Genomic DNA, 72,089 nt, shown 5'->3' on the forward strand with positions numbered 1-72,089 from the left:
CTGACTAAACCCTGTAATGTGTAGGTGTGCGTAGTGTAGGTACGGTCAGTCTTACTGAAAAGATTTTATTGAACGCCCGCATCAACTTTGTGGATGCAGCCTGCCAAAGAAATATGTTGCCAGGCTTCTAGCTGCAATGTAGCTGTAGCTACAGAAAAACAGCTTGTCGATACACCGTCCATTCATTCTCATGACGAAAACAGTACTCTCAAGGGTTGTTATGCCTGCACCAAAATGTTTTCTATACAACATGTATTTATTTACACTATAATAAACTGCGTATTTGTCTTGCATATGAGCTTCAGAAGAGGCGAGTTGGTGCCTAGAGCACACGACGCAAACATCGTTTTCTTGAAATTCCAGGTAAGTTTACATGAACGCCATCATTTTTACGTTGTTGCAATAATAGTAATAATGGTAATAAGTTAGATAACAATGAACCTAAAAGCAATTAAATGAATCAGAAAAATAATTAATTGTTGATCACATTTCGAAAGTTCACTTTCATTTGTGAAATTCCGTGGAGAAAAATACCGATATATTTATATTTTCATTTCTTCTGTAAAAATAGATCCGACCAGATAAGGCCTAAACCTTTGGGTTATATGATTTTATACTTATAAAATGTGGGTAAAAGAACAAATACTTTTGGTCGGTTTTATTTAGGCAATGAGGAGGAGGAGGAGGAATAAATGAGGAATGACAGGGAGGTTAGCCAATTTAGGCAATTAAGATTCTACACTGACAGCACAGAAGAAACAAAATCGTACATTTGAGAAATACGTAGTCTTTCGATAATGGGCCTTGCAGCAACCGATAGGTTCAGATTCCAAGTCTGACCAAGTGCTGACACTGCGGATAGTAAAGTTCTCTGCTATATTCAGCGACCTTGGAGAAGTGATTCCAACAACGCCGATAAAGGATGATTTGAAGCGATGAATTTCTCACTTGAAGCTCGTAATGAGTGATGGACCCTAGAAAGAAGAAATATGACCGTTTTTAGTTCTTGCGCAAGTTGAGGTGAGCAATTTTTACCAACAAAAAACTACAACAAACTCATTTGTAAAAATGCTTAAAAGTATGAACGCTGTATGTTTTTAAAAAAAAAACTTCCTTCTGGTATAGCTAGTGCGCTTCGGAGTAGAAGAGGATTCAGGGTGGCAGCCTCAAAAACCTATGGATCCTGAAAGTAGTCCAAAACGGACAAATTGTTGTTGTCTCGTCGTCAAGATGTATCTCATGGAATCCTGACTCAGCACCGAATTGAGAAAATATTTTCGCTCGTACCATCTTAGCCTCTATGTCTTCTCATCGTGGATCACCTAGGCTTCGCAGTTCTAGCAATTACTTATTGTCCTGGGATCCATGAACACTTATGAATGATTTATTGATTAAAATGTAGAGTTTAACGTCTCAAAACCACCATATAATTATGAGAGACGCCGTAGTAGAGGGCTCTGGTTTGGAAATGCTGAATCATTATTTCAAGTATTGTCAAGCCAAGTTTATTACATGTTTGAGGTTGGTTACATGAGTGGAATAGAACAGAAGGAAGTCCCAATGTTTCAGAGAAGCTTACAGAAGGACCTCCTATGGCGACTGGAATGAGGTAGTTACAAAAAAAAACAAATTACACAGAACGTGCGAATTTGTGAGCAATGACTAAGGAGCCTAAATAGCAGTAACAATGCAATTATTACATGCCATAATGATATTACTACTGATAAAAAGCACATGAAAATATACAATAGCAGTGGATGAAACTAGAACAAAGCGAGATTGAAAAACTGTACATTACAAATGCAACTAGTTATACAACATAAGTTGTACAAAGGCAAATGTTAATATAATACTAACACAAAACTGCTTGAGCCTATGAACAGTTAATTATACAAATCAAATTAGTCCATAAATCCCCAAAGAAAATGTTTTTTGCTACGCACGGTGAAAATATGAACGTTGTGCGAAGATTTGAATTCAAAAGGCAATGAATTCCAAGTCGCTATGCTTGTAAACAAAGTGTTGAACTTGCCGTAATTTTTCCTTACGTCTTGCTGAAGAAGACTATTGCTCTGAGAAAACCGGGCAATATTGCTATTAGTTAAATGATTATGATTGCAATGACAATATTATGCGTCATGAGCCTATAGGCTTGTATGAACAAACTGTGGCAAAATAATTGTCTTAGTGATAGTAGGTTAGGCTTTGGAAACAATCAGCTACAGAACGTATAAAATCGGCTAAACGTCATCAGTCTAAGCAGTTGATTTAGTAGTCACTGCAATCGTTCAATGTGCGCGAATCATTTGTTGGCCCAAGATGGCACACACTAGCAATTATGTGTGTGCGCACGATGACGTTGACGTACGCGCACAATGCGCACAGCTACGCTACGTTAGCAAAACGCGAGTGCTCTACAGTCTGACGCCAAGCGCGACCGGCACGACCAGCGCCTGTCGTCGCGGCCTAATGGCAGCCGACGTGAAATGCGACATGCTGCATTTGGTGCCAATGCGTTACCCTGACAGCACTGTGTCTGCCCCTTTTCGAAAAGGAGGAGCGCCGGACGCACTGAAACGCGCATGCGTAAAAGCAACGCAGCACGCACCTGCGAGTATATAGCAGGACCGGCGCCTGTCATGGCGACGCTGGCGGGACGCGAGGAAACGAACGCCGGGGCGCACGCGCACTGGGTCACGTCGAATTGTATTGCGCTTTGACTGTGGCATGTAGTCATGTTCTTACATGACACGCATCTCATGATTATCATGTTTGCACCAGTCACATACCTTCATCATTCATTGACGTCACGTGATACCAACTTTGGTATAATTGAAGCTAGCGAAACGGCCACGAGCGCATCATGAGTGTGGCGTGTAGTCGTGTTGTTACAAGACACACATGTCATGATTATCATGTTTGGATGTGTCATTTACCTATGTCGTCCGTTCGCGTCACGTAATATCGAATTTCGTATAAGTGAGGCTAACGAAATGGCCACGAGCGCATCTTGATCGTAGCATTTAGTCATGTTGTTACATGACATGCTTCTCATGTTTATCATGTTTGCACCAGTATCATACCTTCGTCATCCATTCACGTCCCGTAATACCAAATTTCGTATAAGAGAAGCTAGCTAAGCGGCCACCAGCGCAATATGAGCGGGGCATGTAGTCATGTTGTTACATGAAACGCATCTCATGATCAAAACGTGTGCACCAATCAAATACCTTCGTCATTCATTCACGTACCATAATATCGAATTGGGTATATGTGATGCTAGCGATATGATTACGCAGTTAGACTAGGAGAGCAGAAAGGTAGGTCTTAAAATTAATTTGCAGAAAACAAAAGTAATGTACAACTACCTCGCAAAAAAGCAGCGCTTCGATATAGGTAATACTGCACTTCAAGTTGTGAAAGACTATGTCTACTTAGGGCAGGTAATAACCGCGGAGCCGGAACACGAGATTGAAGTAACTAGAAGAATAAGAATGGGGTGGAGGACAATTGGAAAGCACTCTCAAATTATGACAGGTAGATTGTCCCTATCCCTCAAGAGAGAGGTATATAACAGCTGTATCTTGCCGGTACTCAGGTACGCAGCAGAAACATAAAGGCTTACAAAAAGGGTTCAGCTTAAATTGAGGACGACGCAGCGAGCAATAGAAAAAAAAGTATTAGGTGTGAATTTAAGAGACAAGAAGAGAGCAGAGTGGGTTAGGTAACAAACTGGAGTAAGGATATCATAGTTGAAATCAAGAAGAGGATATCGACATGGGCCGGGCATGTAGCGCGCAGGCAGGATAACCGCTGGTCATTAGGGGAACACAGGATTCCCAGAGAAGGCAAGCTGGTTAGGGGGAGACAGAATGTTAGGTTGGCAGAGGAGATTGGGAATTTTGCGGGTGTAAATTGGCAGCAGCAAGCACAGGACCGGGTAAACTGGCGAAACATGGGAGAGGCCTTTGTACGGCAGTGGACGTAGTCAGGCTGATGATGAGAAGATGATGATGATGCTAGCCAAGTGGCCGAGAGCACATCATGAGCGTTGCATGTAGTCAAGATGTAACATGACACGCATGACATGATTTTTATGTTAGGGTCTGTCCCTTGTGTACGCCATGCAATCATGTCATACCATACCAGTTTTTCAACATGTGATGTGAACGAATCCACCGCAAGAGCAGCAAGACCATGAAATGTATATCATAACTATCATGACATACATATCATGAAGTCGTGATAATGACTAGTCAAATATGCTCGTCATATAGTCATGTTATGCCACACCAAGTCTGGTATCGATACCACTATCGAAAATGTCGTAGGTGGCAAAATAGATAAATGGATAGATAGATAGATAGATAGATAGATAGATAGATAGATAGATACGCTCAAAGTCGCTAAATTTCACTTCAAAATGCTTCGCGTTTAATATGTACGTGTCTTCATTATAGCATTGACTTCAAATGGAATCATTTAACGATTGAAGCGACATGTTTATGAAATTTCGGTTCATCCTTCAGTTCGTCTTTATTATTGCTATTTAATAAATAAGCAGAAGCAAATGCAAGAAATGTCAAGTTAAAGAATGTCTTTATTGCTTCATGCCGTCGTTTTATCGGAAGGTGAAGATGCGCCCTTGACTGAATCACGAACTCGCGGTCCGCTGATGATAGACACACCACTCGCATTTAAGCAAGACGAGACAAGCCGAAAATGCGCAGCGGGGGTGTGGATGGCGCCAACGCTGAAGCGCGACATCATGTGACTAAGAAATGCTCCTCATTAAAAAAAAAACTTGCAGGACCCACGAACCTGTGTATCAACGTTAAGCGAAGCATGCAGAGGGAACGTTAACATGTTGCAACTTTTGTATTGAGCGACAAGTCATGAAAAGACGCTAAATATATGTACGAATGTTGCATGCACAGGCATGTTGAAAAGTTGCAGATGTTTATATAACTCCTTATTTGCACTTGCGCAACGATGCTAACTGGAACATGCATATTAGCAACACCAGAAGCTGATATGAAGCGCTGATGGTCGCGAGGATGTTGGCCCTGGACACTGCTACATAAATCAACTTCAGCGCATGATGATTAACCTCAATTGACGTTAGTGGATTGATTAATATGTGGAAATTTCGACCACCTGGGGTTCTACGTGCGTCCAAATTGAGCACACGGACCTACAGCATTTTCGCCTCCATCGAAAATGCAGCCTCCGCAGCCGGTATTCGATCCCGCGACCTGCGGGTCAGCCGCCGAATGCCTTAGTCACTGGACCACCACGGCGGAGCCACAAATAATGTTAACCTGACGTGACGGCTGTATCAAAGGAGTACATATGTACTGTATATAAACTTGGGTAGGCAGCACTGCGACCACTATTGACATTTCTCGAAGATTAGCGTCTATTTGAAAAGTAGTTGTGAGACCAGACGTAGCTCCGCGAAAAAATGTTTTGTTGCCGCGCAGAACGCTTGGGTTATATTCCAGCAGCGACCCTCACATTTATTTTTTGCATTCGTTGGGTCGACGCTACCGATGTTAGGTATTTCTTCGCGTTAAAATTGCCCATGTGTGTTCTCGTCATTCCTGGGTAGGCACTAAGTGTCAATCTCCTGTGGCACATGCCAGCATACCAGCTGCACATGCCCACCCGTGGGTGTGCGCCACTGTCTGGCGGGAAGTGTTTGCCGACGTGACGAGATTGTGACAATATTCATGTCCTGACCAGCGTGTCATTACCGTCAAGCCATCTTACTTTCCTATGCAAATTTTGGTTCACGCCAAGTTAAGGGGGCGACCACGAGAGCACCCAAGCGTAGCCGGCTAGATAGATAGATAGATACGCTCAAAGTCACCGAAATTTGCTAAGAAATGCTTCTCATTTAAAAAATTGGCTACGCATTTGCACCTTACACTGTGAATGTCGTGGAAAGACAATAGCCGTACGTCTGAAGAGAGTGAAAAAAACGTCTATTTGATGTTCTGCGCAAGAAACTCGGTGAAAAGTATTCTGGAGGCGCTGCGTTAGAGTGCCTCAAGCGTGCAGCGGAGGCGAACGAGTGCATCAAGTCATGTCACACGTGAGACATGGGTGCTATCTGGCAGTTATCTTGGAAAACGAAGCGTGCGCACTCCGCGCGCCCGTCTCGGAGGGGATAAGGTGTAGAACGCTCGGCGACGGGTAGGTGCCACCACAGTCTCGTCTTAGCAAACCGTTGGAAACACTTGCCTTTTGGTGCAAGCGTTGCCTGGTCAGCGCAGTGTGATAAACGCTACAGTTCTCATATCTACTTATGTATAATTTTTGCTAGTAAGAGACAAACATACAGAATATTGACTGTGTTGTTATGGTGCCACAGATATGCGCAATAATTGCTTTTTTAATTGATAATAACACAAGTATGAACACTGAATTCTGAGGTATAGTGGGGGGCGCGGCGGAGAGGGTCGGCCATTCAAAGTATAGTTTGGCCACTTTCGTGCCGTGTAAAGTACCGTTAAAAGCAGACAAACTGACAAATGTACAGGTGGACAGACAGGTGAAAATTTTTGTGTCGACGGTCCCCAAGCAATACTATAGTCTCTAAAACCCATTTTCCACGAGAAACAATAACGGTTTCAATTGGATACGTCATCCGTTACATCGTTTATGGTGTCGTATCCCAGCACGCAAACAATCGGCTATACTTCAGTGGCACCGTTAATGTCTTCGCAGCCGTGCCGCCGAGCCAACATGCTGGAATATGAACCTATAGCTTTCACATGGGGAGGACACTGATCGTACGAACGCCCTAACAGAAGAAAAATTCCCAAGAACAGTAGCGTCTACGAAACCAGCACAAAACAGGCCTGGGTATCAAAGCGCAAGCAGCAACTGCTCAGCAAGGATATGAAAGCCTTTCGAGCCAAATTTAACTGACAAATGCGAGCCAAGAACGCGGCGTTGCAGGCAGGGCAACGTCAGCATGGCAATGGTATCAATGCGTTTTGAGGGGAAGTTCACGCGCGGAAGTTTGGCCTCGGCTGTGGCGGATGTCCTACTGGTAGGCATACGTATGCGTTTCACTGGTTAGCCTTGTGTACGGAGTTCTTGGGTGGTGCTTTTTAGGGGCGAAGCTCCTTATGCCGTGGGTCGTGCGTTCACGACGTATGTAGTATTAGTAGCAGTAGTCGTTGTAGTAGTAGTAGGTAGCCACCTCTCGTTTAGTCCTTGCAATGTCCGCTGGGTATCGGTACTTCTATATGATGAATATATGATGAAAAGAGGCGAGATGGCGGTACTTGGAGTGTTCACTAGATGGACGGAAGAACGCAGACACGGGCGCATGGACCAACCGATGCATGGATGCGCGGACATACACAGGGATGCACCGACAGATGGACGCATGGACGGACAGATGGTTGGACGTATGGATGGACGAACGCACAGACTATCGCACGGACGGACGGAAGCAAGAATGAACGGACGGACGGAAGGGCGGACAGACTAATGGATGCTTCGCCCCACACATCATCATTTCGTTCGTCGATATACTGTGATTTTTTTTTTATATTCTTCACGCTCACTTCTCCCTTCTCTACCTTTGCTGTACTATATTACACAATCCTGTGTTATGCCCTCCTAGCGTGCCTGAATATACGAGTGGTTTATACACTCTCTTTAGATCTGCAGGACGACAATTCCAATCTCACCTGACGAACATATTTTACGTCACAAAAATTTTCTTCATTCTTTTATTCAATCTTTCTTACTTCCAGCCTTTCTTTGTTCTATCGTCATCTCTCTTTCTCTCTCCATGTATTCGTTCTCTTATCCATCCGTGTTATTTATTCTCACATCAACTAAATTGGTGCGCATGTTCTGGAAGCGAGGGAGGGGATGAAGAAGAGAATAAAAAGCGCGCGCCGTCTTAGGATAACGATAGCTTGACAACTAATACTGACAAACATGCAAATACATCAGTTGTTATGGGTACGAGATTATCGTTGCATATATCTAAATGGTATGGCGGATGCACTAGCCACGGTATCTCTTAGCGATCCCCTTATCCCAATTTTGCCTGATACGGCTAACGCAACAGCAATAACGTTTAGAAACCTCTTTTTGCATAACAAAATGAACTCCTACGCTATGGGCGAATTTCAAGATTTCGCACACCTAAGAGGCTGCTGCAATAGACAGTGGTGTGCAACATGGCAATTGCAAGTTTCTCCAAGATTCCGTTGTAGAATTCCACAACTAAATTATTATTTACTTAGAAATGATCTAAAGACATCACTTTTATCTCAGGTTTGCGAAGAAACGGAAACGACAGAACATTTCTTTTTATTCTGACGCCGATATTCTTATCAATGAAAAGATACCTCGATTGTAGCTGCACTTGAAAAATTAGGATTAGAAATAAGTATGGCAGTAATTTTATCAATTGGCAGCATTAAATTAGGGTATAGCCACAGCGACGTCTGTTTGGCGGTATTTGGCTATATACATGAAAGAAAGCGATTGTCATGTTAGTGTGATATTTTTATTTATATCATTTGTTTTAGACCCATCACTACCTTTGTCTGAAATCGCATCTGATAGGCTGCGTCTTTGCTCAGATATGATTGACTTTATTATATATATATATATATATATATATATATATATATATATATATATATATATATATATATATATATATATATATATATATATTTGTATATATATATATATATATATATATATATATATATATATATATATATATATATATATATATATATATATATATATATATATATATATATATATATATATAATGATCACGGCAAGTTATATTTTCACCCACTTTTCTTCATATTTACATTACAATTTGGTCTAATATCTTCCCCGATACTTTCCTTGCCATTATTGTCTGTTAGATCTCATTTTTATTGTGTAAAAACACGGAAAAACGAGCCCTTAGGTATACACTTCTTTCCATATATATATATATATATATATATATATATATATATTATATCTTTTTAAACTCAAAAGTTACTGTGTGTGGTTCTTGACTGATTCCCTGGTGTGGGTTTGCATCAGTATAACAAAGATAATCACCATCATTATTATCATCTGCTATTGGATATTCATATCCAGTTCTATAGGAGTAAAGAACTGTGCTGTAAAAAAATTATGTTATAGGTCAGGAAATTGAATGCGAGACGTTCGTGGGTGTGCTTCATAATTTGTGTCTGTTTAGTGAAAGTGAATAACTTAGTGAAACTTCTCACCTGTCGTTGATTGCAGCTTCATAACCCCACATATATTATCTTCCACAGCAAAAATCAATTTCGCACTGAACATTGGTCGAAAACCTGAAATAGAAAACAGTTGATTATGACTGCCATAAAGGGTTTCTTTGAAGACAAATACAAAATTTAAGTGACGCAAATCAGTGTGGGAAAAGCAACAAATGAAAGAACGTCACGCTCTTTTCTTATGCCTGTTATTCAAGGGTGGTTTGTGTTGTCAATTTGTTTTTGTAAAATGCACCAAATAGCCCAACAACAAGTTTTACTGAAGGGGTTATTCTGGATGCACTTTCCCTGGACTGCAGACTATATCATTGCTAGCCTGGGTTTTTGTCTGCTGTCATAGTACAGTAGTTGCATTCGCGGCTGCTGACCCTAAAGTTGCGAGTTTGATCCATGCCGCGCGGGTCGGATTCCGATGAAAGCGAAGTGCTGGAGGCCAGTGTATCATATGTTCGCTCGGCATGTTACGAAGTGCGGCATGGGTCGAATTTGCGGCGTTTATGATTAGACCATGTGCGGAAAAAATGTTACCCATAATACAAATAAAACAATTTGTTATATTAAATTATTGAGAATATTTATATTATTATAGCCCCGCCACAGTGGTCTAGTGGCTAAGGTACTCGGCTGCTGACCCGCAGGTCACGGGATCGAATCGCGGCTGTGGCGGCTGCATTTCCGATGGAGGCGGAAATGTTGTAGGCCCATGTACTAAGATTTGGGTGCACGTTAAAGAACCCCAGGTGGTCGAAATTTCCGGAGCCCTCCACTACGGCGTCTCTCATAATCATATGGTGGTTTTGGGACGTTAAAGCCCACAAATCAATCAATCAATTATATTTATAATATTATTATTATGATAATAATATTAGTATCCTATAGTAATAATAATAATAACAAATATAATATTATGATAATATATTGATATCAGTAAAATTATTACCATAATCTTCTCTGCATATAGCCCACATTCCCTTTCCATGGTATTATTGAGAATATTATATTATTATAGCCCCGCCACAGTGGTCTAGTGGCCAAGGTACTCGGCTGCTGACCCGCAGGTCGCGGGATCGAATTCCGGCTGAGGCGGCTGCATTTCCGATGGAGGCGGAAATGTTGTAGGCCCATGTACTCAGATTTGGGTGCACGTTAAAGAACCCCAGGTGGTCGAAATTTCCGGAGCTCTCCACTACGGCGTCTCTCATAATCATATGGTGGTTTTGGGACGTTAAACACCAGAAATCAATCAATCAATCATATTTATATTATTATTATAGTATTATTATTATTATCTTATACTAATATTAATAATAACAATTTAATATTATGATAAGATATTGATATCAGTAAAATTATTACCATAATTTTCTCTGCATATAGCCCACATTCCCTTTCCATTATATTATTGAGAATATTTATATTATTATTGCCCCGCCTTTCCTTGGTTATTTTTTGTAAGCTTTCATAAACAGAAGTATTGGGAGCTTCAAGATGCCAAGCTGGGCGAGTAGGTTTACTTTCGGCTTGAAAACTTAGTTGAATCGCACCTAAAAACACAGGAACAAAGAAAGAGACAGAACTGCTCATATCATTCTGTCTGCTTCTTCTTGACCGCGTTTTTCCGTACGCTACATTGAAATCTTCAAACACATTTATGTGGCTTTTGCGTTAGTGCAACAAGAAATGTTCGTTACAGCAATGTAGTCTGCATTAGGTCAATAATAAAGGTCATTATTATTGTTCGGCACACGTAGTAGCGACCTCTTGTTTGTGAAAAGGAAGTGACCTTTAGGGTTCTTTGTAAGAAAATCAGCGATAACATATAGCTTGTACAGATGGAGAAGAAGTACGCAGAATAATAGCAGCAGCCCCAGTGGTACAGTTGTGGTTCATGCGGGGAGAACCGATACTGTGGCAACTTTATGGCATGTCTAAAAAATAATGTGAGTAGGCGGGTTAAAACGTTCAGAGAACATACCGGTGAAAGAAGTTGAAATGTTTCGAAAAGCGCTCCTTTTAAGCATATTCGTTGCATCTGCATCGAGCTCTGTGAGTTTTCTAATTTGTTTGCCAAGCTTTTTTTGATTGGGGCGACGACGACGAAGTGATTCTCACACAGAACGCTTGTGCCCATGTCTCAGTATTTTCTGTTTGTTTTCCCTGAAATCCTGGGAGCTGCCGATCCCTCCTTTGCGGTGATGCTTCAGGACACACCTGAGAATGTTCCAGGCGTGCAACCGTCGCGCCGAACGTCGTCCAGGAACCGTAGCAACGCGTTGAGCGACACCGACAGTGAGACAACCGATTTGTACTCGGACGGCTTTGAGTCATCGGATGATGACTTCACGGTCGTCATGAATCGATCTACAATCGAAGACTGCAGCGGACGGCATCGTCGGCAAGTGTTTCCACCGTTAAGACTGCACCACAGCGGTGGCCGCACACCATGCTGTTTATGCCCGAAGACCCTGCATCTAACTTGCGACTCCTTAACAGGCAAGTTCTTTCTGTGCTTCTCGAGGAAACCACGGCGAATGAGATCAAAGACGTGAGGATCAATGCACGAAAGAATGTCCTTGCTGTATACGTTATGCACCGTAGCGCACTGCAAAGCCTTCGGCACATAACAGAAATCGGCAACGTGAAAGTTCGGCCAATGGTCGCTACAGGTTGTAATGGCACTGTAGGCGTCATTTATGACGTTGATCTTTCCATCTCAGCAAATGACCTGCCAGTACTAATAAAGCCAGCGACTGAAGACACCCGCATCACGAATATTACCAGACTCGGCAACTCACGCTGCTTGAGGCTTGTGTTCGAGGGAGACAGCCTTCCCTCGTATGTCAAAGTTGGCCATGTTCGCCACTCAGTGCGTCCTTCCATACCGAAGCCACTGCAATGCTACAAGTGCTTCAAGATGGGACACGTAAATGGTGTCTGTGACAACAGAGTTGTGTGTCCGCGGTGCGCTGAGTCTCACTCAAAAGACGCCTGCAGTGCCACCATGCCATGATGTCCAAACTGCCACGGCGCTCATGACGCCTCATCCAAAGATTGCCCGCAGGTGTGAAACGAGCATGCGGTACTCAGGCGTACGGTGCGGGACAATTCAACGCACAGGGAAGCTGCCGCTACACTACGCCGACGACGGCGTCGTGGGCGAAGAACATCAAGGAAAAACTGCTCTACCGTTAGAGAGATGTCATCCTCTATCAAAGAGGCTGACCCACAAACACCGAGCTCACTGAAGACGGGTACTGCCAAACAGAAGAAAGGGACAGCAGTCGCACCTTCCGAACAGTGGCCCTCTCTTCCACGAAGTCAACCTGCTTCGGAGCTGCATCAAATCCCGCCGCCCTCGACGACTCCTCAAACCAGTGATGCGATAAATGAAGATCAAGTGATAAGCTTGCTGCAATGGCTGATGAGTACCATGCGTGTCCTACTGAGTAATATGAAGACTACGGTTGCGCAGACCGCACTGCATCTGCTTGACACCCTGGGTCCGGTGCTTGCAGCTCCGAGGTAAAACCATGGCGAGCAAGGCACCGTCGTTTCGAGCAGAAGTCAAGAATGCATCTGTCTTTCAGTGGAACGCCAGAGGACTGAAGTCACGCATGTCTGACTTTAGACAGTTTGTATTTGTGAACCGCTTCCCCATTATCGTGATTTGTGAACCCAACCTGTGTGTTTCAATCAAGCTGTCAGGATATGAGTGCTTTATGTCCTCCACTCACAGATACTGCAGCAAAGTTATTGTATTCATGCGGCATGACCTCTTTTACGTTCACCACAGAGTCTCGCCTGATGAGAGGATTCAGTATGTGTGCCTTACTGTGAAGAAGGGTAAGGTTGCTTTCACGATTATCGGAGCTTACTTATCTCCATCAAGCCGCCTTGACTGCGAGCACTTACGTGGTATTCTGACATTGACTCCAAGGCCATGGGTGATCACTGACGACTTCAATGCCCACCATATCCTATGGGGAAGTTCCAGGGACAACTCTAGAGGAAGGAAATTTGTGTCCTTAGCCTCGGAGTACGAACTCTGCGTTTGTAACAATAGAAGCCCTACATATTTACGCGGATCAGCCTATAGCAGCTGCCTGGACCTTACATTGGTTTCTCGCTCACTTACCAGGAAAGTGCACTGGTTTTCGGATCTGGAAACGCGGGGCAGCGACCATATACCAACTTACCTGTGTATAGAAGGTTTCACCAGCTCCAAGTCCTCAAGAGGCCTCAAGTACACCGATTGGCCAAAATTCAAAATGTTAATGGAAGACTGCTGTACCGACGGCTCATCATATAACCTAGAGGACTCGAAAAAGGATGTCCTGCAGAATACCACGCATACACATTTGACTAGTCACAAGCGCACCGATTTCGACATCGAGCTTGAGAAACTTTGCGCAGTACGCCGTCGTGCAGAACGAAGGTACCGACGGACAAAGTAACATGGATGAATTAAAGGCTGGCTAGACGCATTCAAAAGAAAGTGCAGCGGCACATGGATAAACTGGCAGGCGACGTTGGACATCCTTTTGCGAGTCGTTGGATCCACGAAAGCCCCTATCACTGATATGGTTAACTGTCCGGGGTCTTAGCACAACCTTGGGTCAGCGACACTCGTTTACGTCTCTGGCACTTCACCTTCGATGCAGAGAGATTGACGTCGCAGAATCTTTCTGTAGAAGAATTGCCGGTGGTTCCAATTTCACAGTATCAAGAAAACGAACATTTGACAACCCACCACCCTCACGTGTTCCCCGTATGGAATGCCAGTTTTCTATGGATGAGCTAGAGGCGGCACTGGCTCTGTGCAGACGTTCTTCAGCACCCGTACCTGACGGTATTATCTATCGTGCCCTTTGTAATCTTGGGGACGAAGCTCGAAAGGCACTCTTACGCCTATACAACGACTCCTGGCAGACTGGTACGGTTCTCCAGGCACGTAAGTCAAGGCGCCTCATTCCACTTCTAAAGACTGGAAAATCTCCTTTGGATATTGTCTCATGCCGTCCTATCGCACTTGCCAGGTGTGTGGGAAAAACGATGGAACGAATGATTCTAACACGAATGGAGTGGTATTTAGAGCCCTACGAAATCTATCCCGTATCCATGACCGGATTCAGGCGCGGCCATTCGTCAATCGACAACGTTGTTAATCTGGTGACATATGCTCAACACCGGAAAGCCTGTAAGAAACTGTGCGCCGCCCTGTTTCTAGACGTTAAGGGGGCTTACGACAATGTCACCCATGAAGCCATCCTTAGTGCTTTGTAAACAGTAGGTCTTGGTGGCAAGATATATATGTGGGTGTACAGCTACTTACAGCTGAGATAATTTTACGTGATGACAGCGAATGGCCCAACACCTGATTATTACAGCAGCCGAGGAGTTCCTCAGGGAGGAGTGGTAAGCCCTACCCTTTTCAACCTAACTCTCATTGGTCTAGTCGAGCAGCTACCTAGCACTGTAGAACTTTCTGTCTATGCTGATGACATCTGCATTTGTACATCAGGTGTGACAAGGCCTCAGCTTCGCGCCCGCCTTCAGAAGGCTGCTAAAACGACATCATGCTATTTTCGTGAACAAGGCCTCGAGGTGTCCTGCGGAAAATGTGCAGTGGTAGCGTTCACGCGGAAACCAATGTCTGCTTACAGTATATAGAATATTGAAGAATACATATCGTTCAGCAGAAGCCACAGGTTCTTGGGAGTCATAATAGATAGAAACCTGTCGTGGACTCCACACGTGAACTATGTGAAGAAGTGGCTGATTGCAACATGCCACATGTTCAAATTCCCTGCAGAAAAGAATTGGGGAGTGCCCATACCATCCATGCTACAACTGTACAGAGTGCTGTTTATCGGATTCTTACGGTACAGCTTACCTGCAATATCTAACACCGGCAAGACCAACCTGCGCGCAATTCTGAGCATTCAAGCCCAAGCACTTAATATATGCCTTGGATTACCCCGCAGTGCTTCAACGGCTGAAACCATTGCCATCGCTCAAGATCACTCGATAAATACGCATATTATTACCGAGACAATGCGCATGCACCTCAGGCATTACGCCAGGACCCCTTCTCACCACCTGGCGAGCCTAGCTGCTCAAAGGCCCCGCACGACATACGACACTCTTGTCTACAAGCATCGTTCATCGTTTGCTGAGACATACGCACCTGCATCAAAGCCACTGCTTCCTCCTTGGAGCTTGAGCCGGCCGCGAGTTCACCTAATGATTCTGGGAATGAGGAGAAAATCGGACTTACCGACACATGCCCTGAAACAACTGAGTCTATTCCTACTGGAACAAAACTACAGTAACCACGTGCACATTTACACGGATGGCTCTACTACGCCGTCTAGTTCAGGTGTAGCAGTGGTTATACCATCGCAAAGGGTAACTCGGTGTTTTAAGACTTCACATGTGACAACTTCAACGACGGCAGAACTCGAGGCTCTGCGCAATGCACTGGAACACATCAATTCAGAAGAAAGACCAGGTAAATGGGCTGTGTTTTCTGACTCAAAACCAGCGTTACATTGCCTGATATCAGTTCTCCGACGCGGATGCCACGACCAGTTGACCTACCAAACCGTGAAACTTCACCACCTTTTAATACAAAAAGGCCATGACATCGTCTTTCAGTGGTTACCTGGGCATAGTGGTATAGGCGGCAATGATTCTGCAGACCATGCTGCTCGCACGTCACATAAAGAAGCGAACAGCGTTCCGATTCCGCTTTCAAGAGCGGATGCGGCGAGGCAGATTCGTCAACTGGCCCGCAGTCTCACACTGACTGAGTGGAACACACCAAGCATACGACGTAAAAGACTGCACGAACTCGACCCTTCACTACAACTCCGGCCTCCACCCAGCCTACATCGACGTGCAGCTTCGCTTCTCTATCGCCTTGGGCTGGGAGTTGCTTTCACGAAAGCTTATACCACGTTAATCGGAATTACTGACAGTGTGGCGTGCGATGTTTGCGGCACCGACGAAAATATCGAACACCTGCTGTGGCATTGTCCTCGATTTACCTCAGATAGACAAGTACTTGCCAACGCAATGCGGCGACTGGATGATCGGCCTCTTTCTGTGCAAGTGTTATTACAGCAACGTCCACATGCCTCGACAGCCCACAAGGCAGTGAAATCCCTGCTGTGTTTCCTGAGAAAGACAGGCTTGTGTGAACGCCTCTGACATGCGGTAGAGTTCTACACGCTGCAGTGAAATTACTGTAAGTCTCTCCCCCACCCTTTTTTCTTTTCCCTCTCTTCCCTCTTTCTCGTCTTTCTTGTCCCCTTCCCTCATCCCCCAGTGTAGGGTAGCCCACCAGATGTCTTTCTGGTTAACCTTCCTGCCTTCTCCCTTTTTGTTGCTTCCTCCTTCCTTGCCAAGGTTTTTCAATGATTAACACTACTCGGAGGGACTGTCTCCCTTGAAATAAGGGACCAAAACTTCATCCAGTAAGCGGGACCAGGCCGACCACACCATAGTGCGTCTAACACAAGTTCTCACCCCGGCTCAAGCGTGGTCCGCGTTGACACTTCTGATGACTCCTCCTTTTGAGATATGGCTTCGCACAGCGACTACGTGGTCGTACCAAGTCGACGCCTGAAGATGAAAATGAGCCGGATATGGCCGACTGGCCGGCAAGCACAGATAAAGGCGAGTAGCATGTGGTCGTACCCAATTTCGTATGGATGACATCAAAGACCGTAATCTTGAACTTTTAGAATAAGCAGAGCCTGTCGGAGTACTTTGAGCTCATCGCCCCAGGGAAATTTGCAGAAATACGCATAAAGACTCGGAAGAACATGCTGTCCGTGGAGGTCACTACGAAGGCCTTACTGGACACGCTGAAAGCTATTTTTCAATCAGGTAACATTCCAATTCGCGCATTCTACGCGTACGACAAAGAAATAACAACAGGAGTTATGTACGATGTGGATGAAAAAATAACAGACTGTAGTCTCAAAAAACTGCTCTCGTCATAGCATCCCACGCCTGCTTACCGCCGTTGGGAACGGACGCGATGACTTAAAGTAGTGTTTCAGTCGGAGACGTCACCCACACATCTAAAAGTTTGGTACGTGAAGCACTCGGTACCTCCTTACGTAAGAAAACCTCTACAATGTCATAAATACATGAAACTTGGCACGTTAGTGCAGTTTGCAAGGGTGAAGGAACCTGCAAGCACTGTGGTGGCCTTTATGGTGGTGATAACTGCAATGCTGCGACCAAATGCCCAAACTGCTCAGGCTTCGACGTTGCAAATTCAAAGGAATGTTCCAAAATTAAGAAAGAATTGAGTATCCTGAAGAAAATAGTTCGAGACCACTCCACTCACAAAGAAGCTGCAAAAGCTGTACGCGCCGTAAGCATCGTTCATTACACCCACGCAAACGAAGCAGCAGTGCTCATAGCTTATCAAATTTGACACGAAAAGATGTGCCCTCCCAACCTTCTAACCTACTTGTGTCAGCCACACAAGACCATACAGATGCTGAAGTGGCAATACCGTCCACGGAAGCGCAAGGCAGCCATGTCTCACCACGTCGAAAACTCAGTGGCATTCACGACAACCAAGAGCCGCCGTAGCGCCATCATAACATAGTGCCCCTACCCCCAATGAAGAAAACAAGACAGACAACGTAGAGGTCAAAGCTACGCTTAAAATTTTGATGGTTCAACACGTAAGATACTCAGCAGCCTAAACACTCCCAATGCTAAGAAGGCTGCGCAGCTACTTGAGGTTTTGGAGACTCTTCAAGTGGTACTTCAATAAGTGAATATGGCATTGATGTTTGAAGAACGCATGCGCCAGTTGCTTGTTATGCATTGAAATGCTCGTGGTCTACGTGGCCGTCTGTAAAATTTGAGACAATTGGTATTATATGTTGATTTCCTGTTATCGTTATATATTAACCTAATGCGGCTTCAACTTTTCATATACCTGCATATATGCAGATTTGGTCCCGCCATGATCTACGTACGAGTACAGTTCTCGTTTGTATACACTGTAATTTGACGTTCTTGAGACATGCTATCATTTCGCATACCAGCAATGATTACGTGAGCCTGACTATAACACATAAAAGCAAACATTCTCAGTAATAAGAGGATACATACACAGAAGCGCACAGATAGACTGCTTCCACCTGGAGACTATTCTTCAAGCGCAAAAAGGCAACACATTGTGATTGGCGATATTAATGCACATCATCCTCTCTGGGGTAGCGCTACAATTAATTATCGTGAAAGGGATTTGGACAATTTTATACGCAACTATGGACTAAGTGTGCTCAACGACGGATCCCCTACGTTTATTCGTGGTGCTTCCTACAGCAGTTACCTCGACATCTGATTCGTTTCCAGGAGCCTTTTGTCTTCCCCATGTTGGGTCACAGATTTAGACACTCGTGGAAGTGACCACCTTGCAACCTATGTTCAGTTTAGGTGGTTTCGCCTCACACACACACACACACGCTACACCCGTCAAACCAACAGGACACTGTTCAAGGCATCTGGCGAGACTGGCCGTGAGCACACGACTGATCCAACCGAGGTAGAGACATCATTGATTCTTCAATGCGTGAGCCAACCAATCAGGTTAAGCTACCGATGCAGAGATCAGCAGTTGACTCCCAATACGAGGACCTTCGTGCAATCGGTTGCCGCGCAGAACGCCGACACAGACCAACGAAGTCACCTTCTGACCTTTCCGCCTATCGTCGAGCTCAATAACATGTTCTACGGCATCTTGACAAGATTAACAGGCAGTGTGGGAGAAAATTCTCTGAATCTCTGGACCCTAGGCAACCTCTAGCTAAGATCTGGCGGGTGGTACAAAGTTCGCAAACAACTCCCCAACAACGTCAACATTTTATGCTGTTGATCTTCATTAAGGGAGGACAGAAGTTCAGATAGCCAGCGACTGCTGTAGCCTCATCTTGGACACAACTGATAATCATAGCAATATAGAGCCACTTACTACCGTTGCGCCTCCATCGTCTGACGAGCGCCTTGATGTGAACGTTACAATGCATGAGCTTTAAGCTGTGATTTCTGCCTCCCGACACTCATCGGCACCAGGACCTCACGGAATCACATATGCTGCACTCCACCATCTCGGTACAGAAGCACTATATATTCTGTTATCTCATTATAACACCCCGTGGGAGTCGGGAGAAATCCTAGCTAATTGGAAATTCAGTCGCTATATTGCGTTTCTTAAGCCGGGGAAGTGTCCTTATGCACGTTCGTTCAACAGACCAATCGCCTTCGCGAGCTGCATCGGGAGTGGCTTCTAAAGAGCAACAAGTTATTCCCTGCCTTTATGAACGGATTCAGAAGAGGCCGATCTGCCATTGACGATGTGGTCTACTTGATCACCAGTGTTGAAGAGGAAATAAGCCGATGCAGACTAATGGCGGTGGTCTTCCTAGACATTAGGGTGCCTACGATAATGTGCTGCATTATGCCACACATGACGCAATGGAAGATTTCGACATTGACGGACCACTGTATGCTTGGATATTTAGTTACCTTAGTGACCAGACCATTTACGTGACGAGAAATAACTGTAACACCAATCAATATAAGGTTCATCGTGGTGTGCCTGAAGGGGCAGTTATCAGCCCGATTCTCTTCAACATCACAATGATCGGCCTAGCAGCAGAACTTCCCAGTACGGTGAAGATCAGCGCATACGCTGAAGACATATGCATATGGGAATCTGAAACTAGTCGTCCGCAAGTGCGAGCTAGACTACTGCGTGCAGTGCGATCGCATACAAATATCTACGACGTCGGGGGCTTAATCTTTCAATCGACAAATGCGCAGTGCTTGCGTTCACGCGCAAGCATATGTCACAATACCCAATATTTATTAATGGGACAGCGATACCTGCTGTAACGCACCACAAGTTTCTTAGGGCTATCGCGCCCTGAGATTTATTGTGGACGAGACACGTCTCAGTGCTTAAAACTAAATTGAAGAGCTTTGCTTTCGTTCTTAGTCACGTGGCAAGAGCAAGATTGGACCCATTAGAGTCATCGCCACTTCAATTGTACAATGCTCCACTTGTGGAATACATATGGTACAACATGCCAGTGCTCTTTATTATGAGCCCTAGCTGTGTGAAGACGCTAGAGAATGTTCAAGCTCATTGATTACGAAGATAATTTGGTCTACCGCGCTGCACTCCAACAAATGGGGCAAGCGCAGAGGCTCGGGCTCGTCCCATCAGTGTATACATGCTCTGCGAGCCACTTGGAGTACGCTTTCGATTGCTGAGCCGACACAGCCAACACCCATTACCAATACTACCCACCACTCACCCAGAGTGTGGTTTCTCAAGATTGATGTCACGGCATGGAAATATTATGCCATCAAGGTTTTCCCAGCCGACTGCTCCTGCAGTGCCTCGATGGGTCCTGCCTAAACCACCTGTTTGTCTTACGATACCTGGAATTAATAAGAAGTCTTTTGTTTTTTCTGTTGGCCTCAGACAACTAACCCTACATCACATTCTTACAACGTACAGTGTTTCTCTGCACGTGTACACCGACGAGTCCGCCACACTAAACACCTCCGCCGCAGCTTTTGTCATCGCAGACATGGACGTCGTCGGCGATACAAAGTTGACCCTATATCCACATCAACTGCCGCAAAGCTTGTCGCTATCCGGAAGGCGGTAAGATTTATTACCGGAGAGCAACCTCATGCCTGGACGATTTTTTGTGATGCCAAACGCGCTTTGCAAACCATTATTTGCATCATGAGGCAAGACCCGTAATACATCTTGGCAATAGAAATCGCAGAACTAATTCAAGTTGCTTCAACAGGCCATCTTATCCGTTTCCTATAGATTCCCGCGCATTGCGGCGTGGTGGGAAACAAAGAGGCAGACGCTGAAGCTAAAAATGCCTCAAGCAGTGCCCCTGAAGTATGCATTGCACTTTCTCGAACCGATATGAACGCCCTGCTTAGCTACGTGGTGCGCAGTTGCACACTTCAGCTCTGGACCAAACAGGAACGGCGACACCGGTGACTTCACAAATTAGACCCAAAAATGAGGTTCCGCTTGCCCCCTATATTGAAACTGCACCTTGCAAGTACGATCCACCACATTCGTTTTCGTGTGGCGTACACAAGACGTTACGCACATATCAGTCACAGTGACACTGGTCCCAATTGTGAACACTGTGATGTGCCAGAAACAAGTGAGCACATATTTTGTGAATGCCCAGCATTCGCACGTAATGACAAACGCTGATTTCTTCTACTGAAATATATCGAAGTAGGTTTTTACCTGATGAGACCATGTTGGGCCCTGCGCCAGACACCAACGGTACAGCTGTGGTCATAGGAGGGGTTATATCCTTTCCGGAAGCAACTGAAGTATATGCGCGGCTATAAAACTTTTCTCAGCTGAAAGAATTCTGTATACTCACCTCTCTATCTAACCATCGTAAATCCATTAGTCTTTCTTCTCCCCTTTCCTCTCCCCCAGAGAAGAGTAGCTGGCTAGAGCAAGCTATCTCTCTTCCCTTTGGAAGGATTTTCAACACCTTGACGCGTGCTTTTATCTTCAAATGTTATTAATCCTTCACGGGATTCTTCACGACTGAACATAAATTTACCTTTCAAAGAATTACTTCAGCTACGGTAATGGCTAGTTCAACACACAACTAAAAAAATTCATAGAAGTCAAATCGCCGAAGGATGAAGTAACCTGTTTTTTACAGTAAATATATGCATAGAGTCACGAAAAGCATATCTTTAAATATGACTGATCAGCACAGATATGTGAACGCAAATTAACAGCCCCCCTCATGTTATATACATATATATATATATATATATATATATATATATATATATATATATATATATATATATATATATATATATATATATATATATATATACCAGTCGAAGAGTCGCAACATCGGGGCGACCCTTCGACTGCTGGTACTTCCTTTACGCCGCCCTCATCAGTCCAAGCAACCACGTACGTCACACTGCCGCACATCCGGGATCCTGGCACTTTCTTCTGTGATGATACCATCGATCTTGGCACTTGGCTGAACCGGTACGAGCAGGTCAGTGCTACTCACCACTGGGATCCCATGTTCATGCTCGCCAACGTGGTTTTTTACCTTGATGGCACTCACTGAACATAGTTTGAAAGCCACGAAACCACATTAACAAGCTGGGATCTATTAAAAAAAAAAGACCCGCAACCTGTTTGGTGATTTATCTGGCCGTCAGCTCACTGAGAAGGCTCTTGCCACACGGGTCTAGTCTTCTACCGAATCATATATCTCCCACATTCTTGACGTCTTGGCCTTTTGTTCCAAGTCTGACCAGTGCATGTCGGAAGATGTAAATGTTAACCATGTCTTTAAAGGCATTGCCGACGATGCTTTCAACCTCCTGGTTTTTAACAACGTCTCGAGCAACGACATAATTCTTAAAGAATGCCGACGTCTCGAACATGCTAAAGCCCACCGCGTAGCCCAAAGTATCGTGCGCCTTCTGAACACAGCAGCTACTTTTTGTGTGACAACGCTTTCCACCAGGCCCCTCGATGTGTCAAGCTCACACGCATCATTCGTCGAGGTGCATCCGGTGGCCGCGCCATTCCTGACGCCTGCGCCTTCCCCAACCACGATCTTTTTGATACAAGCCGTCGTTCGCCAAGTGTTATCGAATGTCGGCCTACATCCTGTTCCTGCCGTATTCTGCTGAGCCTTCATATTGTCCTCCTTCTGCTCGTCGCCTCAAACGCAATCCGTACGAATGGTGTACCTTTGATGACAGGCCCATATGTTTTAACTGTTGACGCGTTCGTCATATGGTTCATCCCTGCCGCAACCGCTGGGCTTCCCCGTCACATTATGCATCTCCATGTCACGCCACTTCTGTCCGCCAGTCGTCCCCATCACTTTCTCCATGAATGTCGACCACAATTTTCACTCATGCCGCACCTCTGAGCAGACTTCGTTACAACAGGTCACTGTCCCTTGCTCGTCGTCAGTCCCGGTCGTTCCAAAACGCCGTGCTGCCTCCCCGACCTATAAGCAGCACCTACAACCGGAAAACTTGATCGTGCAGCGTCTTGAGGAGAAGCTGCGTTGACGAACTTCGTAAAAAATCTTCGCCAAATGTTAACGACGAACCTGAACCTTTTAGACGTTTCTGTTGACAATGTTCGTGTCAGCGCGTTGGTAGATACTGGCGCACATGAGTCCAATACTAATGCTAACCTTCACCACCGACTTAAAAAAGTTAACCCACCCGCCCTCAACCGGTCTGTACGAGTCATCGATGAGGAAACTGCCGCGATTCTCGGCATGTGCTCTGCGCGAGTTTCTATTGGGGAGAGGAGCACTGTCGTTCTTTTCGCCGTTATCGAACATTGCCCTCAAAACTCATTCTCGGTGTGGATTTCTAGCCACGCACTCTGCCCTCATAGACTGTTCAGCTGGCTCTTTTCATCTCAATTTACTTCTCTTTACCGACCCGACCAGTCCACCGCAAACCAGCCTCCGCTGCATTGATTTCACGCGCCTCCCACCTAACTCTGTCACACATGTCAACTTATCGTCACGCCGCCAGCACCTGATGGTGATTACATAGTGGCTTCGAATCCTGCCGTGATGCTTATGTACGGTGTTGCTGTGCCGCATGTTGTCAATTTTTCACTCACCACCCAAGTTCTACCAAAGGGTATCTCCCTGGTCAAAATTACTGCTCTCCAAGACGACCATGTTGAGCCCTTCAGAGTGGACGATTGCTGCTACTCAGTGAGTAATTCAACTCCATCACGTTCTTCGGGTGCCGACATCCAGCGAATGGTGTCATTGGACCGCACGTCTGAGCAAGCTGCAGCGCTTTGCCACGTTCTTGAGGGCTATCGTAGCATTTTCGACTTTGCCAGCACCTCTTTGGGCCAAACGACCGTCGTGACCCATCGCATCAATACTGGCCATGCGACTCCCATTCACCGACGCCCCTACCGTTTTCTGGGTCAGAGCTTGCAATATTACAACAGAAAGTCGAAAAAATGCTTGCGAAATACATTTTAGAGTCTCCATGCAGGCCCTGCGCTGCTCCCGTCGTCCTTGTTAAAAAGAAGGATCGAACATAGCGCTTTTGCGTCGATTACCATCACGTCAACAAATCTACAAAAGAATACGTTTATCCTTTGCCTCGCATCGATGACGCTCTTGACTGCCTCCACGATGCTACAATTTTTAAACTATTGACCTTCGGTCAGGCTACTGGCAGATAGCCGTCGACGAGATGGACAACGAGAACACCGCATTGATCACTCCTGATGGTCTTTATTAGTTTAAGGTGGTGCCATTTAGTCTCTGCAATGCACCAGCCACATTTGAAAGATTGATGGACTTATTGCTCCAAGGATTGAAATAGTCCTCCTGCTTGTGTTTTACAAGAAGATGAAATGGTCCACCTGCTTGTGTTGTGCACGCGTTCAACTCACATCTCAATCGTTTATCAGATATTTTGACGTTTTCCGTCGAGGCGGACACCACTTGAATGCCTACAAGTGCCACTTCGCTCGTCGTCAAATTTTTGTGCTCGGTCACCTTTTCGATGCCTAAGGAGTGCATCCAGACCCAGAGAAAATTCGCGAAGTTACAAAGTTTCCCGTTTCGAGGACAACAAAAGATGTTCGCAGTTTTGTGGGTGTGTGTTCCTATTTCAGACGCTTTGTTAAGGAGTTGTCGACAGTTGCACGCCCCTTCACAGACCTCCTGAAGGAAGACGCGTCGTTTATCTGGGGCCTTGACCAAGCGTCATACTTTTCCCAAGTTACGACCCTGCTTACAATGCCAGCAACCTTAACCCACTTTGATCCATCAGCCCCAACCGAGGCTCGCACGGACGCCAGTGCACACGGCATAGGAGCGGTGGTATTGCAGTACCAACGGGGACACGACCTTAGTACAGCCTATGCAAGTTGGCTTCTATCCCTAGCCGAGCGAAACTATTCCATCACGGAGCCCTTTGCCTCGCCCTTTTATGAACAGTCACGAAGTTTCGTCCATACCTGTACGGGCGCTCATTCCGTGTTGTCATGGATCATGCCGCGCTCTGCTGGCAAGCCTCCCTGAAGGACCCCACAGGACGTCTCGCTCGTTGGGCCCTGTGCTTTCAAGAATACACGTTCTATGTAATGTATAAAACAGGGCAAATACATCAGGATGCGGATTGTTTATCCCGCTAACCTGTGGACGAAGCAACTGATACTGACGCTGTCGTGGTCATTTTTTCCGTGTCGCACCTGCTGAACATAGCGAAGAGCAACGTCGGGATGCTTCTTTACGAGCCATCATTGACAAACAGGAGTCAATGCCTAGTGACCCTTCCCTATGAATGTTTTTGGCGAAAGATGGGATCCTCTACCGCCGTAACCTTGTTTCCTTTGTATCAGACTTACTTCCTGTCATCCCAGTGCATTTGCGCTCCACTGTCCGGTACCAACTACATGACGTCCCCATGATAGGCCATTTGGGCATTTTTTTCACATACGATCAGGTACGACATCGGTTTTTTTTTTGACCAGGACTGGCCCACTCCGTTCGATGCTATGTCGCCGCTTGTGAGCCCTGTAAGCGTCGTAAAACGCCATCCGCCCTCCCAGCCAGCTACCTTCAGCCCATCGACGTTCCCACTGAACCTTTCTTTCGAGTTGGTCTTGACCTGTTGGGCCCTTTTCCATTCTCCACAGCCGGAAATAATTTGATTGCTGTCGCCCCCGACTACGCGACGCGGTACGCAATCACACGTGCACACCCGACCAGTTGCGCTACCGACGTTGCGGACTCTGTTGTACGACATAATATTAGTGCACGGTGCTCCCCGCCAACTTCTCACCAACCGTGGCCGCACGTTCCTATCAGCCATCGTGCACGAAATCTTAAGGTCTTGCCATACCAAGCACCGATTTACAACTTCGTACCATCCACAGTCAAATAGCCTTACGGAGTGCCTCAAAAGGACCAGAACCGATATGCTCGCCAAATACGTTGTGCCAGACCACAAAGAAAGGGGCATTCACTTGCCTTATGTGACGTTGTCCTACAATTCATCCCGTCACAACGTTGCCGGCTATTCGCCCTTCTATCTCCTATATGGCCGGGACTCAACGCTACCCTTAGACACTTTGCTACCTTCAGCCACTGAGTATGTTGGAGAAGCCATTGCCCGCGCCGACCACTAGCGCCAAGTCGCCCGTAACCGTCTACAGACCTCACAGGCGCACCAATGACCACTATACGATTTTCACCACAGAAACATGCACTTTTCGGGGGGTTCTTTTGGGCTCCTCTTGTCACCCACTCCGCGTGTGAGACTGTCTGAGAAACTGTTGTCGCCCTACACTGGACCATTTCATATCGTTCGCCAAGTGACAGACGTCGCGTATGCGATTGTCCCAACTGATCCAACGAAGCCATTGTCAGCTCAGAACGACACCATTCACGTGGCTCGGCTAAAGCCCTACTACCACTCCTTTGACATCATCTGCGTAGATTTAGCACTGAGATGGTGCTTCTACCGCCGGGGTTACGATACATAACAGCCTCTAAGCGCGGCTTCATGAAAGTGGAGGACGAAGTTAGTTTTTAGTTGATGCTAGACTGGCGCCATCTTGTGTTTCTCATAGAGTTCTCTTCTGCGTTATGAATTGCTTATTAAGAAAGTTACTCGCAACAATATATATATATATATATATATATATATATATATATAATCTGTGTGTGTGTGGGGGGGGGGAACTTGTTCGCAAACACTGACGAAGACCGGTCCACCAGTTGAAAACGTTGGAAATAAAATTAAGATGACCACTAAGTTGACTCATCTCTCCCCAAGTGCGTTTGGCCCATTTGAAAAACTTTTTCAATATATATATATATATATATATATATATATATATATATATATATATATATTACAGATTTTTTTCAACTGTGCGAAATTGCGACAGCTGTGTCAAGCTCATATATGAATGCTGTCAAAGGCTACATAAATGTGACGTATTACTGTATATTTTGAAGTTTTGGGCACTCAAGCTAACTACTGTCTTAACCTTTTGGGCCCTGGAACTGTCAATGGACACCACCGCATACAATGTTTCCTAGTATCTCAGAAACCTAACCAAGAATACTCATTCTTCGGGGCATAGTTGTTCAATGATCCCCACTGCAATTGACACCAATATTGTGGCACGTTTGTGGAGGTAGCAGCCACAAAGAAGAAGAAGCGCGACCGAGGTATTCCGTGATGCCGAGGCGCGTAAGTTGAGGCGGGTAAGCGCCATTTTCGGGACAATGTACCGAAGCTGCTTCAGTGAGTATTAGGCTGAAAAGTAAGACGTTGGTTTACATTTTGTGTACACCATTGATTGGCAGGAAGAAAGAAGCTATTTTTTACTTTCTAATCAGTGGGCCCTAATCACCTAGTTTGATGCCACGCTAATTATTCCAAAAATGCTTGTACCAGTGGCTGAATTTTTTGTTTATGGTCTTCGAAGGGCCTAACTACGAGAAAAACGCGCAAAAGAAGTGTGTCCGACAAAAATAAAAAATCCAGGGCTGAAAGGGTTAATAATAATGGACTTTTTTATTTCGGTTATGAACAGCTGAACGCACTCGTGCTGTTAATGTTATAAGATTTTTTTCATTTAAGTTATGGACAGCTGGATGCGCTGCTGCTGTTAGCCCAAGCTAACACCAGTAGCTAACATCAGAAGGCGAACACGCTTCTTTTGTCGTTAGTGCGGTTAAAGCAATGTGCCACCCGAAAAAAGTAATAAATAAAATTTTACGGAAGTAAAAATGCGTAACTAAGTGAGCGACCGCGCATTTAAAGATATTTGCTACAGCACTGTTAAATATTCTTAGTGCACTTCGCTGTACACTCATTTTAAAAAACAATGACTGACACTGGCATTCCCGCAAACCAGGTATAGCGTGTCGGGGAGTTGCCCATGTTGCTGTTGCGGGACTTTTTAGGCATTGAGTGCGTCATATAACAAATACTTGACGTACCTAGAGTCGTGACATACATCTTGCTTTTATTATCTTCGAAAAACTCCCCTATCAGTCGAACAGAATGCCTAGAAAGTGGTGAAGGGAGTGCATTAGAACAAAAGTATAAGAAATAAGAAACACGATCTTCTCACCTTGTTCTGCCTTCCATAAGGGTTCTGTTGAAAAAGACACGCCTAAAGTTTACATGACGGACATGATCAAATTGACAGGTTGTGTTTCCGTGTCTAGTAGCTCGCACAGTCCATATGTGCTCTGACGTGTTCAGAAACTGAAAGGCGAAGAAAAGGAAACATTTGTAAAAATATTTGCGTCTAAAAAAAACAAGCTGAGGCATTGCCAGCCATTTCGCTTGTTCAAACGTTCTCTGCAGTAACGTTCAACAATTTGTTTTCACGATGCGTAAGTTTTCCTAAAGTATCGCCTAAATTGAAAGAAATAAACCACGAAACGTGCCATAAGCATCTTGTCTATTGCGAAATGCGTAGAGAAAAAAAAACCTTGCGTCATTGGTTATGAACCTTCGAAAACATTACTTCTCTAACGTTGCGCTATCATTTTTTCCTACTACTCAATAATTGGTTCACACACTTAGGATGTCACCGAGTTCTGGTATCGTTCTGTCATCTCAAGTAGTGGAGAAATAACAACAGTATTGAAAAGCTTGGGCATTTTGTGGCAGTTAACTACCAACGCAAGTTTCTCTGGCTGTCCTCTTTCTCAACAGCTATTTATATTGACATGGGTGGTTAGCCAACAGGTGCAGTCGTTTTCGGTTACATACATCTGGCAGCTGGAATTCTTGTAAAGTAGTCTAGTTACAACCGCGTCAATGGCCTTTCGTATTGTAATACTAACAGCTATTGCCCAATTTTTCCCACGCTGATTGGGTTCATTCAGGTGAGCAGCAGCACCATGATTTTCCTATCTTACTTAACATGGGACGCTATGTAAAAAAATACGGCAGGTCCCACATACGTGGAAATTGACGTTATGCGAAGCATGCGGAGGGAAGGGACCAAGATATAATTTTTTAAGAGTGAAGCTCTTTAAAGCGGCACCCATTCGTCCCTCGTCATAATGCGTACCCAGTCTTATGTTTTGAGCTGCAAGGTGGTGCCAGTGGGAGATTTCTTCTGTGCGTTGTTAAAAAATGAAAACTTCGCAGCGTGCGCGTTAACTAAAACCCGAATTCTCCTGTCTCTCATTCCCCTTTTAGCAGCCATTGGCATGTACATTGAGCAATGTCTGACAAGAAAGGGTTGCTACGTTAACTCGCTGGGCGTACCCTCTTGGTTTTAGAAAGGGTTAGAGAGCTTCGGGCCACAGTGTCATGAATACAGTGAACTAGTATATACCATGAACTCGAGGTGGTTAAAGGGAGGAAGTAAACACGAAGCGCAAGCCATGAGAAAGTGTGCGCATGCCGCCTCTCGTTTTGTCCTTGGAATGTCCGCTGGATGGCAATGCTTCTATATGCGAAATATATGATAAAAAGATCCGAGATGATGGTACTTGGAGTGTTGACTAGATGGACGAACGGACACACAGACAGATGCATTAACGGACGCATGGATGGCTGCACGTACGGATGGACGCATGGACGGACGCAGGGACGGACGCACGGATTGACGTGCGGACGTACGGACAGATGCACGCACAGACGGTCACACAGACGGACGCATGGATGAACGCGAGCAAGAACGAATGAACGGACGGATGCTTCGCCCCATTCCCCATCATTCACCCCATGGATATGCTGCCATGTTTTATTCAGCGACACGCCACGAAATGAAACTAATTATATGTACAAATTTTGCCCACACAGACATATGTTGAAGACTTTCAGATGTTTACATACCCAGCTGTTTGCACTTGCACCACGATTAATTGATTGATATGTGGGGTTTCATGTCGCGAACCCACCTTAAGATTTTTAGAGACGCCATACTGGAGGGCTACGATAAATTCGACCACCTGAGGCTCTTTACGTGCACTCAAATCTGAGCACACGGGCCTATACAACATTTCCGCCTGCATTGGAAATGCAGCCGTCGCAGCCGGGATTCGATCCTGCGACCTGCGGGTCAGCAGCCGAGTACCTTAGCCACTAGACCACCGCAGCGGGGCTCACATGCGCAACAATGCTTACTTGAACGTTCGTACTAGCAACATAAGAAGCTGATATGATGTGCTGGTGCTCGCGAGCATGCTGGCCTTCGACAATGCTACATAAATCAACTTCAGCGATGTCAATTAACTAACCACGATGGACGCTAACCCGACGTGACGGCAATATCAAAGGAGTAAATATGCCGTGTTTATAAAATTGGGTAGGCAGTACTGCAACCACTTCTGACGTTTTTCAAAGCTTACCGTCTATTTGAAAAGTAATTCCGTGACCTCGCTTAGCTTTGTCGTAAAATAATTTATTGCTACGCAGAATACTTCGGTTCGATTACAGCTGGGACCCTGAAATTTATTCTTTGCATTCGTCGGGTCAACGTTGCCGACGTCGGGTGTTTGTTAACGCTCTCATGCTATATTTGCCCACGTGTGTCCTCGTCGTTCCTGGGTAGATACCAAGTGTCGATCACCTGTAGCACATACCCGCATACTAGCGGCACATACCCGCCCGTGGGTATGTGTCACTGTTTAACGGGAAGCGTTTGACGATGTACGCGACGAGATTGTGACACTATTCATGTCTTAACCAGCGCGTCATATTTGTCAAACCATCTTACCCTCCCACGCTAATTTTCGTTCAATTCACGCCAAGTTATTGGGGTGACCATGAGAGCACCGAAACGTAGCGGCTCGATAGATAGGTAGATAGATACGCTAAAGTCGTCGAAGTTCGCTAAAAATGTTTTTCATTTTAAAAAGTATTAGTTAAAAAACCTAAATAGCTTTTACAGATAACGGGCTAGCCGTAAGTGGACGAGGCGCCATCCTGATGACCGAACTAAAAATGAAATATACTTTAATCTGTGTGCACACCCAGGTTTATCACAGCATGTAAAAGTAATTGATTGATGTGTGGGCTTTAACGTCCCAAAACCACAATACGATTATAAGAGATGCCATAGTGGAGGGCTCCGGAAATTTTTACCACCTGAGGTTCTTTACCGGGCACACAATTCTGAGCACACGGGCCCACAACATATCCTACTCCATCGAAAATGCAGCCGCCGCAGCCGGGATTTGATCCTGCGTCCTGCGGGTCAGCAGCCGAGTACCTTAGCCGCTACACCACCACGGTGGGGAAGCATGTAGAAATAGTGCGCAAGAATTAATGCAGTGACCACAGAATTGCATTAGCTAGATTCACCTAGATTCACCTAGAGTTGCAATAGCTAATTCACCCAGATTTAGAAAAAGAAAGCCATAAACTGAGAGGCGAGAAGCCCTTTATCGAACTAATGATTAGAGGTAGAGTACAGATATTCAGAATACCACTTCAGAATTGATTCGCTGCTCTGAACGACTTAACCGACGATGGCGTTGACAAAATGCGCGATAATGATACTGGAATTATCAAAGTGTGTGCAATGAAAGTCAGAGGTACAGTCACTAAGAAGGACACTGGCAAACTACCTCAGGAGACGAAACATCCCATTAAAACACGACAAATTATGAAAGCTTCAAACGCAAACAAAAAATTAAGCTGTTGGGGCTTTAAAATTTAATCAATTGCGTAAGGCAGCTGACATTAGAAGGTTAAACATGCGCGAAATAGAGCAGGCTGTAAAACGCGGTAAAAGAGTAGAAGCTGCGAAGGCAATTTTGTGCATAACCCCAAAGTATATGTATGCATCAAGGGAACAGAAAGGCAATGTCATATCCAATACGATTAGGATAGCTGAGGCGAAGGAGGATTCATACAGAGAGCCGTACAAAAGACGAACCACCGAGAATTATATCTCAAGCAGCTGTAACAGCCTACAGAAATTCAACATCTACCCAGTAATGACAGGGTAGTAATGCGAGCCTTGGAAGAAATGCTACGAGGCAAATTCGCTGGTGAGTGTAAGGTAACAACAAACCCGCTGAAAGATGGCGGAAAAATTTTGTTTGAAAAACTGGTCACTTTATATACGAAGTGTCTCTTGACGGGAAGGGTACCAGAATCTTGGAAGAACGCCAAAAATTTTAATTGTTAAGAGAGGAGACGTCAAGGAGTTAAAAACTCACAGGCTAATCAGCCTAACTTCTGTTCTCTACAAACTATTCACAAAAATATTAGCTATTAGATTTATCGTGATATTAGAGTTCAAACAGCCAAAGGACCAAGCAGGATCTCGTGCAGGTTAATTCACAGTATACTATATTCATATTACTAATCCAATGAAAGAGAAATTTACAGAATACAACCAATCTCTATAAATAGCATTCATAGATGACTCAGTCGATTCATCAGCAGTGATGCAGGCACTACGAAATCAGGGCATCAACAAACCCTACATAAACACACTGAAAAAATCTACAGCGAATCTACGGTTACCATAGTTCTCTGTCGACAAAATCCCGTTAAAGAGTGTAGAACAGGGAGACACAATCTCTCTAATGCTAGTGACCACGTTTGACAAGAGCTTTTTAAGGCCCTAGATTCACAAGAATTAGGAATAAGAATGAAGGGAGAGTATGGTATTAATCTGTGATTCAATCATACATTGCCTTTACGAGTAAGTCATGGAAAATGTAGGTCTCATTATCAAAGTACTCAACAAGAAAAACAAAAGAGTAGGTCTGAAAACTAATATGCATTAAACTAAATTATTGTTCCACAGTCTCGGCCGAAAATAGCTTTTCGCGATAGTTGAAGAGACACTGGAAGTCGTAAAAGGTTGATTAAGGACGATTATGAAAGACGCTGTAGTGGAGGACTCCGGAAATTTCGACCACCTGGGGTTCTTTAACGAGCACCAAAATCTGAGCACATGGGCATACAACAGTTCCGCCTCCACCGGAAATGCAGCCGTCGCAGCCGGGATTCGATCTTGGGACCTGCGGGTCAGCAGCCGAGTACCTTAGCCACTAGACCACCACGGCGGGGCAAGCCTGATGTTGTTCAGCCTAACACTAATTAGAGCAGTTTAGACGTTTCATTTATGCTCATGACATCTGTGTGGGGAAATCAGGTGTGACTTGACTTGAACTTCACGCTCAACTTCAGAAGAAGCATCGGTGACATCACACCACCTACGTTAACAAGGGCGCGAAATCGCAAGTGGAAAGTGTGCAGTCGTGGCTTTCACCAGAAAGCCAATGTCCGCTCACGGCATATCAATTAACGGGAATTTGGTGTCACGCAACCGTAGTCACAGGCTCTTGGGAGTCATAATGGACCGAATTCTGTCTTGGACCCCACACGTAAACTACGTGAGAAAGCGGCTGACTGCCCCTGGTCACTTCTTCAGGTTTCTTGCCGGAAAAAGTTGGGGGGTGTCTGTCGAGTCTATGTTACAGCTGTACAAGGTATTATTTATTAGATTCCTGCAGTGGAGTCTAATTGTTATATCTAACACGAGCAAAACGAACCTGTGCACAATTCTAAATATTTAAGACCATGCATTTAGGATACACATTGGTTTACCCCGCTGTGCATCCACAGCTGAAACCTTTGCCATTGCACAGCACTACTTTATCATGACACACATCACCAGTGAAACGATGCACACGTGCCTCAGGCAGCATGCTAGGAATCCTTTCCACCACTTGGAAACCCTCGCGACTGAGAAGCCCCGTACGAAATTTAGTGCAAATTTCTATGCACATCATGTATTACTTACATCAGGTTTTACGCCTGCGGATAAATTGGTGTATCCTGCGTAGTACCTGACACTTCCGCAAGCACGTCTTTCAATTCTAGTAATATAGAAAAAATCAAATTTCCCTTTGTCAGCCTAAAACCAATTGAGCTTGCACCTCCTGCACAAAATGTACAATAACGACGTGCACATATACACCAATGATCCAACCGCAGCTTCTGGTTCTGGTAGCGTGGCGGCGATTCCAGCTAGAGGGATCACTCTGCAAATTAAGCTGTCACCCGTCACCACGTTTATGGTGGCAGAACTTGTGGCTTCGCGTGGCAACCTAGAGTACATCAATATCCAGAGACCGAGTGAATGGGCTGTGTTTTCCGACTCGAAACCGGCCTTACAGGGCATGCAGTCAGTCTTTCGAAGAAGTTGCCACTAACAGTCAACGTACGAGGTTGTCAAGCTTCTTCACCACGTCACAGAAACAGGACACGAAGTCATTTTTTAGCCTCTATCTGGTAATTGTGGGATCAGTTGCAATGATTCTGCAGACAACGTGGCTCACACATCCCACCAAGAAGAGCACACCCTTCCGATTCCTTTGTCAAGGACAGACGCTGCAAAGGAACTTCGGCACCTGGCACGTAGTCTGTGTCTGCTGGAGTTGAACACCCCTAGCATAAGACATGCGAGGCTCTACCAAATAAACCCTCGACTGTAACTTCTCACTCCATCCGGACTTCGTCGACGTTAAGCTTCGCTTCTTTGTCGCCTTTGGTTGGGTGTTGCCTTCACAAAAGCATGTACAACCATCATTGAATCGACTGACAATGCGGAATTCGACATTTGCAGCTCCGAAGAATACATCGACCATTTGCTATGCCGCTGCCCTCGATTAGCTTCTGAGAGACAGAAGCTTTCGAACGCATTGCGACAATTGGACGATTCGTCACTTTTCTATGCAGCTGCTAATGAAACACCTTCTTCGTCTTTCGTCGGCTCGAAAGGCAGTCAAAGCCGTCTTGTGCTTTCTAAGGACAACAGACCTCTGTGAGCACCTTAAACTTTTGTTTAGTGCCACCGCTGCATATGCGTCAGCTCTTTCACTGACAATCCTTTCTTTCTCTCTTTCTCGTCTCTTTCATCTCTCTGTCATCTTTATTTTTACCCCCTTCCCAATCCCCCAGTGTAGGGTAGGAAACCGGGCATGTGCCTGGTTAGCCTCCCTGCCTTCTCCCTTGTGGTTTTTGTTCTTCCTTCAAAACACGCAAGGCGAGGGGCTTAAGCTTTTTAGCCTTAGAGAACCAGACTTTTAAAGGGTGCTTAAGAGTCTTTTTTAACCGATGGTTTTTAAGTTTTCATGTTCAGACAGTCTGCCTGTTCGTTCGTCCATCAGGCCGTGCCCAGTCATGATAAAGACCCACACTTGGGTCGCTGGTAAGCTTCGTTCCGTATTGTGACCTAGCGGAGCTTAGACGAACATACTGATATCTACTGTAACCAGGAACCTTCATTTAATATTATGCGAAGTGCTTATATTCGCCAACAAAGAGTGCTTCCTGTTTGATCGGGACCCATCTACAATGACTGTCTGTCACAGGAGAACGACACGCGCTCCGGCAAGTAATCTCGAGCAAGTAGTTTGTCAAACATTTCGCGAATGTAGATTTTTCCCTTACTAAACGCATGCAAAAAATTACAGAAAAAATTCACACAATGTCTAGGGAGTGAGTGATGATGAGTGGGCCGAAGAGTTCGTCGGTCCGTTGCTTCATCCGTTCATCCGTCTCTTTGTCTGTCTGTCTGTCTGTCTGTCTGTCTGTCTGTCTGTCTGTCTGTCTGTCTGTCTGTCTGTCTGTGCGTGCGTTCACTTTTGTCACCCTAGATCAAGCACGTTCGTTCATGCAGACGTGGGAGCACGTGTGTTGATCCCGCGTCTGCAGAATCTAATTCCTCGACATCATTCTCGATTACTGAGGGATTGTATGTGGCAGAGGCCACAGCCTCTTACACAGCCACTTACACATACCCGAATGCGCTAGGCGTGTGAGCAGATTCATGGCACAGCACAGTCCATCACAGTCCAAACTTGCTATACTAGGTGACAACTTTCTGTGGCAGCACAGCCAAGGCTACGAAGTCCAAGCACGATATTTTTCACTGCACTTCTGCGTGTTGTCCACGAACGCTAACTTTTGTACAATGCACATTAAAATGAAAATTATAAAAGAAAATATGTAAATAACAGGATCCAGATTTGTCGCATTATTAATATGAAGCATCACCCGTGTAGGTTTTTCGTTTTTTAGCTCTTTCTTGTTTTCTGGTTTTCTGGTGCACTTTCACCTGTTTCATATCCCGGTAAACAACGATGGCGTCACTCGGTTGCAGGAAGTTCATATCAATGCTTGAGAGTGAGCATGAGTGCGCGATCATTAGATTATTAGTATTCATCGATCACGAAAAACACAGATAGTGCTGCGTCGTGAGATATTCTGTTTCCCGCGTATACAATCGCCGAGAATTGGTTAGCCAGTGATATAAGTGGGACTACCGCCTTCAAAGTGATAGAGGTGGTCTGCCAGTCTTCTGCATCACCAGCTGCTTGAAAGAAAGTGTGCGATTGGAAACTGTACGTAAAACTGACGAACCTTTTCTTAAATTGCATTGTATACGTGGTCGGTGTTTCGGCTTCCCAACATTGTTGATACGATAACGCTGAAGATTGCGTTTTGTAACACCACTCCCACGGAGAGAGTCGTTCCTCGCGCTTTGCCTGGGTAACAGACGCGTTCATGTATATTACCCTGTTTACTGTGCAAAAACAGCGTTATCGGCCGAGTAAAGATTGCATTTCACCCACTTGGATTTACAAACGTCAGACACCCGCTCATGACTGATTGGTACCACAATATCTGCTTCCAGTCATTGCCTTCGCGGCCCTTAAGACATAACGTGAGCGCCTCTAGAAAGCCCTTGCATCTCTAAAAAAGGAAAACAATGATGCCGACCAAGTATGCACTAAAATTCAGGAAATCATTTCTTGGCTTTCCTTTGTTCCAACCGCTTAGCACCTCCTCGGCCGTAGTTTTTTTTCCCAAATAAATCTCAACGCTCCCAAAAAGCTTCATATTGTTTCCCTAGTAATGAACGTTTTAGTTATATTTTCATATAAATGTAAGATTTATTGCATGGTGGTCGTGAAAAGAAGTATATATCAGATGTGCTTTTGAAACAGAAACCGCAATTGCTAGAAAACAGACTACTTGGCGCAGTAACACGTGTGCAGAAGCTCCGCCCACGTAGCTTTGGCTGCGCTGCCACAAAACAGGGAAGTGATTTTAGGTGAAAAGAAGAGAAAATTGAGCCTGTAACTGTCCCTCAGGGGGAGGACACCTCAACAGTAGCTCAGGAGAGATGGAGGTGAGAAGGGATTAAAAGGATACGAATAAAAAGTAAAGAGATAAAGAGAGAGGAAGGAGAGAGTGACGCGTAAGAACAACGAATAACGGAAGTAAGAAGAAGCCAGGAAAGATGGACACGGTTGTAGGAGAATGAGGACGGGGAACCTATGGTGAGATTTTCGTCGGCGCCCGGATATAGCGTAGGGCAAGTCCAGTAGGCCAGAACTACGCTGTCGTCGAAGATCGGCGTGAGGAGATGGCGTAGGGCTAGTCCAGTCGGCTAGAGCTACGCTGACCTCGGAGACCGCGAGGGCACAACCGGTTGGCACAAAATCCAGAGAACGAGTCTTCGCTGCCACAAAAAGTTGTCACTGAGTATAGGCGTGCCAGAGGGTTGGAACTACGATACAACGCGCTCGTTCATCCCGTGTCTGTAAAACGTCGTTTTCAGATGTCATCACACCATGTCTGGGAGTGTTAGGGGAGAGGCCACAGTGTCTTACCAAAGGAGGTTTGAAAAATATGATGGATTTGAAATAATTGCCCACGAGCGAAGCCGTACTCACCGTAACATGGCGGCTGCGGCAGCCATTATACGAGGGGCATGATGAGCTGTTGGCGTTGGGCGATTGAGGAGGAGCATTTTCGTGGCACTCCCAGCGAGTTTACCGTGCAACTCTTTATGGTCAAATAGTGCTCAAAGTGGGTCCTTTTGTTACTAGTGTTATTAGGAAGCCTCAAATTCAGGGCAAATTTTATCACAAACAACTACCTCTTGATTTGTGATCAACGAAACCTTTAAACTACCAGGTCAAGGCCACTTGATGTAAAAATGAGCCCCATCAGAAAATAGCACGTTTCTGAGATTGTTGGTGTAAAAGCTGGCTATTGCAGGCAAAGCATTGAAGGAGCTCCCACTCTGGCAATTTTTTTACCTCCTTTGAGTTACCCAGCCTCTTACACAGGCACGAATGTGGTAGCGCGTAGCGCGTTCTGGCAGTGCTTGGGCAATGCGACCTAGGAGAATATTATCAGGCCTGCTTACCGCCACCGTGACATCACTTGTTTTGCCCGAGCGAGCGCTCATATGGAAGGCTGTAAATACAATGCCACCATCGCCTCCTGTTCAAAGATAAAGCGTTCGTGGCAAGTTTTACATGCCTAAGAGCTTTATTCTCCCATTTGGGTAACGGTTAAAGTAATTTATTGCGCTTGAAAGCATTTGGAGTTTCACCTTTGAGCCACTTCTTCCACGAAAAAGCCAGATTGTACGCTGTCGAACGTGTGGTAGATAAAACGTTTGATGGACGAACAAAGTGACGAAATAACTTAGGTGAATTTCAATGTATTTTATTTATTTACACTCACTCATACACGCACGCACAAAATCACCATATAGGGCATGAAAAGCTTCTTTTTACTCATTTGCAATGTTTCTGCAGTTTCATTTGTAGTATTTCGAAAACCTGTCTTCATAGACCTGTAGTTATTGAAGAGAGTGTGTGCTGCTGCCACAAGTATGTTACTCAGGACGACATCAGGGTGATGACAATCCCAAGAGTGTAAGGTGCTCGCCACTGAGCCATGGAGCACTTATTATCGTAAGTGAAAACACAATCTTTCGTTTCACAAAAATATCTTGTGACTGCCAAGACAAGCGGGGTTTTCTTTTATGCTCTCATACCCCTCGCAGTGTGGCGTATCCTTTTAAAATTGAGTTTGGCCTTTCTGTCACCTACGAGTCACCCATTAGTCACCCCAGTCACCTTCCTGTAGACTTAAACTTTCTGTGGACCTCGTCTGCAGACTTTCTGCAGACGCCGAGCAGAAGGCAAGCAGACGCTTATGATGGTGTGCGCCCAGATTGCGTGCACGTGGATATATATAACTCATACGTATGTATCTATATATTCTGGATTATGGCACTTTTGATAATAATCATCAAATGGAATTCACCTTTCAGTCACCCACCAGTCACCCTCGTACAGATCCAGTCTGCAGAATTTAGGCAGAGGCTGAGCAGACGACAAGCAGCCCAGTATTTTATTGTGGGCCTGGTGAGTGCGTGTGTGGATTCACATAATTAATACGTACATATCTACAAATTCTGTGCCATGGCACAGTTGATAAGAATAACTAAATGTGTGTCACCTTTTAGTCACCTATCCTGCACCAACTAGTAACCCCTGTATACAGATTTTCTGCAGACAACAAGCAGGCTTGTGTTTTATAGGAGGCTCTGTGAATGCGTGTGTGGATGTGTATATTGAATGCGTATATATCTGTAAATTCTGGGTCACGACACATTGCATAACTGTAACGAAGTGGTCTTCACCATTCAGTCACCCATCAGTCACCCACCTGTCACCCCCTTATTGACCTAGTCTGCAAATTTCCTGCAGACGACTAGTAGACTTGCGATTAATTTTGGTTCCGGTGAGTGCATGTGTAGGTGTATATAAAATACGGATATATTTGTACATTCTGGTTCATGACATAATTTATAACAATTACTAAGTGGGCTTTACCTTTCAATCACCCATCAGTCAATCCCCGGTCGCCCTAGCTCGCAGACTGCATGCAGAAATGCTGCAGCTTTTCTGCAGCCCCATGCGACTTTCTGTTAGGTTGTAGTTATCTGTTTCAAATAAAAGATTGTTGCACATTTGTCAAGTGCAAAATAAGAGATATGTGTACTGTATGGCTACCGCAGAGCTACCATAACTTTGCACGTATTCTGTTACGTGTATCTGTAAAATTTCCAACCATATGAACTTTCCTACCACACATGGCTATATACACTGGGTAATGGATAATTGTGAAGCGCGAAAAATCTATGCGTTTGGTATTTACATACCTGTTGTTTCATATATGTGTCGGGCACCTTTTTGGTAGGTGTACGACCAACCTTCAACGCTGTATGTTGCTTGAATGTTTGTGCTAACGCAAATGATAGCTATTACTTTTAGTTCAACTATGACAAAACGCTGTGAATATTTTTAAGAAATGCTGCAGAACTTCTGTACACTTTCTTCAGACATTCCGCAGATATTCTGCACGAATGCTGCCTCCTGCACGAGTACAAATGCTCCGCAGACTTTCTGCAGAACAGGTGCACCAACGGCCTACACAGAGGGCACAGGGGGTGACAGAAAGTTTGTTATTTGTCTACATATATCCCGAATCCCGGGTGACTACTGCTCAGTAGTAATTTTGTAGATGGGCTGGAAGTTTTTTTGTAAAGGTAGTCAATCATGTCATTTAGGGCCTGGGAAAAATGCTAGCACTGGGTTTATAGTACCCAGTGTAGCCCCCGTGGGCGCTTCTACTGCACTCGCGGTTCTTGGATCGTTATATTTTTATTAGTGGTTCGTAAATATTCTTGATTGCAATAGAAATTACATACTTGAATACCAATCAACAAAGAACTTTACCGGAAGTGTCTACATGCATCTAATTTGAAGGAAACATGTTCAGTTACGGTGCCAACCAATAACGTGGTAGGAACGCCGGCCAGAAAACACTATGCACAAAACCAATGCATTGAGAAGAGCAATGCTTTCGTTCCATTTTTCTCATCCAAGTTACCAGAGGTAATACAACAAGTCCGCGGCGAAAATCGCCAAAACCAAGCTGTTTGCCAACACTGAAGGAAAAAAACACCTGTTCTTCAAACGTACTGCCACGCACGTATGTTATTTTCAGAAGTACACATGACACCTTTATTTTAGAGCAAGAACTGAACATAGTGGAGATGAGCCCCGCCGCAGTGGCCTAGTGGCTAAGCAGCTGCTCCGCAGGTTGCGGGATCAAATCCGGGCTGCGGCGGCTTCATTTCCGATGGAGGTGGAAAAATTATAGGCCCGTGTGCTCAGATTTAGGTGCACGTAAAAGAACCACAAGTGGTCAAAATTTCCGGAGCCCTCCACTACGGCGTCTCTCATATTCATATGGTGGTTTTGGGACGTTGAACCCCACATACCAATCAATAGCGGAGATGGGGTCATTGTAATGAACTAAAGATATGTAGTAGGGAAACGCGTACCTTCGAGTAATGAAGAAACTGGATGTCGACGTCAGTTTAACGAACAACACGCTCCCATTTAGTTCTTCGGTTGTACCTAAGAAACGAGAACACTCGAAACTTTGGTCCCTCTGCCGCGACAATTTGTCATGCAGCATCGTCCAACCATTCCGACTTTCAGCTGCACTCATTGCGAATATCCAGTGCACATGACGCATCACACATTTACGCTGCATCTCATGGACACAGAAAAAGACGGTCTTCTAGAGTCGCTAACAAGTCCACTTGCAAAACACGAAAAATGTTCGTCGCCCTTCGTGATTCGTATCTGTCGAGTGACGAGAGCAAGCGTAGGCACGCTTGTGCAGCGATACACATGAACTAAATGTAGTGACGTCAGAGCCCACAGCAGATGCAGTGAGAAGGCCTGAAGTTAACTAGGTGGCATTGGCTTCAGCCAGCTGTGATTCATACGCAGTAAGGCTCGTCACGCCGCACACCAGGGCCCGAATTCACAAAGCGTTCTCTTTGGCTACGCATTTTCTTAGCCAAAAATGCTCTTATCTGGAGGGATTACTATAGCGCGGGTATGAATTTAACGTATTCGGCACTTAAGAGGGCAAGGAGGACACACGATAGCCGATGAAACGACAAGGAAAGAAAGAAGTGTGTGCCGATAATATCAAGGTAGCACGCAAAGCGTCTAGCATCGAGAGTATACAATGATAGCCAATGATTCGCTGCATCTAAGTTTCAGTTCCGCGAGCGTCTGCGCTTACGGGATGCCGCGTACGTTGTAATAGGCGTTTTGGCGGGCTGTGCAAAGCCAAGCACTCGCCTTTCATCAACGACTGTAGCTAAAATAAAAACGAAATTGCTCGATGGCCTTAAGTCATCGAGCAATCCATGCACTATCTCGCCAAGTACAAGTAAACAACACTGCAGGTGCACCACATAAATGAAACCACACAAAAATCGATGCACGCAATGTTTGAAAATATGCCTCGAATGTCTTCCCCTATTTAACGCGACCAGTTACCTTACATTTCGTTGAAGCTGCGCTGCTACTTAACTAATTCGGTGCAATCTAGCACGCTATAGTGGTGAATGTAAGGGTGTTTTGTACCAATAATCAAAAATAGCCTTTGTTACAATATTCTTATTACAAGACACATGAGAGACTTTGGTGCCTGCAGACGAATTGTGCGGAAATACATAACAGCAGTAATCAAATGAAATTGTGAGCGCAACTTCACTGGTTCCATGCACTGCAGCATTTTTATAAAGCCGGAATGCGAGAACGTGCATACGCTTACGCTTTGGTATATGTCTACGTAAAATTAGGGAGACTCGTCGGGAGGTGTCTCAGTGCTAATGATTTTCACAAAACACGGTGCAAATATTTCGTCCAGCGTTGTTTGAGTGCGCAAACAAAGCAAGGGACGTGTATACGAGTCTTGAGGTCGAGAGACGTTATCACACGTGCGAAAAGGATGAAAAGAGAGAGAAAGAGACTCTCGTTTCGGCTTCGCGAAAGCTTGAAATTGATAGATAATAAAGATGATTTTCTGGCCCAGCAGACGTCTGGGAAAATCTCCGCAAAGCAGCGTCAGATGCTCGGAGAGCTTAAAAAAGTGGAGTACGCGTTATATGGGAGTGACAGCCACTCAGAAAGCGAGATGAAGTGTGACTGTCCTTAGATGTCAGAATCAATGCTAATTAGGAGAGTTGAGTTAATGAGCCAAAACTTTCCTAAATAACGATAATGGAAGCAAACTGAGCGATCATCTAGTGAAAGTGACACTAGTGACAGTGAACTCATAATAGTTGATTAGCGTTGTCACAGGCCGATATATATTTTTATTTTCTTATTTATATTTGGCAAACTATGAGAAGGTAGCCTACGTTAGAGCCGGCTACCCCAACGTCATGACAGTAATGTACAAGAATAAATAGCGCACGGTTATACAGTCACACGTGCCGGTTTCTATCTTCTAGTAACCTTGGGCAAACGCATTCTAACTATTTTTTTCTATTTTTGACAAAGTTTCACCGCACGTTTTTGCATTTGGCTTCATTCGAAAGAATGACGATATATCAGCAATAAGGCGAATGCAAGCACTGTTGTAGTGGACGAGCGGTTACAGCGCTCAACTACAATCTATGAGGTACTTGGTTCGATTCGCAGAGTCACTGAGCACTTTTTTTTTTCAAGAGGCTGCCCGGCCTGACATTATGCGTGGTGGCGGGTACTAAATTTTTGAGAAGTAGGCTTTCGCACTTGCTTCTTTCACTCCCCTTTTGACCCAAAAGCGCTGTACTGTGCTCCTTCAAATTCAGTTGTCATAATTTTCTCCTCCATCCTCTCTTATCGCAAAAGTGTCCAGTGCTGAAGTACCAATATCATACCTGGTATATTACTTTTCACGTGTTTGGATATTCGACCAGCAATCAGTCTTCACGGTGTTTTGAAGAAAATCTACACATGCAGTGAGCTAACTGCTTGCAGCCAAGTTGACTGCCTTTGTAGGGACACGCTTTCGTGCTAATTTGGTGGGCATTATCACATGCAGCAAGACCAAAGAGCACGGAGGGTTAGAGCTGACGCAAACAGAGTGATTAGTTTGTGTTTTCTCTCCCGCTATTTTTCATGCTGCACGCTTCAGTGTAATATCGCTGTCAATGGTTAAAATGAACTATAGCAGTTAATCGAGTTCCGCTGAGAGGGTCCCCTATTGTCCAGAATGGAACAGAACAATGGCGATTTGATTTGTGTGATAAAGAGATACCATGCTTTTGGTTACTAGAATAAAACTTCTAAACTGAAGTTTATTTTTTATTAACAACAGTTCCAGTTCAGACGAAAGGTGCATGGACGAAATTCGTGTATTCAGCTTGACTAGGTTTGTGACCTTAATTGTAATTGCGAACCGGTATCACAGTATGCATAAATATCACACACATATACAACCACGGGTGATAGCTTGCTTATTCCGATTAAAATTTAAAGGTTAAAATCGACATGTTCAACCAACGCAATGTGTATGAGATATGCCATGTAGAGTAGCTATGCTCTAAACTAATCTTCGCAGGTTCGTTCCATTTTACCCAATTTCTTGCCCATGACTGTACGTTGGTAAATGAAACAACTTCTTCGAACACACATATTTTGTGTAAGGTTACATTTATTTTTATGCAGTACAAAACAAATTGAAATGTATAATGGCTCAAAAGAGAAATAACTAGAAACAAATTCAGCCAAATCATTACCAAACTTACTCACCAATGATAAACGATTCTCATTTAAAAGATACATACATACATACATAAATGCACACACACATATACATATGTACACCCATACATACATACATACATACACTCAGGTGTAAATATTAAAATGAGTGGCTATAAAACAACAATTCTAATGCACTCATTTTGAATATACTACAGAAAGTTTTTACGAGAGAAATCCACCGGCACTGTTATGTCTGAACACGGTGTTTCTCAAACCATCTCGCAAAAACTTGATGCATAGTTTTGCGCTGCTGCCCAGTGACAAGCAGTTTTTATGAAAAACACAAGAATAAAGCCCTTGACAATGTCATGCTAAAAAAAGGGCTGTGCATCAATATTTTGTACATGTCTGCAAGAGTACTCTGTTTATTTACATAGCTTGGCTCATTCACAGCCCACTAACAAAGCATGTTAGGACACTTGGGCTGAAAGTTGGCACAGCGCGAGTAAATTCTAGACAATACATGAATGATACAATTATAAGCTACTAAGCTCCTTGGCGCAAACAGTGTTTATATTGACAGCTATAGGTGCCATTTCGTTTCCCCAAAACACTTCTCAAAAGTAGAATCAACTTTATTTAGCTAAAAGTTTCTATTCTGGCGCGTCGTGGTGGCTCAACGGTAGAAGTGACTCTTTCAGCCAAGAAAACAAAGACCAATTATTTTTCCAGTTCGTTAATTCACCCCATGCTAACAATGAGACAGCTGGTAGGAGTGCTTTTGGAGAGAGGAAACCACCACATTCCCACCAGTTGTGGCGTTGGGTAGCTACTTCACTTGGAAAAAATGATGAAATACACTCCTCCAAAAGACTTCAAAGTTTGCACATCAACACACAGTTCCCATACAGCTGTCTATTAGTCTGCTTGAAAAATTAGTCTATTAGTCTGCTTGAGAAACAGGGATTTTGATGATGAAGTTTCATCAAAATCCCTGTTTAAGCGTGTTGTTAAATTATATTTGCTGTCTTGCGTGCCCTTCATAGTATGAGTAGACCTCTAACAACATGTGGCTTAAGACCTGTTACATTAAAGAACTCAATTCTACTATTCCTATATGTATGTCGTCGTCCCTTGCAAGTAGCGCTATGTCATGTTTTTTTTTTTCCGTGCTGAGCTTCCGCTTTCTAATGTATAATTTCTTACTGATAGCCACAACCCTGTTGGACAGTGCTTGGGTGGTAGGGCCATTGTCAGGCAGTTAATTCTGCCTTTAGCCATACCATCCCTCGACATGTATTATGTTGAAAATAAACAATTCAATTCAATTCAATTCAAAATATTGAGTTTACTGGTGGGCAAAGACTGTACACTATGTGAGGTGATGCTCCAGTGCACTGCATGTATGTCTTGCTGCTGGCCTCAACTGCGATGTTGCTCAGCACATATGTGTAAAATAACAACTAATACTATGCCACTGCAAAGTAATTATGTGTCATTTGCATGAAACAGGGACCACAATAAAAGAACATAACAACATTTGCCTTCACAAAGTTAAAAAAATGTTAATAAATTTCCAGAGAGTTTTCACAGTTTATCTGAGGATAGTAATATTGGCTGTAAACACATTCTTACTTCCATTAACAAACTATTTTAAGATGCCAGATTCAATATTAGAGTATACCAGCACTTTTGTAGGGCTAAACAATTGTACAGGCACCTAGAAAAACACAAGTGAATGCATGCTATAGCTACATATAAAAATAAATACTTTTATTTTTAGTCTGAGTAGAGCTGCATAGATGATAAGTCAATTGCATTACATTATGAACAAACCTATCCGAGCAAAGTATACATTTAAAAAGTTACACTTACACAGCAGATAAGTAGATCCGAGCAAAGTATACATTTAAAAAGTTACACTTACACAGTAGATAAGTGGACTTTTGAAGAACGGACAGGCAGTGGGATAATACCCAAGCACTAAAATCTACTGTTAAGATATACTAGGAGTAGTGATGATCCTCCTCCTTCCAAATAAAATAATCCACATAGATTCCCTTCCCAGAGCTTATACACTCATGGCATCATTGGTGTTATACAAATGAGTGTACACTGAAGGATTACATCGACTAAGTACACGATTACTGCATCCATGGCTTTACTTCTTGTACTACAAAGAATGCAAACACAGTTAACATTGGCGACCATGGATGCTGTGATTTCTGGCATGTTAATGTAGAAGCACGCAGGCACTTAACACACATGTTAAAAACTTCAGCTCAAAAATATTTGCCCACTAACACTACAGCAGCCTTTAAATTAGTGTCATAGTTTGGTATCTTCCATGCAAAATTTAAATAATTTCGAATGCAAGCAAATGAACTGCTGAATAATGCACTGCTAAGAAGTTAAGAAGCAGCTGCTCTTGACATCACAATGTGCTCTTTCTGCTGTTGTATTCTTTCAGCAGGAGAACAGTCACTGGCGGTCCCTTTATATTTGTTGGTCTTCTTTGCTCTGTTCTTGATGCACTGTACATGACCGTGGAGCACCGAACCCTTGTTACTGCTGGAACTTGAAAAAATACAAATCATTGTTACAACCATGCTACATGCTAGAGTGAATAGTTGTCAGGTATGTGGTCATATTTACAGATATTGTATTTTCAGAAGCCAATGACAATCCTCAACACACACACACACACAAACAGTGAAGACTGAAAATATATTTAATATGATACAAGAGCAAAACTACAATGTTATAGATGAAGGCATGAAACTTCTGACAGGCATAAAAAGCCAATAGAGTTTCTTCTATTTCGACTTTACACTAGGTGCGAGAAGTAGGCCACAAATAAGTTCATTAAGAAAACCAAGTTAGACTGCATTACAACACAACAGCCAATGTTCATAACTTTAAGGCTGTCTAACATAGCCAGCTCACCATACCGCATATAGGAGCAAATGGGCAGTCTAGAAGACACAAAGAACTTGTGGATTATGAGTGTGCTTGTTGCTGACATCTATTATTCTAAATGAAGAAAACCTTTCAAAAATGCACTTCATCAGGGGAAATAATCATACGCAACAAACACAACGGGCTCCTACAGGTGCCACCAACACTCACCATTATTGTTGATACCAGTGTCTTGCCGGATGGATATGCTGCGTCCTGCACAGAACACCAAAGGAGCGCTCCATGACTTGGATTGCTTGTGTGCTAGCTGCATCGCTCTGCTGCTAAAATAGGCTAGCCACAGACAGAGAAATTAGAAGCCATGGCTTTGAAACACACTGAACGTCACCTTTAGAGATCAACAATGCATACTTAGGTCAGGTACAGTTTGTAGAAAAATATATATCACTATGCAATCGTGCTGAACATGTTCGGCTGAAACACAAGCAACAGCACTGAAAGAGAAAAAGCGACATTAGGTGAAAGATGCAGTTACTGGCCCTATATCATCTGAGGTTTCTTCAATAGGTCTTTCTCCTTGCAAGTTGTGAACAGCCAGGCAATTTTCACCCACTTGCTATTTTCTTACAGAGCACTTGATCCTCAGAGGGAGTCACAAGCTCGAGAGCTCAATAAGGAATCAAAGTATTTGTGCTCGTTTCAATGCACAAGCTTTTGAGTCTCAGTATATTGGAGTTTCATTCATAAGCTGCAGGCTTTCAGCTTTAAACATTGTCAATTATCTTGCAATTTAGTTCCATAAATGTTGAATAAGAATTATGTGTAAGAATATTACAGGTATTCACTGAAAGCAACCATGCTTGCGTTTTCAATTTGTGCACAGTAAGTGGTGTTCATGTAATCGTATGTATTAAAGAAAAACTAACCTTGCAGCCAGCCGTTAGGCAGTTTTGTGCCCTCAAAGCTCCCAAGCAGATCGCAGTCCTTCCAGATGAGGCTGCCATGCATGCTTCCACGCCACATCCGCTGAATGATAACGGTCCCAGCAGTGACATAGGCTTGCACAGTTAGGGAGAACGTGTCCTTCCTATTTTTGACCAGGTGCTTCAAGTAATGATGAGGATTGATGTGCCAGAATGTGCAACTGATGCATCACAGGACCTTAACAAACCAATCTCTGCGATCTGTGAAGAGCCAAAAACGAGATATTTAAAAACAATCATTAAAAGCACTCACTTCTAAAACTTATTTGAGGAAGCTATCACTTCGTTAATGTGACCAAAATCTGCTATAATCACTTTGAAATAAACTGAAGCCTCATGTAAAATTTACGTACCACAATATATATGTCCTACTGAAGTACAGTACTACCACAGTGGTAATCGTCTATAGAACTAATTTTCCAAAATAACATAAATTTTTTAAGTGCAACCTGTCTCCTGAAAAATAAATTCACATTAACTTTCCAACTATCAAACGTGGTCATTCGACAAGCCCAATTACATAATCAAACAAAAACTCACTTGTATCAAATCACAAAAAACTTTTTATGTATTTGCTCCGTAATATATGTATGTATATAACAGTAGTAGTAAATTTTTCATGCTTCAACTTACCATAGAGAAACATTACATCTGATGGGCTTAAAAACTTGCACACGTTATAGAACTGCGTGAATTATAGTACCGGTGAAATTTAGTTCTGCAAGGTGAACTCACCGATGGCAGCATTTAGTAGCCGTCGGTGTCATGAGGAACCAAGTACGGCCAACAGGCAAAGGGCATCTGCAGACTGGAAGCTGCCAATGACAGCAATGAAGGGCTGGCCAGGGCCAGGCGTGCACGTCCATTGATAAAGTGTAAGAACTGGCCATGACCGGCTGTTGTCAAGGCTCTAGTGCCGTGCAAAACGATGGCCAGACGAACTCGGAAACCCGTAGTTAGGCGATATTGGCCTACAACTTCATCCAAAGCAAGGCACCGGTGAAATCTTTGCTTTTTCTGAGGGCCGGAGGGAAGCTTGACGTTCGCGGGCTCTCGCTGCCACATAGAACTCTCAAGTTGTTACCGAAGAACAGTCTAGGCGTGCTTCCAAAGTAACACGATCCACAACAGAATGTAGCATCTTGCAGCTTTGGATGATCACATCACAGCGCTAGGTCTGGGGGCCGGAGGGAAGCTTGACGTTCACGGGCTCTCGCTGCCACACAGAACTCTCAAGTTGTTACCGAAGAACAGTCTAGGCGCGCTTCCAAAGTAACACGATCCACAACAGAATGTAGCATCTCGCAGTTTTGGTTGATCACATCACAGCGGTAGGACTATGGTTATCACAAAAAGGAGAAGTGACGACTTAACAAACAAAAGCGCCAAGAGGCCCCACCACAACTTCGCAGGGCGAAACAGTTATCAACGCTGTCTTTCAATTTTCGGTCACACGAGCACAGCTTGTTCACAAGTCTTGGAACGTCAACACAGCACCACTGTTCACAACGAATATCGTATCACTCCCGAACAGTACATTGCTCTCAAGTAAATAGAAGCGTACGGGCTAACTAGTGGCGAAGCAAGAACCGAGTGCGTAGTTCATACGTTTCTGTACGTACTTGGGGTCACTCAAGTAACGTGTCGAAACGCTGTCAATCCGAAATGTCGCACAGCACCCAACTGAGAGACTGGAAAGTCAAGCGAACGAACTGTTACCGGCACACAAACACATATTGCAGGCTTCTCGAGTGCTAGTTGCCGTCGATACATCGACGCCGATCCCCGCTTTATAACCACACCGACGCACAGGCTTCGCTGCGTTTCACCGTACACCATTGCACTGCCACAGCTTTCCGCACTGCTTACACGCACCGAAAGAGCTGCTGTAATCACACCACATCCGGTAAAACGCTGAAGTAACTCATGCGAGAAGCGTTTGCTGAAAGTCGCACCGACCGATATGCTGTTCACGACGCCATGTTGTTTTCGACAACTGCGCAGCACATAAGAGAGCTCTTAGAAAGTACTTGCACTATTTTCACGGCGTGAAAAAATTTTCTCTTATGTGCGAGGGGGGTGATATGACGAACAGGACAGGCGTGCCAGATGAAAGAACTGTGTTTTGGCAACGTCACGGAGTGAGCTGATGTAGAGGGTATTGCTTCACAACCAATCAAAAGCTGTGCCTGTCGGCCAAGCCGTCGTCTGCTCGCGTTTGTCGTCTGCTTCGATCAGAGCATGCGACAGGGGATTCGCCTTCGCAACGCTATTATTCTTAGGTCAAGTGGTCGCTAAGTCGCACAAAATACATGTCAGTGGCTCGCTCTATTTTTGAATGATGTTCGTGCGCCAAGTTAAATGGCTGGCAATTGACGCAGGGATGAATTCAGCCAAGGTTTGCTCCAGAATCGTGAGGGTTTGCATATTTTCGGTGTCAAACAAAGTTACTAGGGTCATTTCATTTTGATTGCTTGCCATATTATCACGGTCCATATCGGTGTCTGAACAGGGAAGGTGAAGATGCATGATTTGTTTGCAGTTCTATGCGTAACCACGCGCACCCCTAATACGCTTTGGTTTTCAAAGTACGCTTTGTTCCAGATCGTCGCAAAGTGTATCGACAGCTGTATTTCAGAGATCGCAACCATTGTACAGTTAGAGCCAATGAAAGTACACTAGAGCACAAACTTTATGAACCACTCACTGAAAACTTCCTCTCATTTTTATTTCCAATAGCGTGCAAAGAATGTGCTCCCATTAACCTCTTTGGTGGTAATTTCCACCAATGAGGCAAGGATCTCGAGTCGCACTTTTAATTGGATGAGATGGGGCGCAACACGACAACATAACAAATAAGGTTGATCCTATGCCATGCCGCGTTCGAATGCACCGACCATTCACGTATCACATTGGTTTTCATCCAACCACAAATCTTTACATGCGTAGTTGTATGCCATTGACGCCCAATAGAATTCTTCAATTACTGCGACTTCGAACTTATTGGACGATGGTGGTTGTCAACACCATCAACTGCGTACAAGGGAAACAACACGCGAAGCTCAAAGCGCCGAAAGAAATAAAAACGCACCAGCAGTCATCAGGCAGCACTTAATGGGCGTGAATTAACTCAAAACCAGCCAGGGCACCAAAGTATACCGCCGCGGCAGCAGGTTCTAAGTAGCCACATTGTTCCTAAAAGTGGTCCGGACCCCTCTTAGGATTTTCTCTCAGCCATGCTGTTTTTACGCACAATTTCGCTTCGTGAATCCACTTACGAGCACTTTTCGGTGACGTAAGGAAATATAGCAACTGCATCACCATCGCTGACAAGTTCCCGGGCAGTCACAGCGCGCTTTATTTGCAGCGGCCGATGTGACAACGATGGCCTCTTACGACGTTTTTTCGTTTCGTGAATCGACTTACGCAACAAAATCTCTCTTGCGCAAAAATGTTTTCGTAAGTGAGTTTTGGGAATCCGGCCCCAGATGAGCTGAACCATAAGTTGTTTCGCGTTTAAAAGACGAATAGTCCTGCCATTAGCCAAAGGCTTTAGTCGAGCAAGCTTTTGAATTTTGATATGATCCTTGACTTTTTCCGCAAGCATGAGGCCAATCAATCAAAAGAAGATGGAGCGTGTGGGGTGTTACACTGTTACGCTTATCTACACGTGCACCCACTCAATTAACGGTGTTTGTGTTAGCCTGTTCTCTTTTCTTTGAATCAAAGACTATGACCGTTGACGTAGAACTGCCGATAACACACACAGAGTGGCAATTCCTGTCCTCGTCTCTCCGCTAGTCGTGCGAAGCAACCACTGACCAAGCACTGCATGTTTAAGGCACCGTGCAGCATAAACAATGGTTTCACGAAAACGAAGTTTTTAATGTATAGAGCAGAGGATTTTATTTCAAACAATAAACAAAACGAAGGAGTCACACAGGCCAACGGTCATCTTTCGATACACTGGTCAAGCCTAAATGTTGGCCTAACCCCAACCGGCCCGCGTATGCATAACACTCGTTGCGCGTTTTCATTGGGAAACCAACACAGAGCAGTGACAAGACAACATATCTGAAAATCTCTTCCTGCGGTCGCCGACGTGTCATGATCCACAGATAAAGCAGTGAGATGCCCACTAATGTCATTCAAATTAGTTTTAACACCCATTAATTGATTGATATGGGGTTTAACGTCCCACAGCCACCATATGATTATGAGAGACGCCGTAGTGGAGGGCTCCGGAAATTTTGACCATTTTGGGTTCTTTAACGTGTACCCAAATCTGAGTACACAGGCCTACAACATTTCCGCCTACATCGGAAATGCAGCCGCCTTAGCCAGGATTCGAACCCGCAACCTGCGGGTCAGCAGCCGAGTACCTTAGCCACTAGACCACCACGGCGGGGCAGTTTTAACACCCATGAGCAAGAATGAAGGGTGCTTTGAGCGTTCTGGCGCCATCGGTCAACAATTCGTGCTGTTTTCATGGCAGGTATGATATTGATGAAGTTTCAGAAGACGAATCTTTTGTGCTTCTGTCATGTGAATATGTCGTTTGACACGCACCCATGATGCTCTGATGGGGCGTGCAATGGCTTTGCTAATGCGAATGGCATTGCGAATGTTTTACCCAGATAAACAAATTAGCTGCTATTGAAGGGCAAACAGGGGTGATTTTGTTAGATATGAAGCAGCTCTTTGACTAGCCTGTTTAATGCTGTCCCGTGAGTACACACCAACATTCTCGCCGCCGGTACTCGAGCGGTCCTAAGTAGGTCGAGTCGCAGATTCGTGTTGACATCACCCTCTCCCTCACCCGCAGCAGCTGCTGTCCCTTCCACCCACTCGCGACAAGCTTCTCACTTGCTTGACCCTCTTCGCCTTAAGCAATGCTAAACAACACGTCGAGTGGAAACACTAAACAGATTTAGTTGCACGTCCAAAGCAGCCATACGGATGCAGCCAAGCAGCCATTCGCAGTGGGAGGCTGCGTCCTTACGGCTGCTGCAGACGCCCAGATAAATGTCTACGGTTTTGGCTCGTTTATCTGTAATAAAACGTACACAAAACCCCACCCACCTCCCAGGTGTTTACGTTTCGAACAAACGTTTACTCGAGTAAATGCTACTCCAAGTTTTACTTCAAATCAATTGTCCGGCCACCACGTCGACGCCCGTATCAACTGGGTCAACGCTTGGGCACCGCTCTTGCTTCGGATCCCAATGATCAGGGTTCCCGTCCAGAATGTGGTTCATTTTTTCGCTCTGGACGAATGGACGAAAATACTTTACAATAAAAAATAAAAAAAACCCTGTAGGGTTATCGGCCCGAGCTCACGCCACGCTCAAGTTTTGTGTGGTGAGGCGTAGCCTTTCCACCACTGTCCGGGCCCACTGAATTTCCCGCAGTTGTTCGTGCAGATCTGAGCTAGTCAGAACGCTCTCGAAACTAGATGTACTTCACCGGAATCTTATCGTTCCGTGAATCCCAGTTCTAAAAACGTCAGATCTGCCTGGAAAGCGCAGCCTAATCACACCGAAAGCTAGAACAGCAGCCTTTCATTGATCATTCCAAATACTTTTTCGGTAACTGCTCCAAGCACACTGCTTAGTACCCAGTAAACCATAAATACTTTTACTTTTTCTGCAGTTGGCCGCATTCACTATGGTATCCTTTGTCAATATTTGGAGAACCCTGGTATTCACTACACACTTGTTATGAATTTTATGCTATTTGTTTATGTAGTGGGTGACGATGATGAAGAATCATGCCTGAAGTGGGTATGTGCCACAAAGATTACGAACAAGTTTTTAATGCGTTGGAGCATTGGATGAGCACTCTTTAGGCAATTTAGATATTGTGACACCTGGTTGTCGGATGTTCTAAAACGCTTTGATTCTCATATTAACGCGATACTATTCTCGGCATCAAACCTGCCTAAGGCCAGTTTATAGAAGAATTACAAGCACTGGCGTGGCTCAGTGGAAGAATACTGCGCTGGCCCGAAGCGCAGCCGCAACAATGTTGTTTACGTGATCAGTTGCTTTTTCTTTCGACACTGGTTACGAACACCGGTGGTGGCTGCGGCGGCGGCGGCGGACAACTATGGCATAGTGCGTGACCCGTGTTCTGATCTCACAGCAGCTTTCACTGTAAAATGGACATAATGTGTTACGGCAATAAGTTTCTGGCGCCTACGGATAAGATCTGTATTGCTCTTATTACTTTATTCACTTCACACTTTTCGATAATAACTAGTATGTTCAATATAAGGTATATTCTTAATTTGTGCACGTGAAGATAACACATCGAATGTTTTCGTCATTATTGATTGATGTCACTATAGCCCCATCATTTTGTAAGTTGGCTATCATCCCTTTGTTTTTGCTAAAGAAAGGAAACAGCGCCACGTAAAATACCTCTGCGCGGAAACAATACAATTCAACATCCGGTCATATATATCAATACAGATGGAACGCTCACTTACGTTTATGATAGAGTAGGCCCTCCTCCGAAAGCTTGGTGAAAATCGCACTGGGCGCGTCATATCTGCGATGAAAATGACGTACATTGCGAGCAACAGCAGTTTGTACATTGCAGCGTAGCTAATAGCACATAAGCACGTTCCATGGAACACTGAATATGCCACCTTTTGTATTGGAGGAAGCTAGTATGGTGTGCAGTTTTTTCTGCCAGGTCTTCCAACAGAGCGCAGACAAACAATGCCCGCGTACGTCTGCTGTATCGTCGCAGCTCGCATTGTGTTACATTCATTTCGGGACGCCGAATAAGAGAGCCGTCAACATTACCATAGCGTCTGCCTGAAATGATGACGTCAAAAACTCTTCCCTCTGGAAGCAAATAAAGCAGAGGGAAATATTAGGCACAGAAAGGGGCACAAGCTAACTGATGTGGCACTGTTTGGAACCAACTTTTTTTGAATAACATCTGCTTGATCACTGCTGGGTCATGTTGTTGCTGTAATACCATGCATCCAGGCTGCAATACTCTGCGTAGTAATAGTTTTTGTAGTGTTCATTTCACTAGCACCAATAGACCCACAGTCAATGGTGGGTTGAAACCTTAGCTGACACTCAATGCTGCCGATCAATCATTAAGGAAACATTGCTCCGTATTGCAGCTGCTGTTTGTGCCATTCAATGCCTGCGTGTCGCTATTGAGCATGCCACTATTGTCTTGTGATTTGGACAATTATATGATCTATTGGATGAGCCGAATATGCAGTTGCCAGCGCGCACTTCTTCCAAAGCTTGCTTTTTTCATGTGCTTTTTTTGCAGTGCAGTAGCACTGGTGTCACTGCCTTTTCAAAACTCAGAACGAGCTGTAGGTAGCGCAAGGTATGACCAATGAGATTCGTAAGATGGCTAGAAATAACAGGGGAATTGCATGCCTCTTTTATCTACTCCCAAAGAAGTTTAGATGTAATATTTTATAGAATATATGATGAACTTTAGAGTTCAGAAGTTGTTTTATGCAAGGAACAAAGAAAGACGAAAAGCATTTTCGCTTACTTCCGACTGACGTACGTTTAGTAGTATATTATAATATACATAGCGTAAAATACTAGTGGAACACTTGCATCTGATTACCTCATCAAAATTACACGTGTGCATTATACTTCATTTTTGACCAGATGGCATGAAGAAAAAATTTCTTTTAGGGTTGAAGGAAGGGATGACAATCATGTACGTTCATAATTGCCTTGGCTGTTTTCTGCAGCTTCTCTAAACTCACGCGTGAAGTGGTTTTTCTTTGTGTCTAATGAACAAAGAAGTTATTTGACGTATGCATGTGGGAGGTAGTGGCGAGATACTGCACCAGGGTGGCCAATTCTTCCTTGGTGAGGGAGTGCGTTCCCGGTGGTGGTTACCGGTGAGGCGCCGCACCCCAGGCCTCGTAATGCAGTTCCATCACCACGCGGATTTTTGTTTATCCGTTTGGGAACTGCGTGGCACCGAGATTTGAACCGCGGACCTTTTGCATGCGAGGCGGATGCTCTAACCACTACGTCATTGCTGCTTTATGCAAAGGTACGGAAGAAGCAGGCTGGAGACCAGGCAGTAGGAGATTATGGCATTGGTACTAGAAACGCCAGAGGAGAGCTACTAGTAGAATTCGCAGAACGCAATATTTACAAATTTTGAATACCTTCTACCGAAAACGAGGAAACCGAGATTGGATATGAAGGAGCCCTAATGGCGAAAATAAGAACGAAATAGACTTTATAATGAGTGCACACCCAGGCATTGTGCAGGATGTTGAAGTGGTTGGCAAAGTACGATGCAGTGACCATAGAATGATACAGTCTCAAATTCGCCTAGACTTGAGAAAGGAACGACAGAAACTGATACACAAGAAGCCAATCAATGAGCTAGCACTGAGAGGGAAATTACAGGAATTCAGAGTCTTGCTTCAGAACAGGTACTCGGCTCTTAGTGAGGAAACCAACCTTAGCATAGATACAATGACTGATAATCTGACGAGTATCATTACGGAGTGTGCAGTGGAAGTTGGAGGCAGAGTAGTCAGACAGGACACTGGTAAGCTTTCCCAGCAAACAAAGAATCTCATTAAGAAGCGTCAAATCGTGAAAGTCTCAAGTACAACAGACCAAATAGAACTGGCCGAGCTTTCGAAGTTGATTAATAGGCGTAAAGTATCCGACGTAAGAAGGTATAACATGGAGAGAATTAAACAACCTCTGAAAAAGGAAGGAAGCGTCAAAGCAGTGAAGAGAAAACTTGGGATAGACAAAAATCGGATGTATGCACTAAGGGACAAAGAAGACAAAATAACTACCAATATGGATAGGATAGTTAAAATAACGGAGGAGTTCTACAGAGATCTGCACAGTAGCCGGGACAGCCACGACTTTAATACTATAAGAACTAGCAGTAACCCAGATGACACCCCATCAGTAATTATGAAAGAAGTCAGAAAAGCTTTGGAGAGCATGCAAAAAGGCAAAGCTGCTGGTGAGGATCAGGTAACATCAAATCTGCTAAAAGATGGAGGACAGATTGTGTCAGAAAAACTAGCCAACCTGTTTACAAGGTGTCTCCTGATAGGAAGAGTACCAGAGTCTTGGAAGAACGCTATCATCATCCTAATACATAAGAAAGGAGATGACAAGGACTTGAAGAATTACAGGCCGATTAACTTGCTCTCTGTAGTATACAAGCTATTTACAAAGGTAATTGCTAACAGAGTAAAAAAAAACATAAGAATTCAATCGACGAAAGGAAGAAGCGGGATTTTGAACAGGCTACTCAACAATCGACCACATTCATAATATTAATCGGGTAATAGAAAAATGCTCAGAATATAACCAACCACTATACATAGCCTTCATAGATTACGAGAAGGCATTTGATTCAGTAGAAATATCAGCCGTCATGCAGACACTGCGGAATCAGGGCGTCGATGAAGCATATATAAACATCCTGGAAAAAATCTACAGGGGATCAACTGCTACCATAGTGCTTCATAAAAAAAGCAACAGAATACCAATCAAGAAGGGTGTAAGGCAGGGGGACACAATCTCCCCAATGCTACTTACCGCGTGCTTACAGGAGGTTTTCAGAAGCCTAGAATGGGAACACTTAGGGATAAGAGTTAATGGTGAGTAGATTAGAAACTTGCGCTTCGCCGAAGACATTGCATTGCTGAGTAACTCGGGGGACGAACTGCAACTCTCGATTACGGAGTCAGACAAGGAGAGCAGAAAGGTGGGTCTTAAAGTGAATCTGCAGAAAACGAAAGTAATATACAACAACCTCGAAAAAGAGCAGCGCTTCGAGATAGGTAATAGTGCACTTCAAGATGTAAAAGACTATGTCTACTTAGGGCAGGTAATAACCGCGGAGCCGAACCACGAGATTGAAGTAACTAGAAGAATAAGAATGGGGTGGAGCACATTCGGGAATCACTCTCAAATTATGACAGTTAGATTGCCACTATCTCTCAAGAGAAAGGTATATAACAGCTGTACCTTGCCGGTACTTAGTTACGGAGCAGAAACCTGGAGACTTACAAAGAGGGTCCAGCTTAAATTGAGTACGACGCAGCGAGCAATGGAAAGAAAAATGGTAGGTGTAACCTTAAGAGACAAGAAGAGAGCAGAGTTGATTAGGGAACAAACTGGGGTTAAGGATATCACACCTGAAATCAAGAAGAAGAAATGGACATGGGCTGGGCATGTAGCGCGTAGACGGGACAACCGCTGGTCGTTAAGGGTAACTAACTGGACTCCAAGAGATGGCAAGCGGGTTAAGGAGAGACAAAAGGTTAGGTGGGGAGATGAGATTAAGAAGTTTGCGGGTATAAAGTGGCAGCAGCAAGTACAGAACCAGGTTAACTGGCGGAACATGGGAGAGGCCTTTGTCCTGCAGTGGACGTAGTCAAGCTGATGATGATGATGAAAGAACACAGAAGTAATGCCAAAGTACTGTGTATATATCTAAAATGCGGCACAGTTGCACCTGGTTTCATTGTTTTTTTTTTGTTTTCGCTGCGCTCTGTCGTACGTTTTTTCACATCAATGTACTACCCTGTACACAACACTTTCGGCACATGGGACGAATCTGTTCTTGTGCTGTTTATTGATATTTATTTTAAAGACGATAGCCTTTCTTCAAATACTGAAACCAAGAAATTTCAGTCTGTCTGTTTGTTCCACGATTCAGCTACCCGGCTAAAACCTAAGCACTTGCTCAATTGCCAGCCACCTAAAACTGGTGACTGCGTTCATACTTGTTCTACAGCGTTGGTTCTTACAGCGTTAGCGAGCGTGAGCGAGCGTGACCAGGGTGAGGTAAAGGGAGCCGAAGGAGTAGCCCTATGTATGTGTTGTGTGCAGGGCGTGCTGCTATTAAATTGGCTCCATTAGATACTAATGAAGAAACGAGCGTAAGTGACATGTTAAGTGACACTTTGATGTGAAAAGCCTTCAAAAGCACTCGCGATGATGGAACTACAGGACATCATACAGCAGTGTGTGACAATTACTAAGTGTGTTCGCGAATACTGTGAGCTGTGACTGTTGGCTTTTCCGTGCCCGTGTATTTTTAGCGTTTTTATTATGTTGAAGGAGCGAAAGCACCTGATTATACTAAGGCACATGTTGTACTCTGCGTATCATGTTCTTCAAAACAGTTGTGTTTTATTGAAGGAATTGCCTGCGACATGAACTTTAGTATTCTTACGTTTACATTGATGTCCAGTGTCTCACGCACTGCAAGCGTTTGGTGAGCTGGCGTGCTGAGTGAGCCACATTGACATGTTTACACACATCTGCTATATATCACATTACAACTGCATTATGTTTTGCATGCATTTGCTGTATTTACAGAGCGGGGCAGCTCACAAATTAGCTTTAACACGCTAGCTGACCCAGTAGGCTATTGTAGTTCATTGTGTTTTTGTGTGTGCACCGAAAAAAAAACTGGGACAATTTTACGCGCTTCTGTTTCAGGATAGCATTTGAACGTGCTGCTGCAGGACGGCATCGACGCAACCACCACGTAGCAGGGGAACCCTCCTGCCGGGCAGTCTAGCTACGGCCGTTAACCCACCCTAAACCTACGGGTTGAGCACGGTCGGCTTTTTATTGTATTTACTTCGGCAACACTGTAAACAAGTTGTTGTAAAGTTTTGAATGAGGGGTGTAGGACCACGGCAAGAAGTGGTTGTGTGGCAGTTTTGGTTTACTTTACTTGGTGCGGTAAGCGTGGGGAGGCATGCCAGCCATTGCGCTGCATTTTCTCCACCACACAGCAATGCTTGCACGGCGCTCAGTCGAAGTGTACAACCGGATAAGCCTTGGCCCCGCAGACACGCCCGTGTGCCCGCACGAGATCACCGAGCGCTTCTAGTTCCTGTTACCCCAGGACAAAAAAATCCGACTCCCGAGTGGGAGACGAAGAGGTAGGCTAGAGCACTGCAGAGACCAGGCACAGCCCGGCGCGCGGGTCGGGCTGGGAATGGGTTTGTTTGATCAAGCCCGGGCCGGGCTCGGGCCTGGGAGCTTCGGGCCAGGGCCTGAGTCAGGCCCGATTGAGGCCCGGCTCCCATACGCATCAGTGTAATGGCGTGGGTACGCTGTTTTACTTTGTTTTGTGGGGTTTACCATAGCGATGTGACATATCGTATTTGAAACGCTGTATACGAGGAATTAAGGTAATTTAGAACACAATGAGACCGTTAGCCTGCACGGTAATTGCACAGCACAAGGCGTCTAGTATTTTGCTCTAGCGGGAGGATATGAAGAAACTCTTAATATTACTTTACACCATTGAGGGAAACATCCTCCTGAGTACCGTGTAAGGAAAGGCTTACCAGGTCGTATTGCTGCAGAAGCGACACATTGCCTAGATTACACTCTAAGGCAAAAGGGTGTTAAAAAGGTGTGTGGTTCGGCCTATTGAGGGCTGGTGGGGCTGCCCCAACCAATTATCTCTTTAGGGACTAATGGCACCGGGACTAAGAGTTAGTCCCCAAAGACGAGATCAAGGACTAACATTTAGTCCTCATAATTACACCTGGTGAGTAACCATTAGTCCCACATTTCACCACAATGGACTAACATTTAGCCCTCACATTTACACCTTATAGGGCAACTGTTAATCCTCACATTTACACCTTCGCGGGCAACCGATAGTCCTTACAGTTGCACCTCACCGGACAAGCCGTTGATCTACTCAAATACTCCAAGCGGATGAACTCTTTATACCCAGTTCAAACATAGTTTTTTTAATTTATTTTCCGCTAGGCCTAATGATTTCTCACCTGTTTTTCTGCCCAGTAGGCTACAAATAGCGCAGAAAAAACACGCGAAAAAATTGTTGGGCATCTATGTGTACCTGCTTTCGCAGTCACGGCAACAACGAACGACAAAAGTGGGAGATCAAAACCTTTTATTTTTCTTTATTCACATGAAGTTTCTCCATTCTTTCAAGTGAATTCATGGTGAAGTGTACAAGTCCAGTCTCGTTGTCACATCTTGTTCACTCCTTGCAGAGCTCCTCCGACGAAAGCAATACAAGACAGGCATTGCAGACGCCAGCGCACGCCAGTTGTGCTTACACGGCTGTAGGTATAATGAGATTCGAAAAATAGTTAGACACACCTGACAGGAGATGAAGATGCACGCATATGACAAGTACGTGCAAGTTTATATAAAAAGATGCGTGTAAATATCACACAAAGGTAACTTTACCTTCACAGCTCGCTCGGTCCTCCTAAAGCTGCTTTGACGAAGGAGATGGATCCAGCGCACACAACCTTCGTCACGGTGTGTGCCCACGGCTGCACAATAAGTATTTAAAATAGTGAGCCACACGTGACAGAGGATGAATACGAGTGCATATGAGATATACCTGCAAGGTGAAATATAAACATACGTTAGATATGACAGGCTAATAATTTCACAGCGATGTCACACTTCGTCAAAGACTCATTTCAATCCCCGTAGTGCAACAGCTTAGGAGCGGCGGCCGCAGCCACAACTCCGTGAACAACCGTGCCGCCAACAAATCTGCGAGTTCCAAGCGAGCGACGTCGTTCAGCTCGAGCAAGCAAACGAACAGGAGAGCGAGCGTACGCTTGGCCACCGCCACTAACAGCGCCGAGCTGATTTAGAGCTAGCACCGAAGAATTCGACAGAAATGCGGCCCTTTTTCACAAACTCGAGCGAGTGGAGTGCAGCGCGCCAATGTGAGTCCGCCACCAGGGCCAACGGACGGTGCGAAACTGCTTGAGACCGACTGACGGGGAAGCCAGCTGTAATGGCGACCAATTTTAACTGAGTTACGACGCTAGCGAAAGCCCCGCCAGCCCGTGCTGGTGCGCTTACAGCACGCGATATACTACAACCAAGTTCGTTACGAGAACCCGCAACGTGTTTTCGACGACTCCCAACACAGCGACGAGGCCTCAGCCCAATATCGTGAGCCCGGAGCTCATTGCAGTGCCAAAGACAGGGGAGCACTCGATGAGCGAGCGTATGGGAGGCCGATGAAAATGGTGGCCAACTTCCAGGCGATCGCAAAGCACAGGCGAACTGCAGACGCCCAAGCTGACCTTCATAGTGCATTTCATACGTGCTATACACTACGCGACCGAGCACACTGCCGGCAAGCGTGATCAGTATCAAACACGCGACAAGTAGAGTAGAATAAAGAATGATCACCTACTTGCGAAAGAATCCAGCGCTGACTTCTGCCCTGAGTCGGACTGAAGTAATGTATTCGATAGCCCTGCTGTCTTCTCGGCCGCCATGTTGGCCTTCCCAACTGTTGCGGCCGTGTGTTGGTCGTGACTATCTTGAAGCCAGAGATGCACAGCGCGGCATGGTGACGTTTTGAGACCTGCTCCAGACTTCATGGGCGCGGCGAAACATAAATGCAGCAGCACATGCTCACACAAGCGTACATACACAGTCTTATTAATTTATATAGGCTTGAAGATTCAGGCACACAATCACACTCCTCACAATGAGGTGCTGGTGCACCACAAAAAGCTTTACAAAACAAAGCTGCCAGGTTTATTACCTCCGATTATTCTGCCTATTCAAGTGTACCTAAAATCAAACAGAGCCTTGATCTTGCAACACTACAATATAGACGAAAGGTGTCTTGTTTAGTTTCCCTCTATATCGGGCCAAATACGACGGGATAGATACGGTATGTAGTGCGTGGGGAGATGAAAAGGGAAGTGCCGAACACTTGATAATGTTTCGTAAAGGGCTTCACCCAATATTTCACAATGATGGCGCCGAGTTTTTCAAAGCACTAGGATTTAGGGACAGGGCAGTGTCGTCTGCTAAAGGCTTGGGGGCATGTAAATCAGATTTATGTTTATCTTTAGCTATAGCGACTGTACGCTTAAACAGTGTAGCAAAAAATTTTAGTCAACCCAATTTTTCGGAATATTGTTGTGGCGTAAACGTTTCTAAGCAGCTTTACGTCGCCTATACGCAAGCGTACAATATTCATTTCATCAAGCCGACCTTGACGGTGTGCTGCCAGACTTAACAGAAACCTCTTCCGGCCGAACAGAGTCACTTAGACACGCTACTACTCAGCAGCTCCTTGCTGTCCGTGACATCTTCTAAATTACTAAAGCACAGAATTTTAAACAGTTTTATTGACTTTATAGTATGAACCGTTGTTGCCGGAAACAAACAACGACGGAATACTGTTATGATTTTCACTGGAGAGCGCAATGCAGCAACATGTGTTTCTTCAGTCTGACGTGCTCTCAAGCATCGTCCGCTTGCCGATGATCCAGCTTCTCTTCGGTCTTGCGAACTCTCACCGCCGATTCATGGCGGAGAGCCTGTTGCAGCTGCTGTATTCTGAGGTTTTCGTTCTGCTGCCTTGGCTTCCTGGCTGTTCGTGGCGAGTAGCGTAGAAGCGAGCGCCTGTGGTGAGTGTAGTGTGCATTTGCAGTGCACGCCTTGGAAAAGTGTGCAGCACGATGAGAAAGAAGAACGCGCACGAATTGTGGTTGAGGCAGAAATCAAAGATGGTGAAATTGTCAAGCACAAGAGCGCAAGAACACCCGAAGCGTCGTCAATAAAAAGTTTTTCAATGATAAAGGAGCACAGAAATTCCGGGAGCCAACGACTCAGCTCCACTAAACTTCAGCATTGCCCATCAAGAGGGAACAAGCGTCCCTTAGTTCGGGAGAGATTCTGTGACACAGAAAAGCAAGAAGAGTTGAAAGCGGACGTGGCGACTGGAAGGTTGTCACCAGACTGAGCGCTGAAGATGGGCCGTCGGATGTTGGACCTGAGCCTGGAAGGCTGCAACCGGCTGGGCCTCCTGCCAACGCGTTCGCGCTTGACAGAACCGTAGCCATCCACTCCTGAACTCCTGCCCAGAGCAAGTTGACTTTGGTGCCGAGAGGAAGGCTGCAGACGTCAGGCTACAGGCCAGAGCAGCATGCCCAGCTGTGTGGCCAGGTTGACCCTGGTTTTTAGACGCGTCTCCAGCCGCCATCGTTTCCTCATCACCAGCCAGCCAGCACCTTAAAGCTGCAGCCAACACGTTCCAGCATAGATCCCGATTTGTTCGTCCGCCGAGCCTGTACATGTTAGTAAGACTGAACTGCTGTCTTACCCTACTCCGCCGCTCATCCACGTCAGATTATGATGATCGTATGTAGGGTATAACGTCCCAAAACCACTATTTGATTATAAGAGTCGCAGTAGTGGAGGGCCCTGGAAATTCGGACCACCTGGGGTTCTTGAACGTGCCCCAAAATGAGCACACACTCTAAAAACTAAGAAAGTGCTAGACACTGTCTTTAGCATAGTATTTTCTTGGCCCACACAACACTCTCTTTTCTAGAGTAAACCACCTCTTTCTGAGTCGGAGTACAGTGAGTCTCGCAGAATGGGTCAAAGCACTCCTCCCCTCAACAGAGAAACAGAATTTGGTTTTAAGCAGAATATCAGGAGCCCATCAAAGAGAGTAGCAGTGGACCTCACGAAAAAGAATAGCAGAACGCAGGGCGACATTGGAAATTTTATTTGTTTTAGGCGGATCTACTCGCATGACGATAGTAAGGTTGTCTAAGTACGAGCACTAATACAAAAAAAGGTAAGAAAGTGATAGGGTAGGACTCGAACTTTCGACTTCTAGACGCACTGCGCATTGCGAGCCCGATGTGCCACCTACTACACCACACAGAAAGACGTTACATCAGTGTATAACTCTTTATGTCATAAGTTAATGTTTGTGATTTTCTGCATTTTCTTGCTTATAAGTGTAGATTTCAGCGTCTCTACGCTTTTCAAAACCACCCGAGTAGCTTAGTCACTACATCACCATGGTGGGGCTTATCCATGCCAGGGCTACCTTTCGCAGACTAAGGTTTTGAGCTCTTGTTTGGTGTGCAGACAGAAGTGTTTTACAGCGCCCAGTCAACTGTTTATTATTTTTTTTTGTAGGAAATTATTGCGCCCAATTTTCAATCAAACTTTTTGTCAGATTTTGTTAAAAGCGAACTGCTTCGCCCTGCTTTAAAATTCTCGTGTAGCACAGCCTTAGAGAGTTCTTAGGGACATATAAACGAACCCGTTTTACAGTGCCATCTGAGTAGCGGCACGCTATCTTGTGATAACTATTTAAATCACCAGAAAGAGCTAAGCTGCTTTTTTTGCAAGAGCATAGGGAACTGGAGGCTGTGATGATAGACAAGCCCCGAGCACAGAGAGCAAGCTATGTACGTAGCGTTAGCTAAGGGGGCACCGCTAAACTTAACGTTTCACGCATGACACTAATTACCACCAAGTCCTTCTTGCGCTACTGTTTTTCACATACATCACACAGATATAAAAACAGATTGTTTACGACGTCCATTTTGGTGGTCCAAGTCGCACTGGCTCCTTGTTAAGCATCACTGTATAGCCCGTCAACAGGCCTCCCGGCGACGCTGTTTTGCTGGACCTTCTTCCTTTTGCCGCGATGTCTCCACAGTGAGTTTCATTCTGTTCGTTCTTTGTACGCCTAATCGCTCATTCTCAAACAAGTACTTTGGGATTCTATGAGTTGAGATTCTCTGCTCTTGAGCACTACTGAGCAGCAATTCGCTCATCTGCATGCCTACATCATACTGGCGAACATCCCACTGCATGTATGCAATCCCACGGTAGGTGTGCGAGTCACGGGGTGCGATCTGCCACGGCTGTGATGTCACTGTTTTGGAATGCGCCGATCGGTGAGGCGCGCCCGAACACGGCTTATCGCGCGTGCGCAGGACGGCTTTTGTACGGGCACGCGAAACCAGTTTAGCTTGGTCACTGTAGCAAACGCTACAAAAGGGCAGGTGTTGCGTAGGTATACGAAGCCGGTGGTAGAAAGTTTTTATATCTCGAGGCATTCTGAATGAGAGTCTTCATATGACATCTTCGTCGACTGAGTAAATGAAGGCGCCATGGTTGTGGGAAAGATTTAAAGCTTCCTGTAGTTGTGTCTGATACTGATATGTGGGGTTTAACGTCCCAAAACCACTATATGATTATGAGAGACGCCGTAGTGGAGGGCTCCGGAAATTTCGACGACCTGGGGTTCTTTAACGTGCACCCAAATCTGAGCACACGGGCCTACAATATTTCCGCCTCCATCGGAAATGCAGCCGCCGCAGCCGGGATACCTGTAGTTGTGTACGCCATATGGGCTCGCCAGGTATGTGGAATTCACTACCGTAGAAATGGTACCTAAACAAGCACTATAAATATCAAAAACAAGCACATTATTCTCTCCCGGAGTCTTTAGTCTTTGCGACGCAATTCCTGACGCCATCTGCTTGTTATCTTGACGTCATTACGAGATAAGCTCTCGGTTGGTCGATATACGGCAGATATCAGTTGCAAATTGTCACTTACCCTTTTTTATGCAGTCTGATTGCCGTTTTTTCTCGTTCTGAATGTGTACCGTGTGTGATAATGATGATGATGATGATGATGATAATGCCTTCACTGTGGTTCTTGCCTACTCAGGGGAATTGGCCAAGGATCGAGGATATCAAATTTAAGGCCTTTAAAATGACACCTAATCCTAACAGAAGGAAGATAAAGCACACGTAAATAGAAAAAGAGTGCAATAATATTTTTGCCATTTCGACCCGACAGATTAATATATATCTTGAACTGAAATTGCAGTAATTTCAAACACATTTGAAATTGATGTTTAGAAATTGCTTAATATTTTATAACAAAAATACAAATAGGAATTTAGAGGCGCATTTGTTTTGTTTCTTGAAGATTAATGCAAACGGCAGTAAAGGCATTCCTGTGGCTGTAGCCCAGAACTGATGCACCAAGGGAGAGTATATTCTCAAAGATGAAGGGCAGCCCACGGTTAGCAAATGGACTGAGAAGGAGACGTTTTATGTATAGACTGTAACGGCGACATGACAAAAAATAACGATCTATTAATTCCAGATCTGCACAAAACTGGCATAGGGGAGATATTTCCAGACCATCCCTGTGTGAATATAGATTTAAAAGGGGCACACGACATCGCAATCTCGTTAGCATTACTTCCAGTTGTCTATTAGGACACCAGTCGGAGTTCCATGGATATTTCAAATGTCTAAATCCAGTGCATGGTGTTACTGACATCACTGGCATTTTTACTGGCTTCAGCCCTGAGTAAAAAATTTTGATATTTTATCGCCACTATAGTGAACAGTACCGGAAGCACAGAAAGTATTGGGTCATTTAATCCCCTTCGAGTCCGTCATTTCATTTACCTCTAAATCGCAAGGTCAAGGTACCCATAATAATTTTAAGAGCCTAACTGATTTCACTTCGTCTTCTTAGTTTGCGGCTGTGCAACCAGGGTTACCATTTCGTAGTGAAAAAGCGAAATATCTTGACATGCCTACCGCTTAGTGTTGACTGTTGTGTCAGCGAGCGGCGTCCGACGGCGAAGGCCCGACGACTGAACGCGAGACGCAACGTGCGCCACGCGCCCCCGACACGCGCAGCAGAAGTGAGTTGACCGGAGCCCACGGAAGCCCAACGAAGACTGAGCCGCCCAGTTGCCGTTAATTGAACGACACACAATGGACACGCGGACACACGTGATTGGCGGCATGCAATCACGTGTGTGCCGTTACAGACATCTGTTGACAGAGTACCCACTCGGCCGCACTCACAGGCGGCGCCACGACACCACATTGACGATCCACGTGTTGTATGCAGAAATAAGTGGCTAAAAAGAAATATCTCTTGTAGAAAAGATAATAAATACAGTAAGGAAACTACTGTCTTGCTTTTCAGCATCAGTCTCGTTTTAGGGGTCTTTTAAAAATGGATCTATGCCTCATACTACGCCGACCCATTTTACAGTAACAACGCGCACTTTGTATTAATAAATCGAGTAAGCATTCGTTGGCGCTTGCCTTTGAGAACTATTTACGCTGTACTATGCTTCAGTTGTAATCTCAATAGGCTAAGCCCTACACTTTTCAATCTAACTCTCATTGGAGTAGTCGAGCAGCTACTTAGCACTGTAGAACTTTCTGTCTACGTTGATGACGTCTGTATTTGGACATCAGGTGAGACAAGGTCTCAGCTTCGCACCCGCTTTCAAAAGGCTGCTACAACAACGTCATGCTACCTTCGTAAAAAATGTCTCGAGGTGTCCTGCGGAAAATGTGCAGTGGTAGCGTTCACGCGGAAACCAATGTCTGCTTACAGCATATTGATTAATAAGGAACACTTATCGTTCAGCAGAAGCCACAGGTTCTTGGGAGTTTTAATAGACACAAACCCGTCGTGGACTCCCCAGGTGAAATATGTGAAGCGGCTGATCCCAATATGTCCCATGTTCAAATTTCTTGCAGGAAAGAATTGGAGAGTGTCCATATCATCCATGCTACTACTCTACAGAGTGATGTTTATCAGATTTTTACGGTACAGCTTACCTGCAATATCTATTACCAGCAAGACCAACCTGCGCGCAATTCAGAGCATTCAAGCCCAAGCACTTAAGATACGCCTTGGATTACCCCGCAGTGGTTCGTCGGCTGAAACCAATGCCAACGCTCAAGATCAATCAATAAAGGCGCATAATATTACCGAGACAATGCGCATGCACCTCAGGCATTATTCCAGGACCCCTTCCCACCACCTGGTGAGCCTCAATGTTGAAAGGCCCCACACGACACACGGTGGTACTATCTGTAAGCATGGTTCATCGTTTACTGAGGCGTACGCACCAGCATCAAAACCACTGCTTCCTCTATGAAGCCTGAGACGGATGCGAGTTTACCTAATGATTCTAGGAATGCGGAGAAAATGGAAGTTATCAACACATGCCCTGAAACAACCCAGTCTATTTCTACTGGAACAAAAATACAGTAACCACGTGCACATTTACGCGGATGGGTCGACTACGCCATCTAGTTCAGGTGGAGCAGTGGTCATACCACCACAAGGGGTAACTCGGCGTTTTAAGACTTCACATGCGACAACGTCCACGACGGAAAAACTCGAGGCTCTGCGTAGTGCACTGGAACTCAACAATTCTGGAGAATTACCAAGTAAAGGGACCGTGTTTTCTGACTCAAAATCAGCGTTACAGTGCCTGTGGTCAGTTTTCCCACGCAAATGCCACGACCAGTTGACCTACCGACCCGTGAAACTTCACCACCTCTTCATACAAAAAGGCCACGACATCGTCCTACAATGGTTACCTGTGCATTGTGGTTTAAGCGAAAATAATTGTGGAGATTATGCTGCTCGTAGGTCACATGAAGAAGCAAACAGCGTTCCAATTCCGCTTTCAGGAGTGGCCGCAGCGAGGCAGATTCGTAAACTGGCCCACAGTCTCACACGGAATGAGTGGAACACACCAAGCATACGACATACAAGACTGCACGAGCTTGACCCTTCACTACAACTTCGGCCTCCACCCGGCCGACATCGACGTGAAGCTTCACTTCTCTATCGCATTTGGATGGGAGTAGCATTCACGAAAGCTTGTACCACGTTAATCAGAATTACTGACAATGCGGCATGCGATGTTTGCGGCACCGAGTAAAATGTCGAACACCTGCTTTGCCACTGTCTCCAATTTTCCCCAGACACAAGTGCTTGCTGACGCAACACGCTGACTGAATGATCGGCCTCTTTCTGTGCAGGTGCTATTGCAGCAACGTGGACATCCCTCCCACAGCCGAGAAGTCAGTCTCAAAGCCCTGCTGTGTTTCCTGACAAAGGCGGGCTTGTGTGGATGCTTCTGACATGTGGTGGAGGTCTACAGGCTGCAGTGAAATTACTGTCAGTCTCTCCTTTTTTATTTCCCTTCTCTTCCTTCTTTTTCACGTTTCTTTTCCCTTCCCTAACCCCCCATTGTAGGGAAGCCAATCGATTGTCTTTCTGGTTAACTTCCCTGCCTCCCCCCTTTTGTTCCTTCCTTCCTTCCTTCCTTCCTTCCTTCCTTCCTTCCTTCCTTCCTTCCTTCCTTCCTTCCTTCCTTCCTTCCTTCCTTCCTTCCTTCCTTTCTTCCTTCCTTCCTTCCTTCGTTCCTTCCTTCCTTCGATATATAAGAGTTTAATTGTAGCGTTCAAATTGTGAAGCACAATGGAAACTGTGTCTACTTATTTGCAAGGATCGTTAAGTGCTTTAAAAGTTTATACTTTTTATATTCGCTGTCATGTGGTACTATAGGCTGTAAATTAAGTTTGGCGCATAGCAACGGTTACAGATATGCGTCGAAAGTTACTTTGTGAAAAAGTTTCTTCATATACATCACGGACATGTCTTATGCACGTGTCATTAAAAAGATGAATAGATAGATAGATAGATAGATAGATAGATAGATACGTTTAAACAACTGCCACATTATGCCTTGCGCAAAACTATTGCTTGAAAGCACCACTTGTGCAACTATTTCATGCTGTTACGTAACTTTGATAGCTGCTCGGTATGTTCGTTAATAATGACGCCGCTGTGTATGTCACATATATACAAGAACGCTATAACAAACATTCTTCAAATACAACACTGCTGGAGTGTTAATATTTTTTTCATAATTTAACCCATTAAGCTTGGAGTTTCATTCGGGAATGGTAGCGACAAATAATCCCCACAGTGTTCATTGCAGGTATTTTTTGACATTTAATGCAGATCACAGGGAAGTTTCGGAAAACTTGCAAGAACGGTCTTTTTTGTGTATTCCTTGAGAGACGCCGCTGCTAGACGAGCAAGCGAAAATGAAGAAATGTATAGCGTTCCCCACCTGGGCAGTCTGTTGATATTACCAGTTTAGATTAAAAAGCTCTATGCCAAATAATAAGAGAATAAATATAACACACAAAGTACCAAATACAGGCAACTCACAACACACGCGCTGACGAAAGACAAGCGCCCGTTTATTGCGGTGAAATATGTGTAGCAGAAAAAGGACTAAAAAAAGAACATCTACCAACGGCCACATGGTAGCGGCAATAAATTTACAACGAATGTCCGCCACGGGTCAAGATGACGCATTTGCCGTGGTAGAAAAACTTTTCTTTGGCAATCTTCATCACACTGTTTAAAGGGCACACTCACGTCATCCCTGTCACTACCAAATGGGTGAATTGTATAGCTACAATGTTTCCAATGCCTTTATTACCTTCTTGTTCGAAGGGTATACAAAGGAGCGTCAGAATGATTCTGTTTTTGCTTGTCAGAAGATTTACCTTTTTAACTCCAATGTGGACGAAACAGAAACCATTTCTTGTATCTTTCCAAAATACTTGTGCAGAGTTTTGTGCTGCTCAAACTAAACTGAGAGGATGTGCATTATTCATATCACAAAAAATG

The 72,089-nt window shown here is 44.7% G+C and overlaps 1 protein-coding gene across 2 annotated transcripts; it reads right to left on the minus strand.

Annotated features, from left to right (window-relative positions):
* Nucleotides 1-643: 643 nt before the first annotated feature.
* LOC119165560 (uncharacterized) lies at nucleotides 644-55,717 on the minus strand. Of its 2 annotated transcripts, none has more exons than XM_075872863.1 (5): nucleotides 55,229-55,714; nucleotides 28,540-28,676; nucleotides 28,406-28,473; nucleotides 9,279-9,362; nucleotides 644-974 (listed from the first exon to the last, which is right to left on the minus strand). In XM_075872863.1, exons 1-5 carry the CDS (start codon nucleotides 55,334-55,336, stop codon nucleotides 823-825), a joined length of 549 nt encoding a protein of 182 aa, XP_075728978.1. In that variant the 5' UTR covers nucleotides 55,337-55,714; the 3' UTR covers nucleotides 644-822. The 2 variants fall into 2 exon arrangements, with proteins under 2 accessions (XP_075728978.1, XP_075728979.1); XM_075872864.1 differs by lacking the exon at nucleotides 644-974 and adding an exon at nucleotides 7,767-7,878 and having other exon boundaries at nucleotides 55,229-55,717.
* Between the last annotated feature and the right edge of the window lie 16,372 nt (nucleotides 55,718-72,089).

Source organism: Rhipicephalus microplus, chromosome 9 (genome assembly GCF_043290135.1).
Source record: "Rhipicephalus microplus isolate Deutch F79 chromosome 9, USDA_Rmic, whole genome shotgun sequence".
Classification (NCBI taxonomy): Eukaryota; Metazoa; Arthropoda; class Arachnida; order Ixodida; family Ixodidae; genus Rhipicephalus; species Rhipicephalus microplus.

Coding starts and splice junctions, on each gene's coding strand:
- LOC119165560 (XM_075872863.1), bottom strand. CDS start 55,336: ATGTACAAACTGCTGTTGCTCGCAATGTACGTCATTTTCATCGCAGAT. Junction 9,363..28,405: donor GATGTATGTCACGACTCTAG/GTACGTCAAGTA, acceptor TTTCTATTTCAG/GTTTTCGACCAATGTTCAGT. Junction 975..9,278: donor GAAGCTGCAATCAACGACAG/GTGAGAAGTTTC, acceptor TCTTCTTTCTAG/GGTCCATCACTCATTACGAG.